This window comes from Erigeron canadensis, chromosome 1 (genome assembly GCF_010389155.1).
Source record: "Erigeron canadensis isolate Cc75 chromosome 1, C_canadensis_v1, whole genome shotgun sequence".
NCBI classification, from domain to species: Eukaryota; Viridiplantae; Streptophyta; class Magnoliopsida; order Asterales; family Asteraceae; genus Erigeron; species Erigeron canadensis.
Genome location: NC_057761.1, coordinates 7,185,104 through 7,244,211, shown reverse-complemented (window position 1 = coordinate 7,244,211; position 59,108 = coordinate 7,185,104). Strand labels below are relative to the sequence as shown.

The 59,108-nt window shown below is 34.8% G+C and overlaps 2 protein-coding genes across 4 annotated transcripts; both read right to left on the bottom strand.

The window, feature by feature from the left end:
- Positions 1-15,366: 15,366 nt before the first annotated feature.
- On the bottom strand, positions 15,367-16,302 carry LOC122602451. The gene is made up of 2 exons (XM_043775125.1): positions 16,039-16,302; positions 15,367-15,990 (listed from the first exon to the last, which is right to left on the bottom strand). The coding sequence occupies exons 1-2, from the start codon at positions 16,300-16,302 to the stop codon at positions 15,367-15,369; spliced, it is 888 nt and encodes a 295-aa protein (XP_043631060.1).
- Positions 16,303-19,830: 3,528 nt separating this feature from the next.
- On the bottom strand, positions 19,831-25,671 carry LOC122584435 (RNA polymerase I termination factor-like). 3 transcript variants are annotated; one of them, XM_043756606.1, is made up of 5 exons: positions 25,566-25,671; positions 25,305-25,390; positions 22,609-24,694; positions 20,745-20,877; positions 19,831-20,179 (listed from the first exon to the last, which is right to left on the bottom strand). In XM_043756606.1, exon 3 carries the CDS (start codon positions 24,677-24,679, stop codon positions 22,610-22,612), a length of 2,070 nt encoding a protein of 689 aa, XP_043612541.1. In that variant the 5' UTR covers positions 24,680-24,694; positions 25,305-25,390; positions 25,566-25,671; the 3' UTR covers positions 19,831-20,179; positions 20,745-20,877; position 22,609. The 3 variants fall into 3 exon arrangements, with proteins under 3 accessions (XP_043612541.1, XP_043612536.1, XP_043612545.1); XM_043756601.1 differs by having other exon boundaries at positions 19,831-20,176; XM_043756610.1 differs by lacking the exon at positions 25,305-25,390 and having other exon boundaries at positions 19,831-20,176; positions 25,566-25,652.
- Positions 25,672-59,108: the final 33,437 nt, after the last annotated feature.

The window sequence follows — 59,108 nt, the reverse complement described above, 5'->3', positions numbered from 1 at the left end:
TTTTAAGGCAAATGAAGCTTAAAATTCTTTTTAAAATTATAAGAAGATGATATGTGATTTTCATTAAAAAAAATGATAAATTCTTTTAAATATCAGTTTAAAAATTCTCTTAAAACTGTAAGAATGTGACATGTGTTATCATCAATTCTCTTTCTTAGTTTGGCCCCTTAATTTGTTCACATGTTATCATATAATAGTTAAAAGAGTTAGATTATTAGTTTAGGAGGATTTATTATTTCTCATTCATTAATTATCTTTCATAATGTTATATGTCATCATCTAATAGTTATTAGAATTTTTAAGTTATTAGTTTAGTAGGATTAATCATCATATTTTAATTCTTTAAGATGATTTTAATATGTGTTTTTATTAATGGTGAAAAAAATATCATTTCATTAATATTTTATGTGGGAACCAAATGATGTTTAGTTCATAGGTTTTATAAGAACTTAAGGAATGAAATTTGAAATTTTATACTTAACCTAAAATAATAAGGATGGAAATCTCAATTTCAATTCATCAACGTACTTTATGAACGAAACGGCCACTAAAAGTCTAAAATAAATAGAGTAAAATTATCGTATCATTAAAGGTGAGGCCAATGAACAGTGTCATCGCCACATGACACTGTTCTATTGGTCCATCTATACCCGCGTTTTTATTTGCATTTTGCTATATCAGATTCTGTTCAAGTTTTTTTTTTTGTTTTCCTTGGTTTCTTGTACAATATTTTTTTTTTCTTTGGTGCTCTTTTCTATTGGTTCATCTTATACCCTGCATCACTATTTAGATTTTGCTATATCGTATCCCGTTTAGAGTTTTTCTTTCTGTATTTTTATAGTTTTTTGCTTTTGTGTTATTAAACGTGAGGCTAATGAACAGTGCCACCGCCACGTGACACTGTTTCAATTGGTCCACCTACATCTCATGTTTCTACTCAAATTTTGTTATATCGGCAACCGTTCGAGTTTTTTTTCCTTTCGATTTTCTTGGTTTCTTGCACAATTTTTTTGATTTTATTTGTGTTTTATCTTTTATTGGTTCATCTTATACCCCACAACACTATTCAGATTTTGCCATATCGTATTTCGTTTGGAGTTTTTTTTTCCGATATTTTTCATAGTTTTTTTGCTTTTGTGTTCTCAACTAATATATTGAAAACTTTTACTCAACATTTTGTTTTTGGTTTTTTTTTTTATTTTTTTATTTCACAAACTTAAAGTGTTTATTAGATATTGCAAACTTTTTAATTCGGTTTTTTTAGTTTTTACACACAAACATTATTTGTTTTCTTCAAGTTATTTCTTGGTTTTTCTTCAAGTTTAGTTTTCTTCAAGTTATTTCTTGGTTTTTCACATTTTTATCTTTTGAATATTAGGTTAGTTCAACGCAAGTAAACTAGCATAACAAAAATGTATCCACATGATAATTGGAACCCCGCAAAGCAGGACCAAAACCTTACTAGTTATAATTAACATCTAAAATTAAAGAAATAGAGCTCCAATGAGATTTAAGTACAAACAATAAACATTTGATGTTTTTCCGGTACTCCTAAGCAAGAGCAACAGGTTTGGTTCGAGATAGTAATCACACCAGAAGTATAGCTCAAGGATACAAGCCAAATCAATTAACCACACTTAGTACCAATTCATATGTAAAAAAAATTAAGACATGTGTTATTTTAACCAAAATCGATGTTACTAGTTTTCATTCAAACACTTTACGAGTATTATTATTGAGACAAAAGATCGTGAATGAACAAAAGCAAAAATATATGAACTTTCAATGGCATTTAACTAAATGAATATGGACATACAAATTAAATTAAAAATTAATGTCTTTCACATGCAAATATATATCTGAATAAACAGAGGTAAAATCTATAAAAAGGTAATCTTTTTACATAAAATTCCTATTAAAGGGAACCTATCTACTTTTCGTCTATTTCAAGGATCCGATTTTTAAAAATTTCTCAATAAAAGGAATGCCGTTAATTTTTAACGCCAACTCTTTGTTAAGTGTAGTGTTACCACTGCCACGTCATCGAATTTGCTTACGTGGCCTTGTATTTTGACTAAAAATACATATACGTATGCATATACAACAAAGATCTACATACAAACAAAATCAAAACCCATAAAATCAACCGAAATTTTTTTCTGAAAAATCAAAACCCTCAAACTCCGTGAACCATTTTTAAAACCAAACCACCCTTCGAGTACTTAAATGTCTTGCATATCTGTACGTATTCATTTCAATTTTTGTTTACACATATAAAATGGAAATATTAGAAAAGGATTTGCAGTTCCTTACTAAGACTCTTTGTATCTGTTCCACCTTGGTGAAGTTCATTCATTTGTATCCAATCATAAAACTATAAATAACAACTACTTGTATATATGGCCAAGATCTAAGTTGAACCAGATTTAAGGTAAGCTTCATATATAATTTTGCACTCTTTTTTTATATATTTATCTTTTTTTTTTTGAACAAAACAGAGCTAGTCTTTATTTGGGTAATTTCAATTTTTAGATATAAGGAAAACTTTATCTCAAGATGATGAATAAAAGTCTATAATCTGACTCAATATGACACTTACATTCATGAACTGGAGTACGACTAACTCTCACTGTATCATGATTTGATGATAAGTTTATGTTTGTGGATTTATGAAACACGTTATTTAATGTATTGTAATGATTTTGACTTAGACATTGGAGGGACATAAATAGAGATGTTTGTCATTGGAAACAATTACGATGGTGTTGTTTGAATCCTTCTAATTTTAGTTTGTAGAGTCTGGGATGTGCTTATACTTCTTGTAGTGGCAACATGAAGGTCACCGTTTTTTAGAGGTACAATCATAACGCGCATGTACTCATCTAGTCTATATTATATTATAAAGCAGATTTTCCTTAGATTTTCAACATTGAATTTGAAATTTTCAATATTGATTTTAAGTACTTCCCCAAAATGCTCTTGCTATATATTCTATATTTAACTTAAATAACTATAATACCATTTATTTCTCCTCAAATATCAACCAATCATCTTTTTTCTTTCTCCCCCATAAATCATTTATTCCTCAAATTCATTCAAAATCTTTTATCTCAAAAACCGTACATCGATAAATTATAAAAATTGTATGGGTGTTCTTAAAATTTCATGCTCTTTCATTAGAGATATCATTCGATATACTTTCGACATATTTTTAAATCCGAGGTTGGAGCCCGTACGGCTAAGGCATTTGACTATCATACTTTATGACATATCAACTCCTATAACCTATCATACTCTATGACCTAGGTATCACCACCACCATTTCACCGCCGCAATGCGCGGATACCTGCTCTCGTTAGTATAAAAACACATATATTGTATTTTCAATCAAAGTCAAAGACTACGTAAGGAAATTTGATGCTTTGGGAGTGGTAATGTGACACTTAACAGAGAATTGGCGTTAAAAGTTAACGACATTTCCTTTATCATGAAGTTTTTAAAAATGAGATCCTTTAAATAGACGAAAACGAAATAGGTTCCTTTAATAAGAAATTTGTATAAAAAGGTTACCTTTTTATGGGTTTTTCCCATAAACATAAATACAAATAGCAACGAGGCTTTTATTGAATTAAATTTAACTTTGATTAAAATAAAATTGATAATGTAAGATTACTATGAATTTGGATAGTGATGGATCATTTAGTTAATAAAGCCAAAATTAGATTGTTGTTGCAGGGAATGATATTGCTACAACAGAATTTAGACATCTACAACAATTTCTGCATAATTCAATTGTATTATTTGTATTAAATTTATACTTTTGTTGTACACGACTAAATTCTGTTATATGAATATCACTTTCCGTTATTATATAATAAAAGTCAAATATACTACAGAAAAAATGATACTTGTGGCCTTATGGGGTATATTATATATGTAAAAGAAATAATAAATTTTAAATTAGATCTTACACGTAGCATACCATAGCGTTCGAGGTGGGGTATTTGGGGACATCATAGGTGCTACTATACGGTGTTGCCATCTCGAGTGGAAGATAAATTGTTTGTGTTTTTTTTTACTCGCGAAATGGGACTCGGTATTGTTTGGAGTGGGAATGATGTACAACAAGGGTGAAAGTTTTAATCATGTTCCTTTGTCGATAATTACATGTTACTATTTTTCGTTCTTTTGATAAAAGAAATTCAATCATCTTAATTATAACAAACTGAAAATGAACTGATTATTTTAGTTTTTTTATTTGTTCAAAATCATGGCTAGGTTCAAGAGAGTAAAGTTTTAGGAAGAACGGAATAGAAAATATTTATAACACATGCATGTATGATGCACATTTTTTACATGTTGATCAACCAAATTTAATACCGGACTTTTTGGTGCTTTTTCTCTTCCCCTTTAAAACAAGGATTGTCTTTTTGTATAGATATACAAAATATATATTATTTTGGAAGAGGTGAGGAAAAATGGTCAAAGAGACTCGAAGAGGCGTTGGTGAGAATAGGTCCAGAGTAATTAAAGGCATTAACATGAGGCTTTATTAGTGTTGCTTGGTGAAAATTGAGTTGTGACCACACCCCACTACTCATCCTATGTGATCCCCAGTGCTCCCAGACCCCCACCCCAGCCCCTTATGGTCCATACCATACAACGGATAATGTTAAAATAGATTAACAAAATGTTTGGAATGTAACCTTGTGTATGTCTTAGTTTTTCATTATTTTTTTAACTGCACAACATTTGAGCTATGCAACATTTGTCCTTCAGAAAAAAACTTTTTTTTTTTAAAAACCATTCCTGCAATATTTTACTTATACCAAAATTTGAACCCAAAATCTCAAGGTCTTAGAGTTTAATTCCGTTCCATAAATATCAATCCATATTTGTCTAGATTTTCCACATATTCCCAACAAACAAAAAACTAGAACAGAACAAAAAACTAGGAATAATTTGCAAATCATTTAGTATAGTATAACTGTATAAATATAGATATATAGAAGTGTGATATATAAATATAGATATATAGAAGTGTGATATATATTCATTTGCAAATCAATGGATAATTTTCAACTATCGGATCAATTTATTGTGAGGTCTAAGATTTAAAATCAAGGGATAATTTTCGAACATGGGCGAAGGGAAATCTCGGTGTTGAGGCAAAGAGGGCAACAGCCTAGGGCCCATAATCATGAAGGACCCAAAATTCTAAACAACACATATAACTCATAGTTTCTTTTAGACCATTCATAACCATTCACTTTTTTACTTACACTTTTTCTTATCATATCAACATAACTTTCTCATTTCTTTCACATTCTATTTTTCTTCTTAACCATTTAGTTATCATTTGCTCGACACTATTATTTAATTAAAAACACAATACCTTATAATCTTTCATTCTATATCCAATCAAAATAAAAGAAAACAAGAAAAAATATATATAAATAAAAAAGACCCAACATTTTGTCTTTTTACCTAGGTGATCACAATCACCTTCTTCCCTTCACCTATACCCTTTAACCATTTACCCTTTTCACCTTTACCTTTAACCTACCTCTATCACCTACCTTTACAAATGCTCTAATAGGCACACTTCATACCTCCAAAACAACACATTTTTCCAATTATATTTTATATTCTTATAACTTATTCATGTCATTATGACTCATTTAGTCTATTAGAATTTCTTAAATAGCATACAATATAATCTTTCTTATAGTCTAGTAAATATCACAATTAAGAAATTATAAAGAGATTATAAATGGAAGCAAGAACAACATATACAAATAATCTTAAACTTTTTATATAAATTAGCAAATATTATTTTAGGGCCCAATTTTTACCTTTGTATTGGGCCTCGATTTCCTTTACCATTTTTAGAGACGGCCCTGTCCCTGACGAATGAACACAAATACACACATTATCTCTTCTTTTTTCTCTCGCGTCTCCGGCGACGGTTATCCATCTTCGGCAACCACCAAAGGCGGAGCCCGCACCGACGGAACACACACAAACAATTTTCATGAAATTGTACTACTACATTAGTTCGTGATCGACAAGCTTAAGTGTTTTTTATTTTATTTTGAAGACTAAGCTCAGATTCGTGTTCAATTATTATAATGCGATACATATGTTTTTTCTAATCCAGTAATATTCTTTTCAATTTTTAGCTAGTTTATATCGATTGGATTGATAAAGTGTTTCTATATGCTTGGGTGAATTGAATTGACTTTCTTTATTTGCTATTATATGACACATCCACTTGATAAAATTGGAATGAAAAATTTATATGTGTGATAGTTTGTTTGTTTAGCTGCATTTGCTAAAAGTGTTAATTTAATACTTTGGTTATGTATCAATTCATCGATCCAAATTAAGTTGAGTGGTACTACATGCTTTAATCTTGGCGGTGTTTCATGTTAGGTAATGTAATTACTGCATAAGATCTTGATTGGGTTGCTGGATTTGTTTGGTTTACCTTGCTTAGTTTGTACTCTAAGCTGGGTTTGAGAGTTCAATAAGTTTACTTATCTAGATTTCTCCCCTATAGAACTTTAATTAGTATCGCATTAACAAACATTTTATTTGTGTACATTTTAATAGACTTCATATTTCGCTAGTTTTTTTTTTTTTAAATTCAAAGTTTGAATAATTAAGCTATGGCGGTCAAGATTTCACTTGTTTTCGTATAAAGTCATTGTAATATCTGAATTATGTGATGTAATATTTGAGTACGTTTGAATAAGCCGACTGATTTTTGAATAATGTGATGTAATATTTGAGTACGTTTGATTATTATGTGTTTACTAAATGATTATGTACCTTATCACTTATTGATTAGCTATTTTGTACCTAATCACCCACTAGCCAATCACATTCGGATTGGTTAGTTATACCTATTTCAAGACTGGGTAACTCACTAGTCAATCCCACAATGTGTTTGTAAGTTCCTATCACCACGTGATTAAACAAGCTAATTACATCACACTACAACTGGGTAAATTAAACAAATTTCAAGATGAACTAAGTAACTCACTAGCCAATGTAACTATGATTACGATTATCATCATCATGTCATTAGTCAAGTCAATCACCATGTGATTGTAGATTTCAATCGTCACGTGATTGGAACCAAATAACTCACTAGCCAATCGAATCATCATGTGATTGTACGTTCCAATTGCCATATGATTAGATAAAATGAACCAAGTAACTCACTAGTCAATCCAAGCACATTGTGTTTCTAAATTCCAATCATCTTGTAATTACACACCTCAATCACCATGTGATTATAGATTCCAATCATCATGTGGTTGGAATCAAATAACTCACTAGCCAATACAATCATCGTGTGATTGTAGATCCAATCACCATATGATTAGATAAGATGAATTAAGTAACTCACTAGTGGATATAAGCATAGTGTGTTTGTAAATTTCAATCACCATATGGTTAGATAAGTTAATCTATAACATCCCAAACTTTTTATGTTTGACTATTTGACTTTCCATTAGTTAACGTTAGGTCCGTTATGTTTATGTGCCCTATATGGGATTACGTGATTAAATGCTTATGTGTTTAATATGATATGATCGATATGATGATTAATGAAAGTAATTGAAGTAAAGTTAAGTAATTAAGTGCTTGTTAGAATGTTAAGACTTCCGATAGAGGTTTAAGTTAAGTCAAGTTTAGAAGTTGAGGGACCCAAAGTGCAAGATTAGGAGTTGATGGCCAGGGGTTAAGGTGCAATTATGTAACATCCCGAAACTTTTTGACGTTGACCGTTAGCGACCTTTAGTTACTATGTGTATTATATGTGCTTACGTGAATTAAATGATTTACATGAGATATTTGTTAAAGTGATTTAAAGTAATGAAATTAAAGTTGATAATGATTAATAAAGTAAATTAATGTTCCTGATAAGATATAAGGGTTGTTAAGTGTTCCGATTGCGTTAAACGAGTCGTTAAGTACTGGAACGAGTTATAACGAAGTGCAAGGGCCTAGATGTAAAGTTTGAAAGTTTCTCCCCTATGCACGACCCTAATGCCCCTTGATCATATCTAAACACTAAAATATTCTCACACACAAAACCCTAGGTGATTTTCAAGGATTCGGGTGATTTCGGTGGTGATTTCCATAGGTTTTCGATCCGTTTATCATCCCTACAGGTATAACATCATTCTTTGCTTTTTAATTAAGATCTTTGATAAGATTTTGTCCAATCAATTCAGATCTTAAGGGTTAAGGTTGATTTGATTACGTTTCGTCATCGACTACTTGGGTTTTCGAGTAATCTAATGTATTTTATTGTATTCTCTTGTTCCTGGAACAAATGATCATGTGAATTAATCATATGAGTCATATTTATGGTACATATGTGATCCATAGGTCGTGGTGGCTGATATGGTCTTCTGATGGTCGAAATTGCTTACAAAACTAAGGGTTTACTAGATTTGAAAATTTAGTAATATTGCAAAAATCATATCTCTTTCAATTAAAAGAGTTAAGAGATAAATCTTATATTTTTGAAAAGGTGTATGTGTCCCCTTGAATCGATATGAACAAAGTTTCTGGTGATTTTGCCCATAGATGGCCGAAAAGTGTCGTTTTCCAAAAGTGGTCGAGTTTCGGACGATTTTTGCAGACCCATCTTGTAAACGTCATAAATTATTCATTAGAGATCTTCAAGAGTCAAACTTTATATTTATGGAAAAGTCTTTGCATTCCCTACATTTCTTAAGAACTAAGTTTTAACTCATTTGGTCGTCTTTAGGTCGAAAAGTCTCCTGCAAGTGAGGGGTATGAGTCTGGAAATTGATATCGACGAGACCGCCCATGGGCTCGGCGATACCAGACGGGAGAAGGGTTCTAAGTGCGTTTAAGTTTCTAGTTGACTTATATTTCCATCCTTCTTGTATCATAGGTTGCCGGGAACACTTGTCAAGCACGGTAAACACATTTGTGATTGTTGAGTACTCCATTGAGGTAAGATAACATCTTTTACCACACGAGGGACAACAAAACATAATTTTCATAAGTTAACTTCCCCAAATGAATGTTTATATGCTTGTATGTATTCGGGAATGAATGAGATGTTATTATGGGGTATATTATGATTACCATTGATGATGAATTGTAAGCTTAAGCATGCTATGATGAAATAAAATATGTATATGTTATGTTATGATGATATGATGGAATAAAGTATGTGATTAGATGAAATGTTTATGATGCAAATATAAGATGACATGATGTTAATACAATAATATGTTATGTTAATATAAAGATATGATGCTATAATGCAATTTACGATATGATGACGCAATGCTATGATGATATGATAATAAAATGATATGACGATATGTTGCTATCAAGTTAAGAAGATATGATGCTAATATGACATGACGATATTATAATATGATATCACCATATGATGATTTTATGAAATAATGATATGATGTTATGAATGATACGTTGATATGAATATAAAATGATATGACGATGCGATGCAATGTGTGATGACGATATGATGATGTATGTATGTCATATGATTAGTTGCATGGCTTAAACACCTAGTCACTAGAGTTCTATAGGTTTGCCATGACACGTGCACAATTAAGGGCCCTAAAGTAAAGAAAGATGTATGTGATTAGTTTAGGTGAAAGTGTAGCCTAAGCTAATATAAAGTAAAGAAAGATATATGTGTGATTGGTTTAGGTGAAAGTGTAGCCTAAGCTAATATAATAAAGAAGTCTCGAGCATAAGTAAAGTTGTGTTAAGCTTAACCCATGCTAGTTCTTCGGAGCTAGTGTGTACGTGGTCACGTGGTGTGGGAATCTAGATACCTCCCCGTGGCATAGTTATGTTTGAGTGTATCCGGGTGGAGTAACTAACCACTACACGCGCAAAGTTCAAACGGTATACTCAGTTGGATCGACATTGTCTTTCCTAAACGACGACGATGGACCACTGTAAGGTCTACCCATTAAGTCGAGTGTGAGGTCCCCATGTAAGGTCTTATGGCCGCCTACACAAGACCTCACATCCGTAAGTATGTGTGGCTTATGTCACATAGCCTACGTCTAGGCAAAAGAAAAGTAAAGAAATAAAGAAAGATGAAAAGTAAAGCTTTATGATGATAGACACATTTAGGACCACCATGAATTCCTAATGTGTTAACTTATGTATGTTGCTTTAATGTTGATGATATGATCTTGCTAATGTATGATGTGATGGACACCATAACAATGTGGTGATCTTAACGTGCTATGACGAATATGTGATATTAACAATATGAAATGTTTTTGTTAATATATAATGAATTGGCAATGTTTTCATAAACTCATGTTATCATACTTAGCTTTAAAAGCTAACACTTGCTCTTTTGAAAAACGTTGTTCCCTCAGGTTAAGGAGGTTGAGCTAGTGAAACACTTAGCTTGGTGAGGCGGGTAGTTGCTATGAAGAAGACATTTAGTTTTTCCGCTTAGTCATTTATGGTAGTCTTATGATGATTGGCTACTTTTAATATGACTTATGTATTGATTATGTTGGTATTTATGTTGGTGCCAAATCTTGATTATCTTATACTATTTTAATGATATGAATGTTGTAACACCACTTTTATGAATGAACTATCCATTAAGGGTTAGTTATGTTTTAAGGATTCTGTTTTCCGCATTTTTAAACGCCGTTAGGCAAAAGTTTTTGAAAATCCAGATTTTAAAATGACGGGTGTTACAAATTAGGTTTCCCTAATTGTCACAAAAATCAGTCCCATACGTGAGAAAACCTCCAACCATTCCTCCCTCCCTCTCAAAGCAAGTTTTCCTCAAGTTTCGATCGTTTCGTGCAAGTTTTGATTAGATTTCGATTCCCCTAAGTTATCTACAGGTAATATAGGTAATATTCTTTTTGAAATCGGATCTTATGAGTCATAGATGAGTATTCAATCCAGGCCATGGGGTTTGGGTTGGGTTAATTGATTAAACGTTTACCAATTTTATGTTATTCGGGTGATTCAATGATTGATTTATGTTGTAAAGGATTAAAGGATTGATTGATGAATTAAAGTCATCAAAAGTGCTGTCAAAGAGGTCAATTTTATGTCTCCAGGTCGGGCTAAGGGTTTGAGATTGAGTGAGAATCGTTTAAAGCAAGTTTGAAATTGAGTTTGTTGGTCGGCACCCCAGGTGCAGTGCACCAGGTGGGTGGTGTGGCGCACCACTGGCCAGATTGGGAAATTGGGTTTTCAAAGGACGCCCGATATGCGACGCACCAAGGGATGGTGCGGCGCACCTGGACATGATATGAGTTTTCTGATTGATTGGTGCGACGCACCAAGTAGGTGGTGCGGTGCACCTGATGCTCAGGTTGTACAAATATTTCGTTTAACTTATAGATCGATCTTATATTCATTATAGGTAGTTGGGAGCACTTAGCAAGCACTATAATGGGCAATGGGAAAGGTAAAGGGAATGCCAAGAAATATAATGGGCATTGCTTAGTATTCCTTGTATTATCAAATGTTGCTTGGTTTATAAATACATCAATTAAATGCTTAATAACTAAATTATATTTAACTTAATTAGTTAATATATACAAAATGCTAATGTCTTGTAAAAGAGAAATATATTATGTTTTTCTTGGAAAAAAATAGAAGGATTTTTTTATATGAATGTTCGTTCAATTTTATGTTTAGACATAATAGTAATTTTTATGAAAAGTGGATATAATGGTAATTATATTAACTATAAAAGTTAACTATATAACTATAACTATAATAATATTAATAATAATGTTAACTATATTATATACGACAAAATATAGTGGTTGATTTTTATCATGATTGAAATACGTATTTTATATTTTATATTATGTTATATTATATAGATAAGTCATTTTAGGAAGTTATACAAGTAGTTACCGTAGAAGAGGAGATTTCGGAAGTTATAAAAATAAGGTTAATTAGTGGGTTATCCATGACCTAGTTTTATTACCCCCAATTTAGTGGGGAATGGTGTATTATATAGTAGTGGGTAATGATAGTTGAGTGTATAGCAAACCAAGCATCATCAATGATAACTATTCCTATTCCCCACCTCTTAATACATCTAACCAAGCACCCCCTCAGTTCATAACAGGTTTAAAAGTTGTACCAAGGTAAGATAACATCTTTTGTCACCTGGTGGTACAACAAAACACGTTTTTCATAAGTAAAACCTTCCAAACGTTTATGTATGATTAAAAGTAAAGTAAAGGGGATTATGGGAGGTTGATGTGGGACATGATGCTTATCTTTCTATGATGAATGACATGTATATACAGGTTGCAAAGGCATAAGGTGTAACATTCATGATTTTTGACTTAGTTGACTTGTAATTTAATGAAATTGAAAGATGAATGAATTTGTTAGCTTATATGGATTATCGAGCGTTTTGTCATATAGTAACGTAACATGAAGTCTAATTGTGTTATAAGTGTCGTTTTAGCGTTTAAATGGTTATCGTTTAGCTATTTGTCGAATTTAGCGGAGCGGAAGCCCAAAAATGGACTCCCTAGGCCGACCCCTTCCCCCTCCCCCCTCATCACATTCATTTCCTTATCCTCTTTTCATTCATCTCTTTCTCTTTCTCTCCCTCATTACTCCCCTCCATCTCTTTCAACCACCACCACAAATCACCATAAATTCAACCATTTAATTCACCTATACTTGTGTTTTAATATCAAATTTAACTAAATCTAGTAACAATAACAATAATAACCATCATTTCTCCAAAGAAATCAAGGATTAAAGGTGTTCATCCAAGTCTTTGCCCTAAACCCAAAATTGGAAGATTTCGACGCTTTTGGTAAGTTGAACTCATCATAAATCTTCTCTTTTATGTTTAGAACGTCATTACTAGTCGTGTTTAAGAAACCCTTGGTCAAAATCGGGTTAAACTTGAAATGGGTCAAAGTAGGGTTTCATTAGGGTTAGTTTGGGTCAAGAACGATTTGGACATGTAATTGTGTTAAGGGATTGGATTTAATTGATGAAACATGTTTAGTTATACTTAATGATGTTTGTTTAAGCCTAAAAACGAGTCTTGAAGCATCACTAGTCGATTTGGATGCCAAAATTGGGTTTTTGGTTCGTTCTTGTTGCTGAACTGCTGTTGTTTGGCTTCAGTATCTGGCCATTGCGGCGCAGTGGGAAGACCAGAACCCACTGCGGCGCAGTGGTATATTTCGGACCTGCTGCTTCGAGTCTCATTGCGGCATAGTGGGACTGCTTGGTCGTAACTGCGGCGCAGTGAGAACCTGCTGCCCGCATGTCTTCTTTTGTCAACTTCAAACGTTCATAACTTTTGATCCGTAAGTCCGTTTTAGGTGTATGACCTATCGTTAGAATCGTATGAGAGTCTAGTTTCTCGTAGTAACATCCTTTTTATGAGAATCTATCACCATTTTTCTTGAGTCCCTCGTTTCTCCAACCGTGAATTCAACGTCCGACCTTGGGGTGTCTTGTAAAGGTCTAGGGTGACTTATATTGTAACGTAGACCATAATGTGATGATTTAATATTGCTATAATAGGTTTGTGACCGTCGTGCTCCCCGCTTACCTGCTTAGTCACCTCCTACAAACGCGTAAGGCAAAGGTGAGTTCCGTAGCCCCATTTTCTCTTATATTTCGGGGTAAAAAGTGTACTCTTTACTTAACGGTTATCAGTTGAAATGATTGTTATGCCATGAAATGTGAAATGACGCATTTGAAATATATGTAAGTCGTAACGTGTTATCGCGCAATGTTTATCATGTAAGTTGTGCCTGTTATCGCGTAATGTTTATCATGTAAGTCATGCCTGTTATCGCACAATGTTTATCATGTAAGTCGTGCATGTTATCACGCATTGTTTATCATGTAAGTCATGCCGGTTATCGCGCATTATTTATTATGTAAGTCGTGCCTTGTTTAACTAACACTAAACGTAAACGTTGACTGTGTTGATTGGTACGAATGTGACTGGGTATTAAATTCCACGTGAATTGTTAACGGTTGTTATCCCGACACTTACTCTTATTATTCAAACCTACGAACTCACCAACTTTATGCTGACACGTTTTAGTACACTTTTTCAGGTGAACAGGTTAATGGAAGACGTATAGGATGATGATTGATTGTTTGCATGCTAGGATTGGACTTGGACTTTACTGTGGATCCATGATTCATTGTTCCCATTTATGGGTTATGCTTAGGATCATATGCCATCTTTTGTACTCTCTTTTGTAAATGTTTGATGGTCGTGCTCCTTATACATTTTTGAATGGTCTCGGATTTGTAATTGATTAAATTGTATGGATTCCCAATCCTTTTAATGCATCTAGATTTGTCTCTACTTAATTTCCATGTCGTGCGGTGCTTTTCTTGTGCAACAACAGGACCCAATCCCTGCGCAGGGTATGAGGGAGGTAAGCTGTAGACAGTCTTACCTCTACACAAAGGTAGAGAGACTGCTTCCATAGGGACCTCCGGCCACAAAAGAGTGCAAGACGGAAAATGAGAAATGTTTAGAAAATCATACATGTCTGCCGAGAATCTGAAAAGAAGAAATACCTGTCTGCTGGGTCCGGCTACTATGCGGGTCGAACGTTTATCACTCATGCGTCCTACCGATATCTTAGAAACATGTTTGACAATACAAATACAAATACGAAAGCAACCATATTGGGCATATTAAACAACATAAAAGTAGCAAACTAATACGTAACTCGAACAAGTAGTGGGAAACAACAAGACAAACATACAAATAAATAAGAAATGACAAGACCTGAAAAGATCCCGATTGAGCCAAGGCAGTAACTACTTCTAAACAACCTATGGAAAAAAGGACCTTAGGCCACCTAGCTATCCTAATCCTAATCCCCTCACTTGCTCTTCTAAACCAATAAACTAGTCCTAAATCCCTAGTCCTCTAGATAAACTTTCATTGGTCATGTCCTCCGACAACCATCTTAGGGGAAACAAACACAAGAGTAACCTCCCCCCTCGGTTTAGACCTCTCGAGACTCAATGCCAAAAACCCCTACGAAAGGTCATAGAGAACCAAAGTCTAAATAAAAAGTTTACTTAATCTAAAACCCATATGCCTTACCCTCGCATTCCACTACCTCTACCTGGAAGCTCATCTAACGCATTCGGAATTCCGTACTTCCAACTCCATCTACCTACCACTCTTCCTGTCACATCAAAGTCCTTTGTAGCGTAGCTAAGCCACTTCTCTAGGCCAAACCCTCACAAACCTCCTTTGGCAAGGCAATATGGGAAAAGAAGACTATCTAGGTCGCCCAAAAGTCCTACCCTAACCTACTATTCTACTCTAATCCTAGTTCTCCATGCCGTCCTATCTGACGTCATGTCCTCCGACAGGCCAAGTTCAATTAGATCCTTCGCTAATCGATCCTCCCACCTCATCTTTGGTCGTCCCCCTCTTCGTATGCCGTCCACGTGAATAGACTCCGCTCTCCTTAGTGGTGCAGTTTCATCCCTTCTCCTAACATGGCCAAACCATGTCAAGCGCCCTTCCCTTAGCTTGTTAATGATGGTCCCTACTTCAAGTTCTGCTCTAAAAACTCCCGTCGGGATCCTGTCTACTAAGGTCTTCCCGCAAGTCCACCTTAACATCCTCATCTCAGCCACCTCTACTCGAGCCGCTTGGGTTTTCATCATCGCCCAACATTTGGACCCGTATAGCATAGCCGGTCTAATAGCCACTCTATAGAACTTCCCTTTCAGCTTTAGCGGAATCCTCTTGTCGCACATGACTCCCGTAGCTGCTATCCACTTCATCCATCCGGCTTGGATTCGATGTGTCACGTCTTCGTCTATCCCACCCGATTTGTCTATCACTGATCCCAGGTATCTAAAAGACTCCTTCGGACGCAATATGCGGCCCCCAATGCTAATAACCACATCTCCATTTTGTCTTATCTCCTGGTTATCGAAGTCACATCCAAGCTATTCTGTCTTCTCTCAGCTCACGCACAAACCATGGTCTTCAAGGGCTTTTCTCCATTTCTCTAGCCTCTGGTTTAGTTCCTCTATCGATCTCGCTATTAGCGCAATGTCATCGGCAAAAATCATACACCACGGTATTTCCTCCTTTAGGCCCCTGGACAGTTTGTCTAGGATCAACATGAAAAGGTATGGGCTAAGCGCCGAACCCTGGTGTAGGCCCATATCTACCGAGAAAAGTTCCGTGTTCCCCACAGGGGTTCGAACACCGGTCCTCGCCCTATGGTACATATCTCCCGGTGCTTTTCTTGTGATATCCCATTATTCCGCCTTGTTGGGGTGTTACATAAGGTAAGTTCCCATATTATGGAATGATATGCTTATGAAATGTGAATATGATCATGATATGATGCCATGCTTATGTTATGTTGTTATGCTTAAGTTAAATGGTCATGATATAATGTTATGCTTTTTATGTGAACTCGTAATGGTGACATGTTTATGATATGATTACATGTGTGGCTTGATCACCTAGTCACTAATCCTTTGATTAGAATTGCCATGTTCACGTGCACGTTAAGGGCCCTAAAGTAAAGATGATATGTGATTAACTTAGGTGAAAGTGTAGCCTACGTTAATATAAAGTAAAGATAAAAGTGATTAGTTTAGGTGAAAGTGTAGCCTAACTAATGTATCAAAGAAGTCTCGAGCATATTTAAAGTTGTGTTAAGCTTAACCCATGCTAGTTGTAAAGTTAGTGCGTATGTGGTCACTTGAGTTGCTCCTTGTGGCATAGTTATGTTTGTTTATTCCGGGTGAAGTAACTAACCACCAATGCGTAAAGGCATACACAGTTTATTCAGTTGGAAATGACTTTGTCTTTCCTTAACGACGCCGATGGACCCCTTACTGGTTATCCATCATGTCGGGTGTGAGGACTCCCTGTATAGTCTATGACCACCTACACACAACCCCACATCCCTATGTAAGTGGCATAAGTCACTTAGCCTACGTCTAGGCAAAGAAACAAAGAAAAGATACGAAGTAAAGAGAAGTTACGTAAGAAAGTTAGGCACACTTAAGATTATGATGTTCCTAATGTGTTATGCTATATGATGCTTATGATGTTCATGATGTTTCTTATGTTTATGATGTTTATGATGCTCATGTGATATTAACATATAACGATGATATGATTTTGTTAATATATCTAATCGGTAAATGTTTTCAAATATGTTATTCTTACTTAGCTAATTTATTAGCTAACAGTTGCTCTTTGAAAATGTTGTGCCATCAGATTAAATGAGTCTAGAGCTAGAGAAAGGATAACTTGGTGAGGATGGGTAGAGACATTAAAGACGATAGCATTTATGTTCTTGATGCTTAAACTATCCTTAGCCTTTTGTTTGGCTACTTCATTTACGATATTATGATTAAAGACTATGTAATAATGTTTGACATTTATGTTGGTGCCAGACTTGGATTTTTTTTTTATTATTTCGATGATGCATGTAGTAACACCAAATGTTTTCAAATGTTTCATCCGGTTACGGATGGGCAGATTTATATGAGATCCTTTTCCGCTATTATTAAACGCCGTTAGGCGAAAGTTTTTGAAAATCCAAGATTTTAAATGACGGGTGTTACATAATCACACTATGATTAGGTAAATTAAACACATTTAAAGATGAACCAAGTAGCTCACTAGCCAAGGTGACTGTGATTATAGATTCGAATCATTATGTGATCAGAATCAAATAACTCACTAGCCAATTCAATGATTATGTGACTGTAGACCAATCACCAAATGATTAGAGTAAATAAACCAAAGAGAAAATGTCACAAATGGTCCATATGGTTATCGATTTTCGTTTTTTGCCCCCTGTGCTTTTTTTTTCGTTGCAAACACTCCTTTAGTTTTCATTCTCATTGCCAACTGCCTAACACTAACTTCTATTAATTTTAGCCGTTAAACTCCTCACATGTATACCACATGAGGGCATTATGGTCTATTTCATCATCACAAGGACCATTTGTGATAAAATCATATAAAACATATTATAATTAATGATATATATACACACATATATAATGTAACTCTACGTATCTACATCATATTCATTTGTATCTATATATACTCTTACACAAATTATATAATTATCATCACTTTTGCATCTATATGCTTCGTTATCACAGGGATATCTATATTTATATATTCGAAAAACCAATATGCTGTTAAAGGCATAGAAGAAGCATATTTCACCCAAACAAACTCCATTCATGAAAATCACATGTTTGAATATAAAATATGAAAACATATGCTAGAATCATACTAGTTAACCCCTTATATCTATATATAGAAATAGAAATCTGTAAGTATTTTCAGATCCAAATAACAAATCTATCTAATCATCACCATCATTGCACTTAACATTATAATAATAATGAAAAAAAAGACGACAATAATGATGATGATGATGATTTAAGCTGCTGTAACTAATAGTTTGTGAAAAACAAGCTATATAAACATCATAGAAGAAAAAAGCATATTGGATTAGGGACGAATACCGGCTCAAATCCAAAGAAAAAGGCCGTCCCAAGGTAATCCCCATTTGACTTGCGTATTAATTTATGGTGGATCCGGCCTGGATATTACGGCTAGTGGTGGTGGCGGCTCATTTTTGGCCTGAAAAATGGAGGGTTTCAGGTGGGTGAGTGGTTGAAGGTAAAGGGTGCTGGGAAAGATATACATACATTAATTAAATGCTTTCGATGGATTGATTTTTTGTATACAAATGAGTATTATATTTGGTTCACAAGACCACTATTACGGCCCTTGCTGTGATTTTCCAATTATTTGTATAGAATTTATTGGGCTTGTGGTGGTGTATATATAACCCAGTGGTTGTGGAAGGCTTAACTATATGGGATTTGTGCTTGATGAATTTGAAGGGTTTTTGTTTAATTATGAATTACTAGCTAGGTTGACTTTGAAATATTAAAAATTAAAATTTTAGGTTATGTGATCTGGGTTTTTGATGTTCTTGACGATGATGATTGACGATGGCGATGATTGGAGATGTTATGTGTTTATCACAAATAGTCCCTGTGATTATGAAATGGACTAAAATGCCTCACGTGATATGCACACGAGGAGTTTAACGGTTAAAACTAACAGAAGTCAATGTCAAAGACTGTCAGCAACGAAATTGAAAAACAAAAGGACTGTTTACAATGGAAAAAAAAACACAGGGGGCAGTATGTGAAAACCAAAACCACAGGGACCATTTGTTACATTTTATCTAAACCAAATAACCTACTAATCAATCCAATCATCGCGTGATTGTAAATTTCAATCACCATGTGATTAGAAGGCAATCACACTACGATAATTAAACACATTTTCAGAACCAGCTAATTTCCGATTATCGTGTGATTGTAAATTTCAATCACCATGACACCATGTGATGAGACAAGTCAATCACACTACGATTGGATAAATTAAACACATTCCTAGAACCAACTAATTTACTAGCAATACCAATGCGATTAGACAAGCCAATGACAATGTTTTGGATCCCAATCATCATGTGATTAGAGAAGCCAATCATACTAATAGTGTAAATTAAATACATTCCAAGATGAACTAACTCACTCACTAGTCAACTTCAATCACCATGTAATTACTTAATCACATTCCGATTGATTATACATATTCCAAAGATGAACCAAGTAACTCAATCGAATTATAACATGATTGTGGATTCCATTCACCATGTGGTTAAACAAGTCAATCACAATGAATTGTACAAAACAAAATAAGACAGATAAAAATTACAATTTTATCATTTTTTTGCTAATGAAAAGGGTTCATTAAATTTTATACAATAATATGTTAAAAATCAAGACAAAATGTAAAAGGAAAAATGAATGGTTTCAACATAATAATTTAAAACAAGCCATCCATACATGTATCATGAATCATCAACATAAATGGTATTCAAATTATCTAATCTATTCATCATCAGCAACTCCACATTCTCCTACAAAGTCAACACACGGTCAGGTCCTTCAACTGTCCACATTGCATTACTTCTTGAAACGTCATAATCTCAACAAATGCAAACTTCTTTTCATGATTGATGTATACATTAACTTGCATCATCTGCTAAACAAAAATATATAGGATCGTTTTATAAGCTTTTGTATTATGCAACTGATAAGAGAAAGAGAGAAACGCGTCTAGTTTGCAAAAAGTCAATGGGGTAAAGTTAACGCATTCATAACTAAATGGGTCAAAATTATATCTATGCTTGTTTCACAATTCACAAACACAAAATTTGGGTTACCATGGAAACAATTGCAACTAGTGAACTACAAATAACTAAAAAAAAAAAATGGAACCAAATTAGGTAGATAAACTTGTCGAAAAAAGGAACCTTAGATTGGGATATCACCATATTTTCACTTTCGAGTTCCGACACTCCCAAATACACTTGTTATGGGAATCCCACTATTGAAATCCATGTATAGTGATGATATTCAATCAATCATGGTACAAGCGATTGTGTTGCAGTGTATAATATGATATACATTGCTTTTGTTCTTGTTTTGAGTATAGAAAAGCTAAGAGTTTGATAATGGCAACATATGAAAAATATAGTATTAATAATAGTATTAGTGGGAATGAAGAAAATTTTCAGGAAGGTCAAGAAAGATTAGGGAGGGAGTACCTGTAGTGAAGATGATATCGTTAATGTGATTCTTTCTACGCCTTCTAATCCACATATATTGATGATATCGTTAATGTGATTCTTTCTAGGCCTTCTAATCCACATATACTTCAGAGTTTCAATAATGTAGGACCTGCAATTACAATTGCAGTTGATGATTATAAAAGAGAGTTACATCTATTCATTTGGAGATGTAGATATTGCACTTCTCCATGTGACCGATTTCTTCACTTATGCAATATTTTCGGTTAACCCATCTGAACGACCAGGGTCAAGAAATAAAATAAATCCATAATCAAGCCACTCATATGTAAATGTGTTTACATTGCTACCTTTACAAATGACAAATGGATTGAACAGGTGTATGCGAGCAGTCAGTAGACACCAGAAAGAATGAGAAAGTAGAAAGTGTTGATAAACTAAAGATCATACAGTCTCTACGATCACCACAGTTGTTAAAAAAAATCTTGAAAATGGTATGTGCATTGTTATTGAAAAACCCGAATTCATATGTAAGCATACTTGGTCTGAGTTGGAGTTTGGGCTGCAGGTACTTATCACTTGATTCTTAGGCATTAATTTTCTTCGCTCATTATCAACAAAAACTTATAACTTTATTCACCATGTCTATGCACAAATAGGGTATATAGAAGCCATAGAATCTTGAGATTTAAGTTATCATTCTCTCACTTAAAGGCCTACGAATGGCTAATGTGACAGGAGATAACTTAAATCACTGGCCAATGTGACAGCTGCGACTGCACGGTGGGCAGCTCATGGTCTGCTTCCTATTTGTTCTCACTTTTACCCAGGTTATTCTTCTACATCCAGTTGGGAGTCAATAAAAAGAGTGGCCAGTGATGGAAGATAGAATGCTCCTGGTGTTTCGGAAGCAGAGAAGATAGATGCAGAAAAGACTGCAGCTCTGTCTTCATTGGAAGACTCGGATGGGCGGAGAGATATGAAATCAAATACTGAAACAAGTCCAGTTGATAATACCATTGAAACAACACCAGCGGTCAAGCTTCAAGATTTAAAATAGACTAATGTTCGGAGTGGTTCTAACACCACTTCTAGCAGTGAAAATTGGGACAGATGCTTTACGTTAAACGGCTGTTGTTGTAAGGTACCAGCGGTGGTTTGTGTGGTAGTATGGTGGAGGACAATGGTGGAGGGAGAGGTACGACGATTTGTGGCGGTGGAACACTGTGGCCACGGTAGGATTAGGTCAGGACGGCGGCCTGAAAGGCGAATAGGTTCCAATAGACTTTTAGAAGAGAGATGAACGTGTCTGTATGTGTTTTTAGTTGTAGATAAATTGACTTAAATACCCTTCCAGTGTTATTTTTCAATGTGATCTTAACCTTTCATCCATGTTGATCCAACAGCTCACACTTTTTCCTTTGTTTGCACAGGAATACAACTCATATAGAAGTATAGATAGTTTCGGATATTATGTAGAAGTGTCGGACATTTTGTGGATAAGATATACATATCTTTATATAAGTGATACATAATTATTTTGCATACCAAGCAAGTTATGTTAAATTTGCTAACACCCTTCTCTATTCTTTTTAAATCCACATAATCATCACTAATACAAAAAATAATAATAATAATAAAAGAGTAAAATTATGTCTTAAAAACATAAATAAACAAGACAGGGAAATCTTGTTAGCAATAGTATGTATAATATTCATAGTTTAAAACAAGGATTTTAGTACCCAAAAAAACACAAGAAAGTGCTCGATTTACTAGATATGCCAATCTGACATACACATCTATATAAAAAAAAGTGATAATTGATAGACTGAACACAATTTTTAAGGCTAATGATGGTATTACAAGGAAAAAGAACACGAACCTCATGGAACAAGAGGTTTCTTATCCCAAGCCTCTCTGATGTCAGCTAAATCTGGGCAGTAACGTTGAGCCAAGGTGTCAACCTGTTCAGCGAATGGCTTGCTCCCCTTATGGCCTATGTGTTTAACCATTTGTTCCCATCTTTTTCTACATATATCACCTGGCCTATGCTCGAGAAGATTATCCCAATCTACATCTTCCACACAAGCAGCATCAAGTTCATAAAGTGCACCAATCATCTTATAGTCATCAGTTTCACTCCATTTCTCTTCAACCACCAAAGATGATTGCAACTGATCATACCACTTTCTGCAACATATTGGATTTGACCTGGTTAATAATTTATCGCTAATTGCAGACCAGGGAATATTATCTCTCAGCATCCCGTGCTTTGACTTTTTCTCGCCATTAATTTTCATTTGCAAATCCAAGTTAACGAGGTCAAATAAATTCTGGTACTCTTCTTGACTCCATGCTCCTGTCTTTTTATTCTCGAACTTATGTCTTCGCCACGCATCCTTGACATGAATCCTATGTCTCCCGAGTTCTAGCCCTATCTTCTTCCAGTCCTTACCATATTTTTTATGAAGTTCCATCAACTGTTCAATCTCTTCGGGTGTCCATCCACGGGTTTTGCTACTTGCTAACAAATTACGGCCTCGGCAGTAGACAGCTCTATAGGGACGGTACGGTATGCAAGTTGCAATATCTTGCCAACATTTTTTCAATCCGTGTTTGTTACTATCCAGGACCATCTCTATACCGTTGTCTCCCAAGTTATTAGCTGCTATAAAATTATGAACGGCTTCTTTTATAATCTTGTCTTCCTCTGGAGTAAATCTAGCAGCCCGAAGCAGACCATCTGTTTCTGTTTCTGTTTCTGTTCGAGTGTCTGATGATGGGAAGACCTCTACATGACCCGAGAAGCTAACTTTCTTGGATTTTCCTTTTGCATTGGGTTCCTCCTTGTTGTTCTTTATAGGCGTGGTTGTCTCCTTGTTTACTTTATTACCTTTACCTTTGACTATTTGTTTCTCGGAATTGTGTTCAACAGAATTGTTCTTTATACCTTTGCTGACTTCCGAACCTGTCTTGAGAGTTGATTCCTCGGCCACAATCTCGTTCATTTCAGTACCTGAACTTTGACAGTCAGTCATCTTCTTCTTCTTCTTCTTTTGCTTTTTCTTATCGGCTTTCTCCAAGATAATTTCTTGGCAATGCTCTTTGGATATTTTAGCTCCATCCCCATCACTGATTGCTTTTTCTTGCGGCTTTGGGTCGCAATCTTTCTCTACAGTAGCTTCATCAACTTGACCCTGTCGGTTATCTTTAACTTGTGCCTGTTCAGAAGAATCTCTTTTCCTCTTCTTCTTATCCTTCTTCAGTAGATCACCATAATTTACCAAACTATCCCTATCATATTGATCTTCACCTGCATCTTCATTATCCTTCTGTAAATCACCATCATTTACCAAATTATCCTTATCATATTGATCTTCACCTGCATCTTCATTAACTGAATTACTCTTGTCATGATGATCTTCTGTACCTTGTGTCTTGAAAGTTGATTCCTCAGTCATAATCCCAATCATTTCAGTATCTCGATTTCGAGTGTCTGTTCTCTTCTTCTTTTTCTTACCCCTTTTCCCGTACATATCTCCTTGGCAATTATCCGGAGACATTCCAGGTCCATTCCCATCACTGATTTTTATTTTAACCACTTGTTGATCACCATCTCTCTCTACAGCAGGTCCATCATCTTGGCCCTGTTCATTTTCTTTGATTTGTGCCTTTTCAGGAAAGTCTCTTTTCCTCCTCTTCTTATCCTTTTTCGATAAACCACCATCATTTAACAAATTACCCTTATCATATTGATCTTCATCTCTACCTTCAATTGTTTCGGATTTTTTTTTCTTCCCCCTAAACTTATTACCTTTTTCTGTCAAGAAATCACCATTTATTTCAAGTTTGTCACCAACATGCTGCAGATCGTTGGTCTTGGTCTTATTTTTTATTGAGCTCTTTTCCATCTTTGCAGGCATGGCATCTGAATCTTTGCTTGTCTTGCCCATTTGTTGTGCTTTCACCTAAGGTTTATGAAACTAGATTATTAAACCGCCATAATGAGTTATCATGGTAGCAAACCAGCAGGCTAGTCTTTCACCATGTCAACTGATACTGTATCTATAAAAAATTATTCTTCCATTGCTATATGCCATTTACATGTGTACCTAATCTACCTTAGAATGCATTAAACAGTAGTTATTATAGAAGCAATAGAATATAACCGAATACATAACCATATAATCCTATTAGACTAGACCATCAGGCTACAACATCCAACAGTAATGTATATATAACGGTAATAAACTATTGATTAGGTATGTATAAAATTATTATTATGATAATGAAAATATTAAAGTTTAACCGAGTTTTCTAGCCAATATATTGTGATAATACACATGAAGAGCACTACGAACTATTGTAATGCGAAGAACCCTCCAGAATCCAGAGCCATTTATTTCGTTACTTTTCAACATATCATGTACTGATCTACGTTACCACACCTCAAGATATACGAAATTTGGTATTTCGGTGTTTCGTTCAAGGACCGGTATACGAAATTTCGGTATTTCGGTAATTCTAATATTATTATATATATATGTATATACATAAATAATAAGAAAAAGATGAAACCTGGAAGTGCTGAAGCACTGAAACAGAAAAACAGAATTCAAATTACTGAAATACAGACTTCAGAAAGCAGAAAACAGAACAGACTTCTGCAAGCAGAAAACAGAAAACAGAAAAAGAAACTTATGTTGCTGCTTATTTAAATAAAAATTTTAAGATAGATTGATAGAAAATAACTAAATAAAATAGAAACTAGAAAGAAAGAAAATAAGATGCTCTAGAAATTAAGATAGAAAATAACATAGAAAAAAATAGAAAAAATACCTGGTGGGATTGATTGAAGGCGCTGCTGCTGCTTCAAGCCCCAGCGGGTTGCTGCTTGAAGTCAGTCACTCTGTTGCTGAATTGTAAAATTTGATCCGATCGTGGGTTTTTATTTTTTAAGAGATTAGGTTTAGGTTGTTTTGTTTAGGTGGGTTTCTTTACTCACGGGTTTAATTGATAACTAGAAATTTCATTTGTAAGTTTTTGAAAACAATTTATGTTTATGAGTGCGGTAAAAAAAATCACAAATTTATAGGCGATAAAACGTATTAAAAACCAAAAATTAAAAAACACAAAAGAAATGTATATATTAAACCAAAACTAAAAAAGAGAAAAAAAAAATATGAAAACTAATTGAAGAAGTTATAAAAAAAACAAATGTTACATGTAAAAAGGTATAAAAACCAAATATTTAAAAGAATATAAAAAATATATTATGCAAAAAAAACCAAAATTAAAAAATATATAGCTTTTTAAAAATTTATAACATTTTAAAAAGTTATAAAAAAATGTTAAATGTAATAAAAGTAGAAAAAAAAATGTTACAAAAAAATAAAATAATATATATATATATAAAGTTAGAGGGTTGAATTAATAAAAAGGAAACAGAAGGGACAGAAAAGTAAAGGAGGAAAAAAAAGGGGGGACAAAGTGAAAATACTTTATTACCAAATAAAAATTAAAAAAAAATAAAAACGATGAAAGGAGGGTTTGAACACATGACCTTCCACCCCATAGGCATAACTCAACTAAATCCATATTTTGTTTTATAGTTGCCAATTTTCATATTTATACTTAAAAGGCAGATAAAGACAAAATGGTACTACATTCAACTCCTTTATTATAGTAAGTAATGAGCCATAAAAAAACAAAACAACAAACCTGTTCATGTTATTAAACTAGGGGTTCATAACCCGCATTGCAGGTTTTCAGCTACCATGCTTATTTTTTATTAACGAGATATGTTATTAAACTAGGGGTTCATAACCCGCATTATATTTGTTACGACTTAATAGAAAAAATTATTCAAATTTATTAAAATAAATTTTTGATAGAAATAACAAAATGTATAGAAATAAGTATATTAGTTACGACATTTCCATAACGATGAGATAATGCGTTACAAATAGGTGTGCGTTCATGGATCGAGGTTAACATACCACAAACTGTTTGAAGAAAACATGTATTATTTAAATGATTAAGAATAAAACAAAAGTTGACATTTGTCAGTTAAAAAATGAACATTAAAAGTTTTGTGTGAAAGTGAATTTAGTTCGCATAAAAGTTTAGTGCTACAATTGTAAGGTTTAAAATGTTGTGGTAAAAATAAAAAGAATAAAAAGATTACTATTCTTTGCATGCGACTGTTAAAAAACGAACAATAAACTTTTTGTGTGAAAGTGAAAGTAGTTCGCATAATAATTTAGTGCTAAAAGTTTAAGACGCTAAAATGTTGTTGTGAACATAAAAGAAAATCAAAATGTATAAATGTTTAGTGTTAAAAGTGTAAGAGGCTGAAATGTTGTGGTGAAATAAAAGAAAAACCAAAAAGTATAAAATTTAGTGTTAAAAGTGAAAATAGTTAGGGGGCGTTTGGTTCACAGAATGTTTTTGAAGGAATTGGAATCTGTCAAAGGAATTGAAATTTGAAGGAATTTGAAACTGAATGGATTGGAATCTGATGGAATTGGAATTTGAAGAAATTATAATTTGCATTTGTTTGGTTGGTCAGAATCAAACGGAATAGAATGGAATTCATAATATAAATAATAATACTAAAAATAATTAATAAATATATTTTTATAAAATTTTTAAATTTATATTTTATAAATGTGTATAAAATATTATTAACTTTATATAATAATAAAAAAATTTATAATATAATAATTATATTTATCAAATAATAAAATTTTTACAATCTAGCATTATTATTTTATAAAATAAATAGCTATTTAACAATTAACTGTTATTATTGTTATTAGTTTATTGTATTATTTATATCAATAATTATTATTATTATAATTATATTTGTTATAATTATAACTAATAATTATTATTTTTATTATATTATTATATTAATTGTAATAATAATTGTTATTTATCTTAATATTTTTTTTTGCGATAATATTAAATATTATAAATATTAATAATAACTGCTATTTAAATTAATATATAAATAAATTATTATTTAATTATTTATAAAATAATAAAATTTTTACAATCTAGCATTATTATTTTATAAAATAAATAACTATTTAACAATTAACTGTTATTATTGTTATTAATTTATTGTATTATTTATATCAATAATTATTAATATTATAATTATATTTGTTATAATTATAACAATTATTATTATTTTTATTATAATATTATATTAATTGTAATAATAATTGTTATTTATATTAACTGTAATTTTTTTTTGCGATAATATTAATTATTAAAAATATTAATAATAACTTCTATTTAAATTAATATAATAATAATAATAGTAATAATAACTAATAATAATAATTATTATTTAATTATCTAATTATAATAATAATTATTATTAACTATAATAATAATTATTATTATTATATAAAATACTAATTATTTTGACTAATAATAATTATTTGTATTTATATTATTATATAATTTAAATAATAATAATAACTATTATTATAATTTAATACAATAACAATAATAACTAATAATTATTATTATTTAATTATTATTATTATTATTATTATAAATAATAGTAATAGAGAAATATAATATCTATTAAATAAAACATAATAATAATTGGGATTATTACCTAAATAAACAAAATAAATACCCTATTTTATGCTTTAGACTCCTTTTTTCAAAGTTTCCAATTTAAACAATATACCCGTGCGTTTTCTACTATACGGCCACGGATTGCAACCAGCCAATGAGAGCTCACCATATGTCTTTCTCCTTTCTCTCCATCCAATACCCTCATCTTCTCTCTCCTCTCTTCCTCCGATCTTAGATCTTCTTTCTCAAAAATCTAACTAAAAAAGATTAAACAAATTAAGGTGATAACAACACAAATCCAACAATCCTTCAATCAATCAATCAATCAATCTAGAATTAGGGTTCTACCCTTTCTGTTTCGCGTTTGGAATAAGTTCCTCTCACGTTGATAACAACAATTTTTGGGTTTTTTATGATTACAATTCACCAAATAATTGATTTCAATAGATTTTAATTCGGTGATTGACAAGGATCTTATTAATATCTGGGGCAAAGAAAGTACCATTTATTGAGTGGCCTACTGGAAAAGGGGATACATTTTTTTATGGGAGATGTTGAGGTTAGTCAAGGTGAATTCGAGGTTAGTGTCTCTTTACTGTTTGTTATTATATATTGATAACCTTCAATAAAATCATGTTTGTTTAAAACAAGGTTTGAATCAACAGTATTATGGAATTAGAAATGAGTATCTTCCTGTTATTGCTATAAACAACGATAAAGAGAAGTATTGGAAACCAAACATAGAGCCACACCACATTGAGTCATGGTTGAAGGATTGTAAGGTAATTCTTCTCCATATCAATATGGATGCTTGTTGACTTGTGTTTGTACAGCATCATCAAGTGCCTCTTGTGGCATATCGTTCATAAGATATAACAGACTTCGACATGCATAGACTGTTGCTAAGACCATGGTCCCTACCTTGATAAACTGAAAAAGAGTTCGCCCTATGGATTAGCTTTGATATTTAAAGGTATTAGTTTCAGAGCATTATTCTTTGAATAAACACATTCTCTAACAGTGAGGCTTCAGCTGCAAACTATATATAGCGTTCGTTGTTTTTTTTTTTTAAGTATAGCAGAGTCATAGAAAGCAAACATCTTATCTGATTTATCATCTGTGACATATGTTGCAAGCTAACTAGCTAGTAAAGGTAGGATGATAAGTAGGTCGGTCAGGTGGGTAATGGGTCAAGCGAGTCATTTTTGGTACTTATTGAATCAATTGTGTATGGGTAGGCCTGAAAAAACTTATTGTCCATTATAATACACTTGGAAAGACTTTGAACCCAATCTGGCCGTTTGACCTTTGCCTTATCTTAGTTATTTTTTAATTTTGCCTCGGTTGACATAATAATCCAAATCAACTTGTTCATAGGTATATGAGAAAAAAAATGCCACATAACACTGCTAGATTTTACAGAAATCAATGATTTTGGACATTTTTTAAGAATATAATTATGCCAAAGGAAATCAATAGACTTGGTTCTCTGTTGTAAACCATATACCATACTTAACACGTATTCAAGACATTTATCCACGATCATTTTTGGAAAGTCTTTTTAAGACAAACCCTGATTGTAACCTTGAACTTTGGCTCATGTGGTATGTGTAATGATTGTAGGTCCTGGGTTCAAGTCACCACGGTGGACATTTTGTGAAATTGTGTGAAATTTGTGAGATTTTAGTTAGTTACCTTCCTAAAAAAAGACTGAGGGAAGTACAAGAGAGTCAAACATTTATAATAACATTTTTTATCTCTGTCTATTTTCTTGTCCATGAGAGCAATATATTTTCATCGCATTTGTTTACAAAACTTTGAGCAGTATCTTATGCTATTATTTGTTGTAATATCTGAAATATGTATGGTCTAATTTCTACATGTTACTTGGTAGGGATAACGATATCCTTTCTTGTTGCTTAAGGTAATGGACTATAGTCCGTCCCATCTTTACTGTGACGACTATTACAAGTACACTTACCGTTGTGCCCCCGGAGCAGGATACTATAGTCGTGGTGCTTAGCCCATCTATTGGTATCATTCACATTTCCCTTGTTACTTTTGTTATAGTTGTTCTCTCTAGTTTGTTCATAACTTTACTTTTCACCGATACGACATGTTAGCAATATAGACATGACCCACATGCAACCCATTTGTAAGAAATGGGCTGACATTGCTCACTTTGCTCTTGTTTGTGTTAATTCAGAATACAACTACGGAAAAATTGGTGAAGCTCTGAAAGTAGACCTTTTGAACCATCCTCTCCTGGAACAGTACATCCGCCCCGATACCAAACTTTTTTATGTTTAAATCTATATTCGGTCAATTTTGTATGACTTGTGACATTGTTGTGATGTATGCATTAGATTGTTGTGTTAAACAGGAAGTCGGTTGATTGATTTTATAAAGAGAGGTTTCTTCTGATACATTTGTGACTTGTAGCAACTGTTAGTCATAGATATGCATGTGACCAGTTTTAAACGGTAGTATGATCATGTGAAGTTAATGAGTCGGAATGCGGCAAATGTCTTTTATTCTTTGATTTTGCCGCCATCTTCCATATTGTTCCATTTTTGAGATACTAAATGGTTTTGCCATATGTATGTATGCATACGGATATACATATAATTGAAAAAGACAATAAGCTTTATGTGTTTGGATATAAACAAGTAGTTAATAGAAAAAAGACCATCATCCGTTTGGTCACATTACATAGATGCAATTTCTTACGAAACAACCAAATTGACTAGAGAATTTAAACAAACACATGCAGCTAATCAAACAACTTTTTAGAGCAAGAAGCTTTTTCTTGTTTAGTCTTGATTGGGAATTTGAATGGAGGATCCGGAGTTTTTTCAACGTTTTCAGTAAACTCCACACGTGACACGTAAACATCGACTTGTCGAACCTTCGTTCCTCCGTCTCCAATATGCTTAATCATGTTATCTCGATCTCCAAGATCATTACGCAATGGACGTAATCCGTTATCCAAGTCTCCTTTTGGATTTCTAAAATAGTAGTGCTTAGGTGACTTCGGATCATAACCCAGCTCTTTTATCATCTGATCCACCGAAGCAATGCCAAAAGTATCCGTGCTAAGACAATCTACATAAGTTACCACACCACCATTATAAGTTCTTTCAAGTAGAGATGAAAAACTTCCATAATGGTGCAGCTTGACGGTGAACAACCAAGGAACATCCTCTGTGTGAACAACCAAGGAACATCCTCTGTTATAAAATGATTGAATTAGTTCAACTAACAATAGGTGCTATAAAACTTTCTAATAAAAAAATGATAAAAGTTTACTTACCATAAAACTTACCATACATCTCTTTAGTAATATCTTCTTCCCCGGGAGATCTAAAATACCAATCATGATTCATTGTGATTTGTTTATGCATGTTATGACTCCATATAGCATGTATTTATATGGACAAAAGTTTGAGTTTTCATTTAACTTGATAGTAACATCTCCTGTGGTAAAATAGGTAAACAGTTGTTTTGTACTAAAACAAAAGTTTGAGTTGTCATTTCCTTTTTTTAATATAAAAAAAAAGTCAATATGGTATACATAAAGTTCAACGAGACCAAAAAGGAGAAATAATGAAGTTTAACCTTTATTAATTCATAAAATAACATGATAATCATCATTACATAAAGTTATTTCTTAATGGTAAGCTGATCAAGATTACAAATAGCTCTTTGGGCATCTGAAGGCATACTTCCCAATGAAAACACAACATCGGATACTTGTAAAATTATATTATCCGTCTTCGTACATTTATCTTGAAGATAGCTAACATAAATTTCTTCAATTGGGGAAGTGGACCTAGTAAAATTTTGTAGTCTCTCGATTGCACGTTGGGTTGCAACCTTTGACTCCATAAGTTTTTGAGCGATATCACACATGTCTTCTTTATACTTCATTTCCTCTTTTATATCTACAAGGATTGCTGATTTGACTACATCAAGTGTCATATGCTTAGTAGATGACGAAGAGGCATCCATTTTGTTGATTGATAATATAGTTAAAAGTTAGGGATTAGTCAAGTTTTGATATGATTAAATGGTTACAAAATATTATCCCCTATATATAGGCCAACTGACAATTAACTAGTTTGCTTCTGACATTTGCATTAAATTTCCGTGTTAAAGTTGATATGTCAGATCAGCAAACATTATAATTCCGTGTTAAAGATGATTAGTCTTTATAATAAACAGTAAAAATCCGTGTTAAAGTGGGCTACTGACATCAACAGTACAAATCCTTGTTAAAGTGGGCTACTGACATCAACTGTAAAATCCGTGTTAAAGTGGGCTACTAAGATCAACAGTAAAAATCCGTGTTAAGTTGATTAGTCCTTTCATGAACAATTTGATTATGTATTAAGTTGACTTCATATGTCATTTACACAAGCCTTATTTATACCCAAAAGAGTGTGGTCAAAGTAATTTCAATATAAAACATGTCTGCTTCAGCTTCGTCTTCTACCACAAACAACTGGTTAAGTTATAGTTCACAAAGAAGGAAAAGTGGTGTATGTAATTGTAACCCTCCTTAAAGACTCAAAGAATTTACGTCTTGGACTAGGAAGAACCCAAAAAGAAGATTCTTAGGATGTCGTAGTTATAATGTAAGTCATAGATAGTTATAGTAATTAATGGGTTAACTTTAATTCAACCTATAATGTAGGCCTTTGGAGCTGGTTATTGTGAATATTTTGATTGGGTTTATCCTGAACTACCTAACAAAAGATACAAAGACGCCATGTATGAGCTTCATCAAGTTTCAGAAGGTAATAGAGAGGCAGAATTTGCAAGAGAGTCGCAGATGGTCACTTCTTTAAAAGAAGATTTGGCGGAGCAAAAGAAAAATATCAAGATTTATCAAACGTGCTTGATAGTTATCTTTATTTTAATTATTATTTACGTTGTATTTATGTAATGGTTTGCACCCAAGTTTGAGAATCAATAATAAGCCGTACTAAATTAATAAAAAAACACACATTACAATACATAAATCTCAAGATACAATCATAATTAAAACATAATGCCGCTTTCAAGCAACAATTGGTAGTTCTTACATATCATCCAAAATTAAGTGTATCATTGTTTTCAGATTGTGAAGCTGATGGGGGGGGGGGGGCTTTGACTTAGATGGGAAAGGGGACTGACATTGACTTCGTTTATGTCCAAATTCACCGCAACGAGTGCAACCTTTCTTTATTGGAACTTCACCTTGAGACGGTATACGATCTTTGTTTTTGGGTCTTCCAGCTTGACCTTTCTCCATTAGCGGTGGAAACAATGGTTCAACATCTTCTAGAATTTTCCAATCATCGGTATCCCCAACAGGAAAGATTGATTCTCTGTATATTGCTTGATAAACTGGTTTATGGAACCATTCCTTAGCAAAGGAAAGACAGACTTTGCTTCAAAAATCTTGAAACAACAATAGCGTGACCACAAGGTAAGCCAGAAAGTTACCATTTACGACATCCACACGTTTGATTGTGAGATCAGCCGCATAAAGAATCTATTGAAAAAAAAGAAAACACATACATACAAGTATAACTAAAAACACTCTCTTTCATATACACATATACAACTCAATCATAAAGAATTTGTAAAAGCTAATAATTTTTTATTTGTTTCTTTCAAAAACAACATTTATGGAATTTAACTACACAAAAAGAAGCCTTGTAAACCTGATTTGTGTTTGCCAACGGGACATTTCCAGCCATTGGAATTGATGGTGGTGTAACTGGTTACGTCAACTACCTTCTAGCGAACCCACAAAACCACCCGAGTTCTCACGCCCACATGTAAATAGCAAAACAAGCCCACGACCTCAATCCAACATGTTTAGTCCAAATGATTATTCATTTGAGAATCTTGACACACTTACACCAAAGTCATCAAAATCTAGCATCTATTCATCTGATAATTTCTTTTTACATTTCTATAATAATAACTTGTTCTTGTGATTATATTAACTTTTGGTATCTTTTCACAAGAAAATTGAAAATAAAGAACAATGGTTCAGAGGTTTAATATTTCTCTTTATTGACAAAAATATGGGATTTTCATGCAACAACATCAGTATCATCACTTTATGAACTAGACTCACTTTTATGAAAATAAGTTTGGCCATCAGTATCATCACTTTATGAATTCTGAAAATCAACAATTAGTTAAAGACTTCATTTCTTGGAACTTTAACATATACCCGTCGTCAAAAGATTTGATCTTTAAATCATATGTCTCAAGTTAAAAAAGCTCAAACTAAGATTAAATAATCAAACTTGAAGAAATGTGAGATATACCAAACAAATATTTAACATCCAAGAAACTCAAATTTCAAAAAGAATTCTTAGTCGAGTAACTTAAACAACGTCAAAAATTAAGATTTCATTTCTTGAGAGATTTGACTCAAAAACCACCAAAGATTTGATCTTTATACAAAACCAACAAACTAGAATTGAACAATTCAGTTTAAAGAAAATTGAGAAATACCCACCAAAGTTAAGCTTTAACACTTGTAACTGCAAATGTGAATATAAAGTTCAAAACTTGACACCAACCCACTAAATATTTTATTTATTTATCACCAAATTTCCAATTTTAATCAGACGAAACAGCCCCAAACCTGATGAAATATCACAAATCAAAAAGACAACGCGATATGTATTTCACAAACCTGATGAAGCCGAAGTTCACGCCCTAAAGATCAGCATTACAATATTGTTCAAAATTTGAATTTCACATGGTTTAGGGTTTTTTCAGAAAAAGTAAAGAATAAAGAGATTAACACAATCTCAATTCGTGTTAAATGTTGTGTTTTTGCTGTTTTTAATGACTGGTTAAACAAAAAAAATGGTGGATTTGGAGTATAATTTTTTTTGAATATGAGAATGATGATACTGATGGTGTATGAAGGAAGAAAGAGGGAAGAGAAAGAGAACATCAGGGTCAAGGGTGGGGTTGGTGGGGAACAGTTGGGTTTGCAGGGGGTCAACACGTATTGGCTCTTTCCATCCGTGATCCATACTACCTGAACCACACGGGTATTTTGTTTAAATTAGTTATTTTATAAAAGTGAGTCTAATTTATAAAATAGGGTATTTATTTTGTTTATTTAGGTAATAATCCTATAATAGTTTTAGAAGTGTTAAATTGTGAATTCCATTGGAATTCAAAACTTTCCATCCAATTTGCCAAGGAATCTAGAATTCCTTCATATGATGGAATTCAAAGGATTCCAATTCCAATTTCTTACGAGCCAAACAAGTCATGGAATGGAATCCGAATTCCATTCTGTCAACCAAACAGGATATGGAATGGAATTCAGATTCCAATTTGATGGTCCACGAATGCACAACTTATGTTATAAATAAATTAGACAAGAAAGTAAATAAGAAGATAAATAACAAGAACAATAACATGTTCAATTGTAATAAATCAATGCAAGGATAATCATATGTATCATTGATTAAACGATGAATACATGGTTGATCTTACACACCTGACTTACAAGACTACAAAAGAACAAAGGTAATTGCTAAGTCTAGACACACTAAAAACTTGAACAATTACAAGTGACACACACTTTCAAGGTGACGAACACACTTAATACAATGCGGCTGTGTTGCTTTATATAGAGGAAGAATTAGGGCAACACGCCCTTCCTTTGATGGTGATAGATGGTGGTTGTCGACATTCCATTGGCTCCTTGTACTTTCAAGTAAGAGACTTTGTCTTTTTTACCAAAATGGGTATGAGAGAGAAGACCCAAGTTTTGGTCCCAACATGTACCTTTACCAAGTAAGGTATGTTACAGTTGGAAGAACCACCATGTGACTCTTATCTTCATATGGCTTGAATACTTCCCGCCATGATGAACATTTGGTCAGCATACATCCCGCTGAAGAGAGTCACTGGACTCGCTGAAGACTTGCTGGCTATACATGTCAGCGAGTAAGTCTAATCAGCGAATCCAAGACTCAACAATCTCCCTCTATTCGCTGAAGAGACTTGCTGAGTAAGAAAGAAGAATGTAATATGAAGAAAAGATGTCTTTTATATCATCAAAGAGAACTACAAGCTGAAGCATAAAGCTTTTACAAATTAAGACATCTAAAGATTAGCAGCTTCTATCTCCCAAGCGTCTTCCTGCTTGGCAATTCTCAGCACCGGATCTTCTCTTCTGGCTGGCTTCATCAGTTCTTCATCAATCTTGCTGATTACTGATCTAGCACTGATCACCTTTGCAAATCTTCTTCTGATGCTTATCAGGAAACCAGTAGATGCTTGTTCAATTTTTGCCATCCTAAAAAAAGAGTTGATCATTTCTGAAATTTTGGAAGAATATGCCAGGAGGGTTCTCAAGTACTTTTCCTTCTTCAAAAGAATACCTGGGAGCAAGCCTCAAATTTAGTCTAGCATCACTTGAGATAGGAGGAAGGTCAGTAGGCAAGGGTTGCATGGTTCGTTTTCTTTTCAGGATATGCTTGCTTGCTGAAGAAGAAACAGCTGCTGGAGATCCAAAGACTGCCCTCAGCATGGGTAGGTCTGCCTTGAACTTAGTTTCAAACTCAGTGCCTTTTCAAAGTAGTTTTTCAGCATCCCCTGAAGTTGTTCATAGCTGGCAGCCTTTTTATCTTTGATAATCATATAAACTTCATACCACTCTGAAGCCCCCAAGTTGGTCAGCTTTACATCTTCAATTTTGGTTGGGGCACTATTTCCTTCCCTTAGGAACTTCAGATTGGTTTTTGTTCCCATGGCAGCTTTATGAGCTTTAACTGTTGTTATCCTCTCAGGCCTCTTCCTATCTTCCAAGATCTTCAACCACTTGGCCTTCTCCACTTTAAATTTCTCTCTCTTTTCCTTCAGTAGCTGCTCTACATCAGGCTGCTTTTGCCTGTAGAGAGCTTCAGGCCCACCAGTGGTCAGCAACATTCTTTGCTCTCCATCCATCTCATCTTTCTCCAAAAGGGCCAGCTGTTTGATATATTCCAAAATTTTCTTTTCATTTTCTTTATTCGCTTTTAGCCTATCTAGCTCCTCCAGGGCCTCTTCTTGAGTTCTTCCCTCAGTAGTAAGTGACAAGATATCAATGACCTGGAATTGATTACCTGCTGGGGAAGTGATGAATACATTTTGAGCAGCCAGAGGCGAGGGTCTCTTGAAAAAGCCAACATCAGTCAGCTGCTTTCTTTGTGCTGCTGTTATATTAGAGACTTTAGCATTTCCAAGGAAGTGAGGATGGAAAATGTTGAGTACTTCCCTGGATCTGTCCCTAGCCATTTCTTGTACAAATCCGGCTTCCCAAGCTGCTCTGACTGCACGAGGACTCATTTCCTTTTCTTCATTATTTCGGGGAGCTTCAGCAAATATCAATTGTTGCTCCCCCTCAGCATTTGCACCTTTAACTGTCTCCCCCTCAACACCAGCTGGGGGAGCATCAGTGACCTCCCCTTCAGCACCAGCAAGGGGAGCTTCATCAGCATTTACTACAGCCACCATTGCTAAATCTTCATTTGTAGTTTCGGTGACTGCAGCAGTATCATCTTTTTCTTCAAGAACCGGGTCAGCAGAGGCCTTATAAATATCATCTACCGCTTTGTTTACTGCCTCAGTGACAAGGTTCATTATTTCAGCATCCACTTTCTCCCCCTTGGAGGTTGTATCATTAATAACAACCTCCACCGTTGCTGCTGGGGCTGCCTGCTGCTGAAGAAGTCGGGACAACATCTTCTTAATATCACTAACTTTTGTCTCCAACTTTGCTGGCACTTACGATCTTCCTCAGTAAATGAGACTTGAGGAGGAGGAAGACTGGCCACTGTAGTTTCCAAGGCATTGATAGCCTTGGTGTTGTCTTCAACCTGGGTGGTGAGAAGAGAAACCAGGTCAGCAACCTTCTTAATCTCAGCAGCAGCAGAGTCACTGCTGCTGGAAGCTTTTCTTGCCAAGAGACGTGTGCTGTTGCCAATCTTGCACAACGATCGAGAGGAACTTCTAATGGCTTGCTGATCTCTTTTTAGAATGGTGGAGTATGTGCGCAGCTTTTCTAGATCAGCAGCCATTGAAGTAGACTTGTCTTTAATATTCATGATGCTGGCAGTATTCTCTTCTTGCTTTTTGTACCAGCTTTCCAATGTCGCCATCAGTCTATCATCTTCATGATTTTTAATATCAATTGCTATCTTGGCAGCACTGGTGAGATCATAGAGCTGGTCCTCCACCCTGGCCAGCCTGTCAGAATAATTGGTAGAGTAGGAAGTACCCAATTCTTTGGCAACTTGAGGTTCAGTGACAGGCTTGCCAGCAGATGAACAGCCAGGAACACTTTGGAAGGAAGAGGGCATGCTAAGGAAGAGCATGGTGTTCACTGGTTGCATGGGTGGAGTCTGAGGTCTGGCAGAAAGAGTCAGCACCTCAGTTTCTTCAACATTAGCTGCTGCATTATCGTCAGCAGCAACTTCTTTAGCACTTTCATTGATGGCTGCTGCATTTACATCAACAGAAGCAACCTCTTCATCAACCCCCATATCACTTGCTTCAAGTTCATCAGCCTGGTTGGAGAAATCCAGCTGGAATTCATCAACAACAAATTCACCCAGCTCAAAATCACTTTCTTCACCATCATCATCACCTTCAAAACCAACATTTCCTTCACCACAAGCAACATCCTCTGCATTTTCAACCTCAACACCCATCCTTTCATCCATAGAAAAATTTAGAGGGGTAGGGGAACCGGGTGCCTCAGCTTCAGTGTGTTGTACCACCAAAGCATCATCGGCCGTAGACTTTGTTGTCTCTAGCATCACTTGTGATATGGCTGCTGACAACGACTCAGAGGGTTGAGAAGAAAAAGAGGGAATAGTTTGTTTGGTGGACTCAACTCTAATGGGCTGGGGTGGCCCTTGATCTTCACCAACCTCACCTACAGAAGTTTGAGGTGGCTGCTTTTGGTTACCCTTTTTCTCGTCAGCGGCCTTTTTTGAGACTGCTGATGGGCTGGCTGGGTCTCTATTGTCCTTGGGCAGTGAGGACTTCTTAACCTTAGTAGTTTTGCCCTTTGGTACTCGCTGCTGCTGTTTTGGGACAGCAGTAGGAGGTGAAGTGGAGGAAGATGCAAGTGTTTTGGCTTTCTTGGGAGCTTTGGAGGTTGCTGGGGGGGATTATCAGCATACCAGCTCCAGCAGGGTAAGGTTTATAAATTTCAGGATATATAGAGTGAAGTACCTACTTCATCGCTGGAGTGAGCACAACATACTTTGAATCGAATTGTTCTGGGTCGCAAGCAGGAATCTTATAAACAGAGCTTGCAACCCTTGGAGAGAGAATAAATTGAGCACCTTCAGGGAGATACTTGTCTTTCAGCTCCCTTATGAAGATCAAAGAGAGAAAACGTGCAAAGGGCACTGAGCTTGATTTGTTCTTTATTGTGACCTTCCCTTTCAGGTCTTCAAAGATTACGCTGGCAAAGTCAATGTTGTGACCATTTGCCAACGCATATATCATTTGCATTTGTGCAGCAGTGGCTTGATCGAAACAGCCACTGTTGCCACCCAGACACTGGATTACGTGGGTGAACAGCAGCCTCCAAACTCTTGGTAAATATTTCTTCTGAGGGTTGTTGTGCACAGGTTGTGTAGGTTCCATGTTGGTCCCATATCCAATGGTTAACAACCATTCCTTCCATACACCAGTGGGGACCAACTCCACATATGGATGCTCTTCCGATTGTTTAGGAAGACGAAGAGCATCTCTCAGTGAGTCTACAGAGATTGAGATAGTGTGTTCTCCTTTCAGTATAGTTCCAGTGATGGTGCTACTGGCAACCTTATAATCACATGTCCACCAAAACTCCCTTAATAGGTGGACACACATTTCCTTGGGATCAGAGTAGATAGCCTTTCTGGTAGGACATCTCATGATGAAATCAAGCATAGAGAAGTATCCTTTGGTTTTAGATGGGATCTCTTCAGATCCCAAATAGTTGTTGGCCTTAATGACCAATTTTGAGGCTTGAAAAGATACTTGATTAGAAGGATTAATGCCTTCATTATCATATGCTTTAGAGTTGAGAAAAGAGAGATTTTGTTGTTTGGAGCAGATGAAGAAGCCATTTTAGTTGAGAGTGGAGATGAAAGATGATTAGAAGATGAATGTTTAGAGAAAGTAGGAAAGATTTGAGAGAATATGAGAGATTTTAGAGAATATGAAAGATTGAGAGAATGAAATGAACGTAAAAGAAGGTGAAGAGGAAGAGATGTGCATATATATGGCAAGGATATGGGTTCCATGACTGCAGAAAGTGAGTCATCACATGTACTCTCTTTCATACGTGGCATAAAAAATTATATTAAATTGTGAGACACTGTTTATATGTACGTATGAGAGAAGTATGATGTGACTATATGAACCACGATTTCAACTGTACTCGAGTCCATACGGCGCGTACAGTGTACAAGTTGCCCATTTGGGAGAAAATCGAGGTAACCGTTTAAAGATATATATAATAAAATATTAACAAAATACGTAGTGGAATACACTCAGATTAATTGAGGTATCCACTGAAGAGTTTATTTTATTAAAAGGAATGGTTACCAAGTTTTAATCAGCACCACAAAGAAAGAAAGAGTGGATGCTGATGAGCATTAAACAATTTTTGGCAAATTGTCAGCCATCAACGGATTTTAGAAGTCTTTACCAGCAGCCATTTGCTGCTGGACTAGATAGGGACTTTCAGCACCCTATTACTTTTATTATGCTTTTTCCCAAAGCATCAGGGATCAACGGATTTTAGATGTCTTTACCAGCAGCCGTTTGCTGCTGGACTAGATAGGGACTTTCAGCACCCTATTACTTTTATTATGCTTTTTCCCAAAGCATCAGGGATCAACGGATTTTAGAAGTCTTTACTAGCAGCCGTTTGCTGTTGGACTAGATGAAGACTTTAGGGCTCTTTATTGCCTTGTTTTGTAGCAAGTAAGACACACTTGAACTTGCTGAGGATCTTGATATAAGTCAAGAGATTTTAACTTACAAGAGATATGTAAGTTAAGTAGCAGTCTCACCATTTAGCATTCCCAACCTGCTGACACATACTCTGCTTCAGCAGTGGAGATGGAGACTGTATGTTGTTTCTTACTAGACCAACTAGTCAACCTACCCCCCAACAGTTGACATCCACCACTTGTACTTTTCCTATCTAACATGCAACCAGTATAGTTAGAATCAGAGTATGCAACTAAGTCAAAGTTAGAATCTTTGGGATACCAAAGACCTAGAGAGGAAGTCCCTTTGAGATATTTGAAGATACGCTTGACAGCGAGAAGGTGAGACTCCCTGGAAGATGCTTGATATCTTGCACAAAGACAAGTAGCAAACATAATGTCTGGACGACTCACTGTGAGATACATCAGCGAGCCTATCATCCCACGATAGAAAGTGGGGTTCACATGCTTACCATCAAGGTCAACATGGAGATTGTTTGGAGGAGACATGGGAGTAGGCTTAGTAGTGATATTAGACATATCAAATTTAGCCAGCATGTCTCTTATGTATTTTTCTTGGTTTATAAAAATGCCATCAGGAAGTTGGCGAATTTGTAGACCAAGGAAGAAGGTCAGCTCACCCATCATACTTATTTCAAAGTGAGAGGGCATTAGTGAGCTAAACTTATTTCAAAGTTTCTTGCTGGAGGATCCAAATATGATGTCATCGACATATATTTGTACATATAGAACATGAGCACCCTTTCTATAAATAAAGAGGGTGCTGTCTATAGATCCTCGCTGAAACTCATGAGAAAGAAGAAATTCAGAAAGAGTGTCATACCAAGCTCTGGGAGCTTGTTTAAGATCATATAATGCTTTATAAAGACGATAGACGTGGTTTGGCTTGGTTAGATCTTCAAAACCAGGTGGCTGCTCCACATAAACTTCTTCGAGTTTTCCATTCAGGAAAGCACTCTTGACATCCATTTGATATACAGTGAAGTTTCGATGAGCAGCATGTGCCAAGAATAAGCGTATTGCTTCAAGTCTGGCCACTAGAGCAAAGGTTTCATCATAGTCGACATCTTCTTCTTGAAGGTAACCTTGAGCGACTAACCTAGCCTTGTTGCGTATAACAACACCATCTTCGTCCATTTTATTCCTATAAACCCATTTAGTTCCAATGGGTTCTTTGCCAGGAGGAAGAGGAACCAAGAACCATACATGCTATCTTTGGAATTGTGTTAGTTCTTCTTGCATGGCAGCAACCCACGATGGGTCAACCATAGCCTCACCAATATTCTTAGGAGTGATCATTGACAAGAAATTAACATATAGACATGTGTTTCTAGTCGCTGATCTAGTCACAATGCCCTGCTGAGGATCACCAATAATTTGGTGAGTAGGATGACTTGAAGTCCATTTAAGTGATGGGACACTTGATGAACCTAGAGTGGCAGCGGAAGACATTTGTATGGGATCAGCAGGAGAAGAATAAGAGGAGAAATCAATGGTAATTGAAGGTTCAACAGGAGTTTGATCAGTGGAGCCATTTGATTGATTTGAGTTATCATTGATGATGGGGTCATCAGTAGACTCCATGTCTTCAGCATTAGTTGAAGCATCATGAAACTCATCATTAGCAGAGTCATCAACTTGCATATCATCAGCCAGTGATCTAGGTTTGGCTGATGCAGCATGGATTGATCTTAAAATAGGCTCAACTTGCTCAATCGTATAGATATGAGCAGCAACTTGCTCCAGCTCAGGATCTGCTGAACTGTCCTCAGTGAGTTGCTGATTAAGAAGAGGTGAGCAAGAAGCATCAACAAATGAGTCAGCATCCTCCGTAGGAGGATTAGTGAATTCATTGAAGATCTCTTCAGTAGAAGATGGCTGGATATCTTTAAGAGCATATGAGCTTTCATCAAAAGTGACATGAATGGATTCATCCACTTTTTGAAGTCGAGTATTAAATACTCTAAAAGCCTTGCTGATGGAAGAATATCCAACAAAGTAACCATCATCAGCTTTAGGATCAAATTTGCCTAGATGATCCTTGTTATTTAGAATAAAGACAGGACAACCAAATACATGGAAGTATTTGATCTGAGGTTTCTTTCCTCTTAACACTTCATATGCTGTCTTGTCATGTCTTTTGACAATGAGATAACGGTTTTGAGTATGACAAGCAGTATTGACTACTTCAGCCAAAACCTACTAGGAAGAGAGGACTCACTGAGCATTGTACGTGCTGCCTCAATAAGAGTTCTATTTCTCCTTTCAGCAACACCATTTTGCTCAGGAGTTCTAGTAGAAGAGAAGTTTTGTGAGATCCCTTGATCAACACAAAAAGATTCAAGAGTGTGATTTCTAAACTCAGTGCCATGATCACTTCTGAGTTCTTTAACCCTTATGCTGTTGAGATTTTCTATTTTCTTAATGAATTTGATAATTTCATCAACAACATCACTCTTAGAATTAAGAAAAATTGTCCAAGTGTATCGTGAATATTCATCCACAATTACTAAAGTGTATCTACTACCCTTTAGACTTTGGACATTCACTGGACCAAAAAGGTCCATGTGAAGAAGATGAAAGCAACCTTTAACAGAATTTTCTTATTTTGTTTTGAAAGTAGCTCTATGGCATTTGCCTTTTTCACAAGCACCACAGAGTCTGTCTTTTTCAAAAAAAAGAGGAGGAAGGCCCCGAACAAGATTCTTTTTGGCCAGTGAGTTTATGGTTTTAAAGTTCACATGCGACACACACTTGTGCCATAACCAATTTAACTTTAATGCTGACTTAGCAAAGAAACAAGTCTCACTATCAGTCTTGATAGGAGTGAAGTCTACAAGATATACATCTCGTTTTCTTGATGCTACCAAGATGACTTCCTTGTTGATGTTTACTATAGTGCCTTGATGTTTATCAAGGATACTTTGTAGTCAGCATCACATAGTTGACTTATGCTGATGAGATTATGCTTTAATCCATTTACATAAGCAACTTTTGAGAATTTTATGAGGCCATTAGAAAGAAGACCATACCCTTCAGTCTGTCCAGTGGAGTTATCATCAAACACCACTGTAGGACCAGGTGACTCATTATAGTTATCCAGCAGGGACTTAGAGCCAGTCATGTGTTTTGAACAACCGCTGTCCAAATACCACACTCCTTTTCCCAGCGATCCCTGCATGGATATAAAAAAAAAGGATTTAGGGTTCACTTTGTTCATCCATTGCCATGTCAGCAGGATTAACTGAAGGTACTTCAGAGGAGTATATTGGCTCTTCAGAGAGAGCCTCCTCAAGAGTAGTGTGATTTCCCACAGAGACAAGACCAAAGGTGTAATCTTCATTGGAGGGCATTACACTGGTTTCATTACTATGAAGATATGTATAGCTGCTTACTACATCAGGAGCACTATACTCAACCAGCATTGAAGGTTGCCCCCAAGCATTAGAAATAACCCTCTAAGAATGGGGAATCTCAATGCGCTGAGCTGCAATGTATTCAACGATGCTTGCATTAGTGACAGACGAAGTGTCACTGATTACAGGTTCAGTTGAGAGGTTCTCACTGATCCTTGTAGAGGAAGATGTTTAAGCAGATATAGAGATGTTAGGTTGAACTACATCCGCTGGAGCATCTCTTGAGCTGACTGAAACATATTCAGAGGCAACATGTCCTCTGCTACTACAAAGATAGCATTTTTTGTCAGAGGGGTTGCCTTGTTGATTCTGAATGAGAAAGTCCCTCAGCTGAGAAGAAAGATCATTCACTCGCTGAGTAAGCTCATTTATATGAGGAGAGGAGGAAGATGAAGCCTTGCTCTTTTGCTTAGACTTGGATTTATTTCTTTGTCTAAGTTTAGGAGGGGGTAATTGAGGAACAGGACCAAGGATGGATTCACCATGATGATTTTGAAGATTTTGATGTCCTCTAATCATGGTCCATGCTTGCTTTCCAGCAGGATAGGAAGAAGAGGAACCCTGCTGAGACTGATTCACTCGGTAAGGAGTGATGGATCTGATTTGACAATTTGGAGTCACTGACCTCATTTGCCTATGAGGTAAGTACTCCATGTTCGACACTGAGGATTGATTGTGCTGAGAAGGAACTTTTCCTCTTTGTGGAGTAGTAGGTCTCATCTGCTGATGTGGCAAATGTCCCAGCTGAGGAGTTATAGGCCTTACTTGCTGATGTGGCAAGTGTCCTCGCTGAGGAGTGGTAGACCTATTTTGTGAAGGCATTCTTCCCCTTTTCGGAGTGTCATGCCTTAGATTTGATTTTAAAGGCATAGATTGAGATGCCATATGAGTTTGAGTATCAGCAGGTACAGCCTTTGTGGGAAGTACTTGCTGATGTCTTGCATCAGCGTACCTAACCCGTCTGTTCATTAGACGATCATGTTCAGACATGGGATTAGTATGGGTAGGTTCCATCTGAGAGGAAGATTGAGCACTAGAGTGTTGCTGAACGACCTAATTAACTCGCTGAGGAGTACCATAGTCATAGGGAGCAGCAATAGTGCTTCTTTTGAAGGGCTCAACACCTTTTACAGATAGTCGCTGAGGAGCAATGGGTACATACCCATTACTTGTAATATCCCCTTTAAAGGTTCTGGGTGGAGAATGTTGAATTCTCCCTTCATGTGGCATCATGCCAACAATGGGAAGATGAGAGAACATGTCAAAAGTACTGGTTGAGGAACTGGTACTTTTAACATTAGAGGAAGAGGGCACACTGGTGGAAGATGTAGCTTTAGAATCCATCTCAGCATGGTAGTCATTTTGTCCCTTGACAAAATACCACTTTTTCATCTCTTCAAGAGAGATGGAAGATGAAGGGGGTGGAGGAATAGAGATTTCAGGCTTTATATTATCGTTAAATGAGTCAGCAATTTAGGTAGCAACATCAAAATTGCCACCAATCACTGCTTGTACTTGAGCAGGGACTTGCTCACTCAAGCATTGATGATGAAATTTGGAAGCCTTTGACCAGGAGGTCACAATCTTCTTCAGATTAGAAACTTCAGCCTTGAGAGTTTCATTCTCAAGTTGGAGTTTCTGAGTCATTAACTCATGAGATTGAAGTTCAATATGAACATTTTTCAATTTCACAAGTTTTTCAGATTTTTCACTTAACTCTACTCCAGCAGAGTTAAGTTTAGATTGAAGTTCAGCACGTAGACGTTCTACGAACTGAAGATCACAAGACAAAGACTCAATAATTTTGGTCTTGTCATGATCAGAAGGGGAGGAAAGAAGAGAGTGTACCTTTTTAACAGTGACGTTTACCCACTGATTGGAGGAGACTTGATCCTTTGCCAGAGCATCACTGTCAGCAAGTGCCATAAGGCACATGGCATCAACATAATCGTCATCATCAGAATCATCTGAGTCAGCCCAATCATGTTCTTCAGCAAGAAGTCCTTTTGCTGGTACTTTGGCATCCTCTGTTTCGGCCACCTTAGCCTTCAGCTGATAGTAATTGTTCCTGTATTCATCAGCAGGTTTAAAAGAGTTAGGTTTAAGAGCTGCAGGAGTGGGAATAGAGACTCTGCACTCCTTCTGGTAGTGGCCTTTTCTGCCACACCTCCAGCACTCTTCCTATGATTTATCAACAGGAGGTTTTAGGGGAGCAACCGTTTTGCGATTGTTCCACCTTCTGGAGTATTTTCTACCAGCAACAAGGGCAAAGCCCATAAAGTCATTAAACAACTCTTGTTTCTCTTCATCATCCAACTCATCAATGAGAGTCTGAATAGGTGCTGGAAGATTTGAAATACTGGCACCATCATAGAGATCGATGGGCTCAGTAGAAACAAGAGCTATAGGGTCAGAAATAGGATGGGAGGAGATGCTGACAGAGGAAGAAAAAGAAGAGGGGCCAGCATGTCTTTTGGCATCAGCAGAGGCTCGAATGTTTTGAGCCAATGCTCTCTCTTCAAATTGAAGAGTGCCAAAAAGTTCTTCAAGATCAAAATCTTGGATTTTCTTCGTTGTACGAAGAGTTTGTCTTAAGTTTTGCCACTTAAGAGGAAGAGAGTCGATGAATTTATGACATACTTCAAAATTATCATGAGTAATGCCAACATTTGTCATATCATTGAGCAACCCTTTAAAGCGAGTATAAGTGCTCTCCAGACTTTCATCAGGAAGAGAGAAGAAGTTTTCATAAGCTCGTTTCAAATCAATTTTCTTGATTTTGATGAGGTCAGCAGATCCTTCATAGGTGCTGACCAGTCTATCCCATACTTCCTTTGAAGAGGGATACTTGATGACTAGCTTCATGATTTCAGTGGGAAGAGTGACGATAATCATGTTTTTCAACCTAGCATCAAGATTTACCAGCTTTCTTTCTTCATCTGTCCATTGAACCTCTGGTTTAACCAGATCAGTGACTATCTCAAGAGCTTCAGGTGTAGCTCCTGGAGTCCTTCGGACATACATCGGTACGTATGGACCCTCAGTTAATATGGTCATTAAATAGGGTTCCACACCAGAGATGTGAAGAAGCATCCTCTCCTTCCAAGACCCAAAATCCTTGGGCTCGAATTTAGGAGGTGTCGACACGTAGCCAAAGTCACGTGTGTTTACTAGGCTGGGAACAAAAGACATGTTCTTGTATTAGAAAAAGAGTTTCAAGAAAGATTAAAGAACAGAAATTTTAGATGTAAACACAAGGAGGCAAACAGATCTTGTTCCAATGATTTAGGAACTGTGGCTCTGATACCACTTGATGGTCCACGAATGCACAACTTATGTTATAATTAAATTAGACAAGAAAGTAAATAAGAAGATAAATAACAAGAACAATAACATGTTCAATTGTAATAAATCAATGCAAAGATAATCATATGTATCATTGATTAAACGATGAATACATGGTTGATCTTACACACTTGACTTACAAGACGACAAAAGAACAAAGGTAATTGCTAAGTCTAGAGACACTAAAAACTTGAACAATTACAAGTGACACACACTTTCAAGGTGACGAACACACTTGATACAATGTGGCTGTGTTGCTTTATATAGAGGAAGAATTAGGGCAACACACCCTTCCTTTGATGGTGATAGATGGTGGTTGTCGACATTCCATTGGCTCTTTGTACTTCCAAGTAAGAGCCTTTGTCTTCTTTACCAAAATGGGTATGAGAGAGAAGACCAAGTTTTGGTCCCAACATGTACCTTTACCAAGTAAGGTATGTTACTGTTGGAAGAACCACCATGTGACTCTTGTCTTCATATGGTTTGAATACTTCCCGCCATGATGAACATTTGGTCAGCATACATCCCGCTGAAGAGAGTCACTGGACTCGCTGAAGACTTGCCGACTATACATGTCATCGAGTAAGTCTAATCAGCGAATCCAAGACTCAACACAAATCCTTCTAATTCTAATGAATTCTGCGAACCAAACACCCCCTTAAAGTATTGTGACGAAAATAAAAAGAATAAAAACTTTGTGGTAAAAATATAAAAAAACAAAAATTATAAAAGTTCAGTGCTAAAAGTGTAAAGAGTTAAACTATTGTGGTGAATATCAAAAGAAAAAAAAAGTTTGTGATGAAAATAAAAGAAAATAAAAAGGTATAAAAGTTAAGCGCTAAAAGTGTAAAAAGTAAAAGTGTTGTGGTAAAAATAAAAAGGAGGAAAATTAAAAAGTATAAAGTTTAGTACTAAAAAGTGAAAAATGCTAAAGTATTGTGGTAAAAACAAAAAGAATAAAAATGTTTTGGTGAAAATAAAAGAAAATCAAAAAGTATAGAAGTTTAGTGCTAAAAGTGTAAAGAGTTAAAATATTGTGGTGAAACTAAAAAGAATAGAAAGTTTGTTGTGAAAATAAAAGAAAATAAAAAGGTATAAAAGTCTAGTGTTAAAAGTGTAAAGAGTTAAAGTATTCTGGTAAAAATAAAAAGAAATTAAAGTTTACTATTCTTTGTACGCGAATCCATATATATATATCAACTATATATTATTAGTATTAATAACGACATTTCTGTAGCCTAGTGGTAAGGAAAACACTTGGTTATCTTAAGGTCTCAAGTTCAATCCCCGCTTGATGCAGTCTAAACACTTATGTGAAGTTTAAATAAAAAAAAACAAAAAATAAATTACAAACCAAAATTTTTTAAAAATAGATAGGTAGGGACAACATTTAAAAAACAAAAAAGAAGGAAAAAGATATAGGTTGAGAAAAAAAAGAAGGAAAAAGATATAAGTGGGACAAAAAAATAAAATTGGGCACTATTCTTTGCACGCATATCGAAAGTTGGTTTTTAATATATATATATAATATGGTTTCACAAGTTAAAAAACATTCACTGAAATAACATCATCAAAAAGAAATAAAAAGTCAACAAACATCGTAATTATTTTATCATAGATGCATATAATAAAATGTTTGTCATATGATATATAGATGTATTTAAACATTTTTGAAAACTATTATAATGAGAACAAACTTAAAAAAAATAAAATGTATTTATTTGCTAATTATTTATATAATCAATAATAGAATTAAATAATAACAATAATACCAATCCAATCAATTATTTATACATAAAAATATTTTTAAATGAATAGTTTTAAAAAAACATGTTAAATAAAATAATAGTATACAAAAGCATGTTTGATTTAGAATCTTAAATGTTAATAATCTAATATATGAGGCTGTTAAGCATCCAAGTTTGGTGAAAACCCCTTCACATACCATTTTTAAAACCATAAAAAATATGAGGACCCAAACATTTATTGAAAATATTAAAAAAATAGTATGTGAGGGGTTTTTCCACCTATGTTGGGTACATAACAGTCTCATACTCACTTTTACCAACACACACACATATATATATATATATCAATTCTATAAATATAAAAATTAAGGGTTATAAAAAGAAAAGTTTTAAAATTTAAAAGAAACAAAATTGAAGGAGTGAAATGCAAATGACCAAAATTATAAGAAGCAAGAAAAAAAAACAAAGGAAAAAAAGGGGCAAGAAAAAAAAAGAAAAAAAAAAGGAATGGGATTCGAACTCCAGACATTTCTAATAAAAAGCAAAGGTAAAACCACTTCTTCCATCCACATACTTGATTTATGATTCCTTTAACAACATATATTAGGAAACATACAGGCCTAAATTAAAAAAAAGCTCAACAATGTTCATAAGCACGCCCTTTGTTATTATTTAAATTAGGGGAAAAAAAACCGATAAAACCACCGAAAATACCGAAATAGAAAAGGTCAAATTTCGGCCAATACCACCGGTTTTCCCAGAAACGAAAATGAAACCGGTATATGAAACCAAAATTGTGTTAACCCCCGAAAACTGGTATACCACCGAAATTGATAACATAGACACACACATACAAAATATTGTAAATTCCTCGTAGTAGTGCATCCCAACGATACTTGGGTTCACCGTTCACGACTATACATACATATACCGATATGCGATCAAAAAATATAGTTGAGTGGGTTCTTTAGTAGACTTATCAAAGCCTACATATAAAGTGAGGGGGTTCAAGTATAAATTTATTATAAAATTCATATCAAAGTTACACTTAGAGCTGATGCTTACAATTGTTTATTTATCTGCCTATTGTTTGTTTCTTTAGCAGGTAAGATATAAAAAAAAAATTACTCTACTTATCTCTTTATTTTTGATAGAAATAAGTACTTAATTAGAAGCAGCTTAATTTTACAGCAGGAAAAGCGCTTATTAATAAGCAATCCTATACACCCCTTAAAATGATGGGACGTTTCTGACAGCCAAGTTAATATATATATATATTTTATTTATTTTTCACCTTTCTTAATCAATTTGCATAAACACCTTAGATAAATTTACACGGTAACTATTGATTTATACAAAATTGTTAGTATTTGATGATATGTAATATATGAAATTTAGGAATGAATGTGAAAATTAGGGCAAAATAAACTTACAGTATCTTGAAACTTTGAGAGAAACCACGAGTAGGTAAGTAGAACAAAAAAAGGTATAACTAAATCAATGTGAGGGACTAAGGGTTAATGTTTCTTTTGGGCTCACCACCCGCAATCCCTTCCAGCCCAAAAGTAAATAAAATAAGCAATGGGTGTTTGAGCCTAGAGTCTTTCTTTTTTCAGCCACAAATATGAAACATATATAATAGTTGAGCTGCTTGTGTCTTTTATTTACTCCCTTCCAGCCGCAAAAAAGAAAATAAAATAATTCACACATTGCCACATGGGTGTGTTTGGTTTATATAGTCTACAGCCAACCCAAAAAAAGAAACAAAAAAAATATATATACTAAATTGGGGGAAGTAAGTGTTTGGGTTGTTGGGCTCGAGTGATTGATGGCTCAATGAAAATATATGGCAAAATTATATTTTATCCACCATTATTGCGTGTATGTAGAAATCTCGACCATAATCGATTCATTTGTAATCCATTTTAAGCCAACTTCATATTCATCCATTGGACCTATAAAAAGTCTTATGAGACTAATAAGTGACTAAAAACAAACTAATGAGAATTAAAAATATAACGAGGTATATGATATCTTTATCTCTATCTATATAATAAGTAAAACTTTGAATTTATTTAAATAAATAAAAGACTAAAAAATATTTAAATTTGATGATATCCACAATTTTTTGTTGTAGGCGTACAAAATCTCCAAATCATGGCAACCAAATCTCCTATAAACTAATTTTTTAGACACATTAAAAAAAACAATCCTTAAACTTAATTTTATATACATATAGAAGATTAGCTTAAAAAAATTAAGCATAAATCACGTATGCTCAAATTCTTAGGTTTTGAAAGATTTGAGGCTGGTTATTCTTGTAAGTCGTCGATTAAAGGTTTGTTTTAATCGTGCATGTGATTTTTTTCTTTTCGCTATACATGTGTTGATATAGATGGGAAGACTCTCATCTCCAATTGTTACTATGTATGAGGTTTGACCTAAACAACACCATTTGGTTTAGTCATGTAGGAAGATTACATACCATTTTTTAATTTTCATCGTCAAATAATCTGTACATTGTATAAATTTTCCAATCTTCTAATTATGCTATTTAAATTTCAGCTCTTTTGTATCATTGTTACCTTTTATTGGAGGACAATACATGTTAACTTTTCTATCATTCTTACAATGTAGCTTACTGATTTGCTTTGATTATTATATGTTTTCTGTGATTAATAATTAAGTACTATAACCTTATAATGGTCAACTATAATACATAATGAATTAGGGTTTATATAAATTTATGTAATACCCATCATTTAAAAACATGGATTTCCAAAAACTTTTGCCTAACGGCATTAAAAGAAAGCGTAATTAAACTTTAAAAGTCCAAACCAACAAAATCTGTTTGGTTTATTCATTAAATGGTGTTACTAGCCATATCATCAAAATAAGGTCAATTGGAAACCCATCAGTTGCCCAACATTAAACAACCGATATCCAAGTAATTACATGTCATTAATATCTAGTTAAAAGCAATTGTCTAAAATCAGATGCTACAACGGGTAAACTAAAGCCATCTTCATTGCAATCTACCCATGCCTCGCACTTTATTCTTCATCTAGCTCAAGCTTGCTAAACCTGAGGGAGCAACCCATTTCAAGAAACAAGTGATAGCTAATGAATTAGCTAAGTAAGATAACACCTGGTTTAAAAGCAATTGCCCATTTAAAACTTTATAGAAAAGTCATTTGAATCGTTAAGGCACAAATCACATCATACATGACATCTCACATAACATATCATCACATCAAACATCATCATAATAGGATGGATCACCCTAGATGTGCCTAGTCATTTTTACTTCACATATAACATATAAGCATCACATATATCATATCGTATAAGGTGACATAAGTCACTTACTTTAGGCGTGCCATAAGACACTCATCACATATATCATATACGTCTTTATAAGTATTACATAAGTCACACCCGACTAGATGGACAAACCTTACGGCTGCACATCAACGTCGTTAAGGAATGGCAAGCCAATCCCGGAGTAATTCGTATGTTCAAGACAAGTGGGGTTGGTAAGACCTGCCGTATTACTCATCACGTTGTACCTCTTTGAAAGGAGCCACCCTAGCAACCACATCAAACGCACAACCCTGGCAAAGGCATGTACGGGTTAAGCTTAACACTTCCATCTTTGTAAAATAGCTCGAGCATTAACACATATCACATCACATCAATTTACATGAACGTTTGGGCCCTTAAACAGGCACGTGTCATGGCAACTAACGAAGTCTAGTGAACTAGATGAACAAGCCACATAATCATGCACATTTCATATATCATCAACATATAATCACATCTCACTTCATCTCAAGACATTACATAGTACTTCATTGCATATCATTACATATCATCTTTCATTGCATAACATAGTTCATTACATATCGTATATCATAATGACTAAAAGCATTTAATATCATATCATAGCATCACATATCTTTGGGGTAGCATTTCAGGCTTCAATATGCATATACATAGCCCATAATCCCAAATACCCATAAGCAAACAAGATACCTTTTAGGGAAGTTATTATATGAAAACTATGTTTTTGTTGAGCCCTCAGCATGTCAAAGTAGTGTATCTTACCTCGTTGAAGAGCACAACAAATGATAACGTCAGTTATCGAGCTTTGCAAGTATTCCCGACTACCTAGAATCATTAAACGACATAATGAGCTAATCAAATACCCACTTACTTATCGACTACCTAGAATCATTAAACGACATAATGAGCCAATCAAATACCCACTTACTTATGGTCATAAATCAGGTCTAAATTCCCATAAACATGACCCATGACAAGACTTGATGCATCGGAGGTTCGATTAATGCTTTAGAGCTTACATAACTTGACGAAACTCGGCATTCACTCACTAAATTAACCTTTCTGAAAACTTGATATCATAATCATCTTTTAAAAGCATTACCATTAGAAAGTAGACTCTTTCACGATTCCGTGGATAGCTTATTTGTCAAAAACGAAGTCACGGTTCAAAAGTTATGATCGTTTAAAAATGTTGACAAAATCAGTCCCTAACGGGAGTTACGAAAATTTGTAACGATAGTTACAGGTCTAAAGGGACTTACGAAAATTGTAACTGGAGTTACAGTGTAGGTGTATCACATGTTACCCAGCTAACGGGAGTTACGACGACCAGACGTGAAAAACCACTCCAAAACCTAACCAAACACAACCCATTCGACTTTAACACAACTCCAGGCCTTATAAACATCATATACACTTTGAATAAGACCAAAATCACTAATTGAAAACACCAATTGATCCTTGAATCATTTACCATCATCATATAATCGATTAATCACGCGAATGACTCAAAATCCATTAACGGATTGCAATTAAACCAACCCAAATCCTAAGATCAGGGAAAAGATCCATATGGTCGAACTTATGATCACAAATCAAAGGAAAATCACCTATATTACCTGTAGATGAACAAAAGGATGAAGGATCTTGATCAAACTTCACTCAAACACCAAGAAACGAAGGGATTCGGATGAGATTTGCTTTGAGAGGGAAGAAGGGCGGTTTGGGGCTTGGGAAAACTCACGTATAATCTGATCAATGGGAATTAGGGGAACCTAATTATCAATTAACCCCTGGCCATCCCTTTCTTAGTTGCCACCACAAGTCCCTTGACTTTATAAACAATTCGCTTAAGGCTTAACTTAACTATTGGAGATACATAACATAATAACAAGCACGTGACTCACATGGCTTTACTTTAATTACATTCTTTTAACTCACATTAATCATATCATAATAAACGCATAAACATGTAATCACATAATCCCGTTTAGGGCACGTAACTTAACGAACCTGACGTTAACTGACGAAATAGTCAAATAGTCAAACTTGAAAAGTTCGGGATGTTAAAAATACCTCCCCCTTAAAAGGATTCCGTCCTCATAATCTTTTCTCGACTCATGTATAATCAACACTATCATATCATTTCGGGATTTCATTGGGTTGTACTTTAACTTAGCATAGCCAAACTCATTTAGCTCCTTACATATTCTTTTCCACTTTCACTTTACCATTTCAACCATTTCGTCATTTATTTGGTTCAATATTTAAATCAAACCAAGTAGTCAACTCATTTCTTCAACCTTCATAAGTAGTACCTACTTTACATTTGGTGAAGACTATTCATTTGGCGGATAAGACCATCCGCCACATATCTGTATTAACTTGCTACCATAACTCACATGATTCATTTGAACAAAGGGTCGACTCGTCAATACCATAACGATTTTCATTTGGTACATATCATATCATGAAATGACACCCAACACCTACATCATAGTTGTCATTACGTGTGAACTCAACAATAGTATATGAAAATCTCAATGCACTATCGCACGATCATATGACTTTCTCAACTTTCTAAATCATTCTTTCTCTTTCCCATCAATCTAGAAGTGATAAGCATCACTTGAGTTCACCATTTCCTTCATACTTTGACAAACATCTTTAAAATTTGTTTACATAACGGTCGTTTCGATTCAAACATTCAACAATTAACCTACACACTTTAAGAGCACTTCTTTATCATACATATTTTCTTTCATGTCCAATGAAACGGTGTAATAGCTCACCAAGAAAAAAGCATCTCTTGGACAACTTTTCTACCAACTGCTCATGTCATATCATTACCTTTAGCTTCCCACGCATCTTTGTCTCTTGATCCATGATAACGTGACTCCTTACCTCCATTAAAGGATCATTAAATAATTACTTTGTAATAAAACTTTTGGTGTCTAATCTAGGATTCTAAACCTATCACACATCAACATATAAGGTTTACTACACCTTGTGTCATAATAGGTCGTATCACGTTTTAGGCGGCATCCAAATAAGCATGTCACCATGGTTCATAAGTCTGCTCAAGTACAACCTTTGGGTCATAAGATGACCAAATGAGACAAAACCCAGTTCTTAACAAATGTAGCAAACTCAAATTGCTTTTCAAAAATGCAAGGTTTTACTCTTAAAGAGCTCTAATGAGTAAGTTGTGACATTTGCGAGGCAATTATGCAGAATTCGTCCGAAACCTGACCATTTTCGGAATTCGACATTTTTCGCATATCTCTGGGCAAAATCATAGGAAACTTTGTTCATATAGAATTTAGGGGACAGATATAGGTTTTCAGAAATGTAAGATTCATCTCCTAAGTCATTCATATAAATAAGATATGATTTTTGCAATATGACTGAATTTTCAGACCCAATAAACTCGTTGTTTTGCAAACAATTTCCACCATCAAACCTCCATATCAAGCCACCACGATCTCTACAGTTCATAAACATCAAATTATGACTTAGTTATCATTATGAAATCATCAATTAATTCATCTATTCATTATACTCACTTTAAAAGTCCAAACCAACAAAATCTATTTGGTTTATTCATTAAATGGTGTTACTAGCCACATCATCAAAATAAGGTCAATTGGAAACCAATCAGTTGTCCAACATTAAATAACCGATATCCAAGTAATTACACGTCATTAATGTCTAGTTAAAAGCAATTTTCTAAAATCAGATGCTACTACGGGTAAACTAAAGCCATCTTCATTGCAATCTACCCATGCCTCGCGCTTTATTCATCATCTAACTCAAGCTTGCTAAACCTGAGGGAGCAACACATTTCAAGAAATAAGTTTTAACTAATGAGTTAGCTAAGTAAGATAACACCTGGTTTATAAAGCATTTGCCCATTTAAAACTTTATAGAAAAGTCATTTGAATTGTTAAGGCACAAATCACATCATACATTACATCTCACATAACATATCATCACATGAAACATCATCATCATAGGATGGATCACCCTAGATGTGCCTAGTCATTTTTACTTCACATATAACATATAAGCATCATCGTATAGTGTGACATAAGTCACTTACTTTAGGCGTGACATAAGTCACTCATCTCAAATATCATATACGTCTTTATAAGTGTTACATAAGTCACACCCGACTAGATGGACAAACCTTAAGGCTATACATCAACGTCGTTAAGGAATGGTAAGCCAATCCCAGAGTAATCCATATGTTCAAGACAAGTGGGGTTGGTAAGACCTCCCGTATTACTCCATCACGTTGTACCTCATTGCATGGAGCCACCCAAGCAACCACATCAAACGCACAACCCTGGCAAAGGCATGTACGGGTTAAGCTTAACACTTTCATCTTTGTAAAATAGCTTGAGCATTAGCACATATCACATCACATCAATTTACATTAACGTTTGGGCCCTTAAACGCGCACGTATCATGACAACTTATGAAGTCTAGTGAACTAGATGAACAAGCCACACAATCATGCACATTTCATATATATCATCAACATATAATCACATCTCACTTCATCTCAAGACGTTACATACTACTTCATTGCATATCAGTACATATCATTTTTCATTGCATAACATAGTTCATTACATATCGTATATCATAACAACTAAAAGCATTTCATACCATATCATAACGTCACATATCTTTGGGTAGCATTTCATGCTTCAATATGCATATACATAACTCATATCACCGCCCATATAATCCCGAATACCCACAAGCAAACAAGATACCTTTTAGGGAAGTTATTATGTGAAAACTATCTTTTTGTTGAACCCTCAGCGTGTCAAAATAGTGTATCTTACTTCGTTGAAGAGCACAACAAATGATAACGTAAGTTATCGAGCTTTGCAAGTATTCCCGACTACCTAGAACCATTAAACGACATAATGAGGTAATCAAATACCCACTTATTTATGGTCATAAATCAGGTCTAAATTCCCATAAACATGACCCATGACAAGACTTGATGCATCGGAGGTTCGATTAATGCTTTAGAGTTTACATAACTCGACAAAACTCGGCATTCACTCACTAAATTAACCTTTCTGAAAACTTGATATCATCATCATCTTTTAAAAGCATTACCATTAGAAAGTAGACTCTTTCACGATTCCGTGGATAACTTATTTGTCAAAAACGGAGTTACGGTTCAAAAGTTATGATCATTTAAAAATGTTAACAAAATCCTAACGGGTGTTAGGAAAATTGTAACTGGAGTTACAGTGTAGGTGTATCACAAGTTACCCAGCTAACGGGAGTTACACAACCGTAACGGGAGTTACGACAACCAGACGTGAAAAACCACTCCAAAACCTAACCAAACACCACCCATTCGACTTTAACACAACTCTAGGCCTTATGAACATCATATACACTTAGAATAAGACCAAAATCACTCATTGAAAACAACAATTGATCCTTGAATCATTTACCATCATCATACAATCGATTAATCATGCGAATGACTCGAAATCAATTAACAGATTGCAATTAATCCAACCCAAACCCTAAGACCAGGAAAAAGATGTAACAACCCTTAACTTACGACTAGGACAATTTACTTAGACTTATCTAGGTATCTATCCCTAGAGGTTCATTAAGAGAACTGACATTCTAGACATTTAGGGCATGATGATATTTGCCCTCTAGTTCAATGGAAAGCCAAAAGGAGGTCAGTTTCTTTAGAAATGCCATGAATAATAACTATAATCACTCAAGACAATCTCAAGCTATGTATTAGCTCTAACTGAACCCGATGAAATGTCGATGAACAAAAACCTTATTTCAAGAAATTAAGTTATGAAAATAACTAGGAATGACTTAAAAGTTGTGTTAGCAACC

Coding starts and splice junctions, on each gene's coding strand:
- LOC122602451 (XM_043775125.1), bottom strand. CDS start 16,302: ATGTACCATAGGGCGAGGACCGGTGTTCGAACCCCTGTGGGGAACACG. Junction 15,991..16,038: donor TTGAAGACCATGGTTTGTGC/GTGAGCTGAGAG, acceptor TTCGATAACCAG/GAGATAAGACAAAATGGAGA.
- LOC122584435 (XM_043756606.1), bottom strand. CDS start 24,679: ATGGGCAAGACAAGCAAAGATTCAGATGCCATGCCTGCAAAGATGGAA.